At 37.5% G+C, this 72,089-nt stretch overlaps 3 protein-coding genes across 6 annotated transcripts; 2 read left to right on the top strand and 1 right to left on the bottom strand.

Moving 5' to 3' along the window:
• Positions 1–34,723: 34,723 nt before the first annotated feature.
• LOC135627294 (transcription factor NIGT1-like) lies at positions 34,724–37,851 on the top strand. Of its 2 annotated transcripts, XR_010492580.1 has the most exons (6): positions 34,724–35,467; positions 35,557–35,786; positions 35,874–36,141; positions 36,255–36,331; positions 36,943–37,415; positions 37,525–37,851. XR_010492580.1 is itself a non-coding variant. In XM_065133340.1 (5 exons), the coding sequence occupies exons 1-5, from the start codon at positions 35,347–35,349 to the stop codon at positions 37,330–37,332; spliced, it is 1,086 nt and encodes a 361-aa protein (XP_064989412.1). In that variant the 5' UTR covers positions 34,724–35,346; the 3' UTR covers positions 37,333–37,851. The 2 variants fall into 2 exon arrangements, 1 of the variants encoding a protein (XP_064989412.1); XM_065133340.1 differs by having other exon boundaries at positions 36,943–37,851.
• A 5,582-nt stretch (positions 37,852–43,433) lies between these two features.
• LOC135583344 (26S proteasome non-ATPase regulatory subunit 8 homolog A-like) lies at positions 43,434–66,255 on the top strand. Of its 3 annotated transcripts, XR_010492298.1 has the most exons (7): positions 43,436–43,607; positions 49,067–49,145; positions 50,478–50,580; positions 51,094–51,357; positions 51,444–51,555; positions 65,695–65,972; positions 66,090–66,255. XR_010492298.1 is itself a non-coding variant. In XM_065131430.1 (6 exons), the coding sequence occupies exons 1-6, from the start codon at positions 43,503–43,505 to the stop codon at positions 65,180–65,182; spliced, it is 726 nt and encodes a 241-aa protein (XP_064987502.1). In that variant the 5' UTR covers positions 43,434–43,502; the 3' UTR covers positions 65,183–65,527. The 3 variants fall into 3 exon arrangements, 2 of the variants coding, with proteins under 2 accessions (XP_064987502.1, XP_064987501.1); XM_065131430.1 differs by lacking the exons at positions 65,695–65,972; positions 66,090–66,255 and adding an exon at positions 65,120–65,527 and having other exon boundaries at positions 43,434–43,607; XM_065131429.1 differs by having other exon boundaries at positions 65,695–66,255.
• Positions 66,256–66,335: 80 nt separating this feature from the next.
• Positions 66,336–68,662, bottom strand: LOC135626250 (cytochrome P450 71A1-like). Its single transcript, XM_065131428.1, has 3 exons — positions 67,654–68,662; positions 67,299–67,572; positions 66,336–67,162 (listed from the first exon to the last, which is right to left on the bottom strand). The coding sequence occupies exons 1-3, from the start codon at positions 68,566–68,568 to the stop codon at positions 66,825–66,827; spliced, it is 1,527 nt and encodes a 508-aa protein (XP_064987500.1). The 5' UTR covers positions 68,569–68,662; the 3' UTR covers positions 66,336–66,824.
• Between the last annotated feature and the right edge of the window lie 3,427 nt (positions 68,663–72,089).

Raw genomic sequence — 72,089 nt, 5'->3', positions numbered from 1 at the left:
TGGTCCTACAGCAGTAGTTTCACTCGTGGGCGCCTACGATCACACTTCAAAATCCATCCGTCGACGACCTTAACGTCAAACCTACTGCAATTCTCAATAGGTAAGATCATTTGGATAACAACCTTACTATTTAGGAAGTTATTAGTGTTGAATCTCGAATTTTGATGATGAAGTCAATTGTCATTTGTTATCTAATCCATATGTTGAGGTAAGTGTGCAGGATTAACTACGATGGAAGAAAGACATGCAGCAGGAGTTACGTCGGAGTCAAAACTATGATCACGTTGGGGGTTCGAGAGTTCGACGAAAGTCCGAACGGTCGTCAGAGGTTCTGCAGGAACAAATCTAAGAAGTCCAAGAGTTTACCAAAGAAGTTCATCGAAACTCGCCAAGTGGATCGTCGCAAGTCCAAGAGTTGGCCAGAAGTCCGCCGGAGCATCACTGAAGGTTCATCGGATGTTCGCCGGAAGTTTGCCAGAAGAAGTGATTGACGCACCGGAGCAAGTTGCAGTAAATGTCTTAAGAAATATCGTAGTTAGCATATAGATTAAGCTAAGAATGGGAGGTGATCCCATTAACTTAATCTGGGGGCAATTGGGCCTTTGACAGACCTAAATTGGGCCGAATGGATCAGCCCATTCGGACCCAGATTTCCTGGCCGGCGGTGGCACTACTCGGGTCGGCGATGGCACCGCCCAGGAGCTCAGTCTCCCAGGAAATCTGGGTGGTGCAACCGCCCCAATCAGGCGGTGGCACCGCTTGGGCTCAGTCTCCGAGCAAGACTGGGCGGTGCAATCGCCCCAGTCAAGCGGTGGCACCGCCAGAGCTCGGTCTCCGAGCTCTGTCAGGCGGTTGTACCACCCCAGTCAGGAGGTAGTACCGCCAGGACCCCAAAAATCTGGGAAAAGATATTTCTGAGTTCCAAATTCAAACCAGTTTGGAGCCTATATATACCCCACCCTTTCCTGCATGAAAGGGCACCGAAAATCCAATCTTAGTCTGTGATTTTTAGAGCTCAAAAGTGTTGTAAAGGCAAGAAGTTCTCCTCCCTCTTTTCTTCCAAGTTTTGATCTTTTAAGAAAGGAGAGAAATTTCTGTAAGGGTTGTCTCCTAAGCCCGTCAAAAGGAGTGAAACTGTAAAAGGGTGATTGGCCTTCGCCTATTGAAGGAAGGCCTCTAGTGGACGTCGGTGACCACATCGGAGGAGGAAGCCAAAAGTGGATGTAGGTCAAGATTGACCGAACTACTCTAAATCTCGGTTTGCTTTTACTTTATGTTCTCTATCTTAACTACAAATTGCCTCCATAGCTTTACTTTAACTACACTTCGCCTAATCTAAGTTAAAGCAACTTCTGAATCGGCTTTCATACTGAAATCGCTTTTATCGTACGAACGTCGTATTTCAGTTTGCAATTACATTCTGTTCTCTATCTTAACTGCAAACTACCTCTATATCTTTACGTTAACTGCATCTCGCTTGATCACAAGTTAAAGTGATTTCCAAATCAGCTTTCTTACCGAAATCATTTTTATCATATGAACATAGTTTTAAATCATCGAAAGTTTTCCACTGCACTAATTCACCCCCCCCCCCCCCTCTTAGTGCTCTTGATCCTAACAATTGGTATCAGAGCGGGGTTAACTCTCAAACGGATTAAAACCCAAGAGAGATGGCATACGCCGAAAACCAAGAGGGCCACTCTATTATACGTCCACCCATGTTCAATGGGACGGACTACACCTATTGGAAGACCTGAATGAGGATCTTCCTTATTTTAATGGATTTTGAACTTTGGAATCTTATCGAAAATGGATTTTTGAAGTCTTATCTTCCAATGATCGATTGGAATGAATTGGAGAAGAAGACTTTCACTCTTAATGCAAAGGCTATGAATATCTTATTTTGTGCGCTTGATAAAAATGAGTTCAATCGTGTTTCGGTTTATGAAACTGCGTTTGATATTTGGCATATACTCGAAGTGACTCACGAAGGCACAAGTAGAGTGAAAGAGTCAAAAATCAATCTTTTGATATATTCTTTTGAACTTTTCCGAATGAAACCGAGCGAGACTATTGGCGACATGTACACCCGTTTCACGGATGTTGTCAATGGTCTAAATGGACTCGGTAAAAGTTTTTTATATTTTGAGCTCATAAATAAGATTCTAAGATCCCTTCCTAAGAGTTGGGACCCTAAAGTCACTGCTATTCAAGAGACTAAAGATTTAAACAACTTCCCTCTTGAAGAACTAATCGGGTTATTAATGACCTATAAAATGACTTGCAAGGCTCATGAAGAGCAAGAAGACATCCTTCCAAAGAATAGGAAGGATATGACACTTAGAACTTTAGATGACCACTTAAGAGAAAACTCAAGTGATAAGGACTGTGATGATGACTTGGCACTTCTAACAAGAAAATTTAAAAAATTTATTAAGAGAAACAAGTTTAAAAATGACACAAAAAATAAACTTGAATCCAAAAAGGACCAAGTTATTTGCTACGAGTGCAAAAAATTGGGACACTACAAAAGTGTGTCCCCAAGCCAAGAAGAGAACATCAAAGAAGAAGGCGCTCAAAGCAACGTGGGATGACTCAAGCGCGTCCGAAGAAGATGAGTCCAACACCGAGCAAGTTGCTCATTACGCCTTAATGGCCATCGGAGAAGAGGCAACAAATTTAATTGATGCAGATTTATCATTTGATGAATTATTAAATGCCTTCCATGACTTATTTGATAAATGTAAAACAATTAGTATAAAATATAAATTGCTGAAAAATAAGCATGATAGTCTTGTTAGCAATTTTGATAAATTAAAAACTGAATATCATGATAGTTTAGCTCAATGTGAAAAATGTCATAATCTAGAAACTCTTTAAAAGGAGAACTTGCTACTTAAGGACGTCTTGAAGAAACTTGAGGTTGGTAGCAAGTCTTTGAACATGATCCTTACAAATAAGGGCCACGTTCCCAAAAGAAGTGAAATCAAATTTGTGAGAAGTCCTCACCAAAATCCTACCATCTTGCCCTATCTTACATGTTCAGCACCAAAGCAAATGCAACTTTTATTGCAAACATGGACATAAAATATGTCATTGCCCATTCATGAAAATTAGCCCGAACGAACTGATTTGGGTTCCTAAAGGAACCATGATAAACTCTATGCAACATAATAAAGAATATAAATCAGTTTTTGAGGCACCCAAAAGTAAATGGGTACCTAAAAATTATCCTTTCTTGTAGAGACATACACCATCACAAGCTAGGATGGTATCTTGATAGTGGATGCTCAAGGCATATGACTGGAGATCTATCTCAATTCTCTAAGCTCACTAGCATAGACGAAGGCTATGTCACCTTCGGAGACAATAACAAGGGTAAAATCATTGGCAAAGGAACCATAGGTAATAAATCCAACTTCTTTATTGAAGATGTTTTGTTAGTTGATGGTTTAAAACATAATCTCTTGAGCATTAGTCAATTATGTGATAAAGGATATATCGTCAAATTCGAATCTAATGCTTGCATCATTGAAAAACCACACAAAAATATATCTATGATTGCATTAAAACAGAATAACGTATACGCCATTGACATCAATGATCTTTGTGTTGAATCTCGGATTTTGATGATGAAACTAATTGATTGTGTTTAAATGTTTGACTACATTTTGAGTGATACAGGTCTACTCGATCAGGATTAGACAATTAACGCAGGAGGAATTGACGTTGCGTCGGAGGAGATCACGTCAGGATATTGGATGGTAGAAGGCTTCGGGCGTCGGGCATCGGGCCAAGGAGAGCGAAATTGCGCCAAGGATATCGGGGTTGCGGAGGTCAACCGCCGATTGGGCAACAAGCTGCAAGAGAGGACGATGCACCGAAGAATCGGATGAAGCGCCAACCAATGACGTGCCGGGCAACAGAATGTCAATTTGCGTTATAATAATTGTCTAGATCGGAGTAGAGTGTTTGCTTGTGTGTGCAGGATTAACTACGATAACCAAAAAACACAAAGCGAGAATACCGGAGTCAAGTTCGATGGACGTTTAAGAGTCCGAAGAATCGTCGGAGATGCTGCCAGAACCAACCGAGAAGAAATCGGGAACCTGTCGGAATTTTCGGAAGTTCACCGAAGAGATCGTTGGAGGTTCACGGAGATCACCGAGAAGGCTCGGCTACTCATTAAAGTCATCACAAGTTCGGGAGCTTGCTAGAAGCCCGTCAGCAGAAAGTTCGTCGGAAAGCTCGCCAGAACAAGACTCGACGTTCGCGGTTGAAAATTTGCTTAGGATGTGTTTTGGTTATGTAGTCCACTTGTAATTAGGATTAGGATTAAGAGATAATCCTATATCCTGGTTAGGGGCCAACTGGGCCCAAAGTCAGAGTTGGTTTAGGCTAAAAATTAAGCTAAACCAGCGAACTAGAGAGCCAAGATTGAAGCCCAACTAGTGGCTGAAAACACTGTAGTTGGGCTGAAAACACTGTAGGCGGTGGGACCGCCTAGCTGGGCGGTGGCACCGCCCACCACCCGAGAGCTGGGCGGTGACACCTCCTGGCTGGGCGGTGGCACCGCCCAGCACCCGAGCCCTGGGCGGTGGCACCGCTTGGCTGGGCGGTGGCACCTCCAACAGCGGGAACCCAAAGAGAATTCAAATTTTGAAGCCCAAATTTGAATCCTCTTGAGGCCTATAAATACCCCTCAAATCTCAGCTGAGTGAACAACTTTTTGAGCAGCAAGTGTTTGAGAGAAAAGCCTTAGAAAAGTGTTAGCTTGTCTTGTTTTCAATTTGCTAGTGTTCACCTCCTTCTTTCTTGTTGAAAATCTGTAAGAGAGTGAACCGCTTGTAAAAGTTGTAAGAGGGGTATTCACCCTTCACTTTCAAGAGACTTGCTAGTGGAAGGTGGGAGCCTCATCGAAGAGGGGCCTCGCAAGTGGAGTAGGTCATTTGACCGAACCACTCTAAAAATCGGCGTAATCTCTGGTTTGCTTTTTATTATTGTCATTTACATTACTGCAAATCTTCTTACTGCTTTAGTTCCTTATTACTCTTGCTGCGCAACTTTAAGAACACGCCTTCAAGTTAAATTTCTCAAGTTTTGTTCTTAACATACGAAAGATTTTTTTATTAAAACCGAAGTTTTAATCCACTGCACTAATTCACCCCCCCTCTTAGTGCCGCTCCGATCCTAACAATTGGTATCAGAGCCACGGTTTTCTACTTTGGTTTAACACCCAAATAGAAATGGCTCTTTATGGCTTTCAAGAGGGTCACTCTCTCATTCGTCCTCCCTTTTTCAATGGGACGGACTACACTTGTTGGAAAACTCGAATGAGAGTTTTCTTACTTTCTTTGGATTTGAATTTATGGGACATAGTCGAAAATGGATTTGAAATGTCTTCTCTCCCAATGAACCATTGGAATGATTTGGAGAAGAAGATGTTTTCTTTAAATGCAAAGGCTATGAATGCCTTATATTGTGCACTTGACAAAAGTGAATTTAATCGCGTTTCGATGTGTGACTCGGCTTTTGATATTTGGAGAACTCTAGAGGTCACTCATGAAGGCACTAGCCGAGTGAAAGAGTCCAAAATCAATATTCTTGTGCATTCTTATGAACTTTTCCGGATGAAACCAAGTGAGTCCATCAGAGACATGTACACCCGGTTCACGGATGTCATCAATGGACTCAAAGCTCTTGGTAAAAGTTTTTCTAATTTTGAACTAGTCACTAAAATCTTAAGATCCCTTCCAAAAAGTTGGGATCCAAAAGTTACGGCCATTCAAGAGGCCAAGGACCTTAAAACATTCCCTCTCGAAGAACTTATTGGGTCTCTAATGACCTACGAAATGAACAATGTGGCAAAAAAGAAACTCGAGAACAACCTTCCAAATGATAGGAAGGATTTGGGACATAGAACACATGAATACCACTCGAGTATAAGCTCAAGTGATGGTGAACTTAAACTACAAATGAAACAAAAATTAAAAAGCAAAAAGAATGGAACTACTTGCTTTGAACGCAAGAAGAACAAAAGTTGGGATGAATTGAGCTCTTCCGAAGACGAGGAGAAAATCAAGAAAGGCGAGGTGGCAAACTATGCCTCACCCTCTTTCAACAATGAGGTAATCAAAATCCCACTAATTCATTTCGAAATTACATAATACTTTCTTGAGTTATTTTTAATTTAGTTTAGGATTAATTTTCTTGAAAATTGCTTGTGTTATGTTAATGCAATAAAATGTTAGATATAAATATAATGCTTATACACCTAGTAAGATTAATCTTATATATGTGCTTGAGAAGCAAGAATTTGTACTTTGACGATTTCCATATTGATTTTCAATGTCGATGCATGACTTTTGAATGGAAGGTTTTATGATTTTTTTATGAACCTTATCTTTGGTTTTCAAACATGATGTATAGTTTTGACATAAGAACAAAAATTTGAAGCATGCTAATATAAAGTCAATCATATAAAGTAAAACTAAAGAAATTTTAAATATCTATAAGAATCATTCAAAATTATGTTCAATAAAACCTTACTTGATGTTGTAATGAAACTATTGAAAGTTTTGATGCCATGATTTGATGATTTTATGCATGAGATTGTAAAGTTATACATGATGATTTTTTGGTCTTGATGGTTTTTATGACAAAATTCATTTTTCGATCCTAAATGTTGATGCACATTTTTATCTAGCATAAATGACATGAATTTAAATAACTAAAAAGAGAAAAGCATTGTTCTTGAAAATTATTTTTCTCTATCTTGTTGATTTATATGAATCCCTTGAAAATGATTTTGGTTTGATGATTTGAATTACAAATGAGTTATATCAAAATCATGATATTGATTTGACTTGAAGTAATGAGTTGAAATCATTTTTTTTTGGAATTATGTGTTGCACTTTTTTATCTTGATGATCTTTGATTTTTTTTTGTTTTAAAACGATGATGCATGGATTTGAAAGAAAAGGAGATGCATGCATGGAATCAATCAATAAGTTGAAACAAAAGGAGGAAAGATTTTTTATTGAAAATTTTCTTTTTCTCTATCTTATTGATTTATACCTAAGAGACCAATAAAATTATTTATGTCATTTTGAATCTCTTGAAAGAAATGTTGAGATTTTGATGATTTAGACGATTTGAATTTGAATGAGTTTTATCTAAAATCATGATCTTGATTCCGTGATATTTACAAATTAAGATTTATTATGAATCAAGATTTTTCATTAATCGATCTCCTAAGATTTTCTTTTGATTATTAATGAGTAGGTTTTTCAAAAAGAAATCATGTCTTCTGGTATTCACATGTTCTAATCCTTCATGATAAAATTTTTATGTAATTCCTTATATTCATGAAATGTTTATCTCATCACCAATTATTTTCTTCTTGATATTCCTTATTTGGTGATATAAAATCATGCATGAAATACTCTTGAGATTATTTTGATGCATACAAATGAAAAGTTATGATCATGCATGGTAGGATGCAATTTGACAAATTAATACCATTATGATTTGAAATATTTATAATTTGGAATGATGCATGCAATACTTATGCCTTTTATTATGATAATATATGTGATGTATTGCATATGATGTGAATCATGAATGCTTTAAATGATAAATGTCTTGATATCATGATTGATGATTTTGTTCTATGCATAAGATTTTTAAAATTATGCATAATGAATCTTGTAATTTACAGATTATCGATTTTCTTTTTACCATAATGAAAGTGCCTTATTGATCCTTGTCATAATAAATCTAGCACTTTCGGTTTTAAACATGATACATGTTTTTATTTGACATAAAAAAAAAGGGAGGCATGCTTGAATGAAATAAATCACATGAATTGAAGTAACTAAAAGAGAAGAACATTTTTCTTCTTGAAAATTATTTTTTCTATATTATTGATTTTGATGAATCTATTTGTATTATTTTTATGAATCTCATGGATTATGAAAATGATTTGAATTTAATGGATTTTATTGAAATCATGATCTTGATTTCTCACAATTTTCTATTGAATGAATCAAGTTTGTTTTCTATTTAAAAGGATATTTATCAAAATTTTCATGGTCTTTTAGTATTCATGATATTGATAATTATATTTTGAAACTCTATGTAAATCAAGATTCTTCATCATGATTCTCTCGTTTTATAAAAGAGGAGATGTTCTATGTGAATCATAAGATTTTATATGCATGAATTGAGATTCTTTTTGCTATTAACTAGCAAGAAACTTGTTTTTGTAAACCATGACATGCTACTTGACATCTTGATAATTTATAACTTGAGTTTTCTTTTTGAATCAAGATTGTTTCCTATCATGTTTTCTATCTACAAAAGAAGAAATTTGTCAAAAATGATATATGTCTTTTGACATTCATTTTTCATCTTTATTATTTACCCTTATCATGATTTGAATATTATAGTAAAGAGAAATGAATTACATGATTGTATTGTTATTCCCTTCTATTTGACACTGACAAAGGGGGAGCAAAACTTGCTAGATAGCAAATTTGCTAGCTTGCACAATTTGAAAAGAGGCAAAATAGTCCATCTTGCACATCTCAAAAGATGTAAAATTTTGCTAACTTTTTTATGTGCAAAAGTTGATAGCTTGTATACTATAAATTTGCATACCAAAAATACAATCTTGTTTATCTCAAGATGCAAAACATACTAACTTGCACTTTGCAACGGAAGCAAAATTGCTATCTCAAACATTGCAAAGGAAGCAAAAATTTGCTAGCTTACAATTTGCATATTTCAAGAAGCAAGAGTTGCTTTCTTGAACATCTCAATATTGCTAGCTTGCATGATGTAGAACTTGCTATCTTGAACATTACCAAAAGTGCTATCTTATATGCTGTAAAACTTGTATATCTAAAACTTGATAGCTTGAATGTCCCAAGCATGATGCATTACTTGCTAAATTTTCTATCTTCAAAATTGCATGATGATAAAAATTTAATATTATGTTTTTCATGCAATGGTTTGAACCCATATAATAAACACATAAGAGTAGCTACTTCTCCTTTTTGTTGATGACATAGGGGGAGAAGTATATTGATGACTTCATGCATTGAATTAAATATTTTATATATTTGCATGATAGTTTAAATGTTTTTCATAACATGTGATGAATGTTACTTGGATTTGGGATAATCCAAGTGTTCTATCAATGGCATATTGATAGGGGGAGTTTAGGTAAACTCCGGGGAGTTAAGGTTAACTCCGTTAGTCATCAATTAGTTGTCATCATCAAAAAGGGGGAGATTGTTGAATCTCGGATTTTGATGATGAAACTAATTGATTGTGTTTAAATGTTTGACTACATTTTGAGTGATACAGGTCTACTCGATCAGGATTAGACAATTAACGCAGGAGGAATTGACGTTGCGTCGGAGGAGATCACGTCAGGATATTGGATGGCAGAAGGCTTCGGGCGTCGGGCATCGGGCCAAGGAGAGCGAAATTGCGCCAAGGATATCGGGGTTGCGGAGGTCAACCGCCGATTGGGCAACAAGCTGCAAGAGAGGACGATGCACCGAAGAATCGGATGAAGCGCCAACCAATGACGTGCCGGGCAACAGAATGTCAATTTGCGTTATAATAATTGTCTAGATCGGAGTAGAGTGTTTGCTTGTGTGTGCAGGATTAACTACGATAACCAAAAAACACAAAGCGAGAATACCGGCGTCAAGTTCGATGGACGTTTAAGAGTCCGAAGAATCGTCGGAGATGCTGCCAGAACCAACCGAGAAGAAATCGGGAACCTGTCGGAATTTTCGGAAGTTCGCCGAAGAGATCGTCGGAGGTTCACGGGGATCACCGAGAAGGCTCGGCTACTCATTAAAGTCATCACAAGTTCGGGAGCTTGCTAGAAGCCCGTCAGCAGAAAGTTCGTCGGAAAGCTCGCCAGAACAAGACTCGACGTTCGCGGTTGAAAATTTGCTTAGGATGTGTTTTGGTTATGTAGTCCACTTGTAATTAGGATTAGGATTAAGAGATAATCCTATATCCTGGTTAGGGGCCAACTGGGCCCAAAGTCAGAGTTGGTTTAGGCTAAAAATTAAGCTAAACCAGCGAACTAGAGAGCCAAGATTGAAGCCCAACTAGTGGCTGAAAACACTGTAGTTGGGCTGAAAACACTGTAGGCGGTGGCACCGCCTAGCTGGGCGGTGGCACCGCCCACCACCCGAGAGCTGGGCGGTGACACCTCCTGGCTGGGCGGTGGCACCGCCCAGCACCCGAGCCCTGGGCGGTGGCACCGCTTGGCTGGGCGGTGGCACCTCCAACAGCGGGAACCCAAAGAGAATTCAAATTTTGAAGCCCAAATTTGAATCCTCTTGAGGCCTATAAATACCCCTCAAATCTCAGCTGAGTGAACAACTTTTTGAGCAGCAAGTGTTTGAGAGAAAAGCCTTAGAAAAGTGTTAGCTTGTCTTGTTTTCAATTTGCTAGTGTTCACCTCCTTCTTTCTTGTTGAAAATCTGTAAGAGAGTGAACCGCTTGTAAAAGTTGTAAGAGGGGTATTCACCCTTCACTTTCAAGAGACTTGCTAGTGGAAGGTGGGAGCCTCATCGAAGAGGGGCCTCGCAAGTGGAGTAGGTCATTTGACCGAACCACTCTAAAAATCGGCGTAATCTCTGGTTTGCTTTTTATTATTGTCATTTACATTACTGCAAATCTTCTTACTGCTTTAGTTCCTTATTACTCTTGCTGCGCAACTTTAAGAACACGCCTTCAAGTTAAATTTCTCAAGTTTTGTTCTTAACATACGAAAGATTTTTTTATTAAAACCGAAGTTTTAATCCGCTGCACTAATTCACCCCCCCTCTTAGTGCCGCTCCGATCCTAACACTTTGCAATGAAATGTGTTTCTCGATTTTGAATGAGGATGCTTGGCTTTGGCATAGGAGATTAGGTCATGCTAGCATGAAACTAATCACTCAAATATCATCCAAAGAACTTGTAAGAGGAATTCCTCATATCAAGTTCATCAAAGATAATGTGTGTGATGCTTGTCAATTAGGAAAATAAATTAAGGGTAATTTCAAATCTAAGAATCAAATAAGCACCTCTAGGCCCTTACAATTAATCCATATGGACTTGTTTGAACCAATCTCTACATCAAGCCTAGGAGGTAGCAAATACGCCTTCGTCATTGTAGATAACTATAGTAGATACACATGAACTTATTTCTTGAAACACAAAATTGAATGCTTTAGATATTTCATCAAGTTTTGTAAACTTGTTCAAAATGAAAAGGGTTTTATGATTTCATCAATTCGAAGTGATCACGGTGGTGAATTTCAAAACCATGATTTCCAAGAATTTTGTGAATCTAATTAATACAACCACAACTTCTCTACTCCTAGAAATCCTCAACAAAATAGAGTAGTATAAAGAAAGAATAGAAATTTACAAGAAATGACAAGAACCATGTTGAATGAACATAGCCTACCCAAATATTTTTTAGCCGAAGCCGTAAACACTACATGCAATATTTTGAATAAGGTTCTAGTAAGACCCTTGCTCACCAAAACTCCCTATGAGTTGTGGAACAATAAAAAACCCAATATTTCATATTCTAAAGTTTTTGGGTGTAAGTGTTTTATCTTCAATGAAAAAATGTCTTAGGAAAATTTGATGCTAAATCCGACGAATGAATTTTTCTTGGTTATTCTTCGGTTTCTAAAGCTTTTCGTATCTTCAATAAAAGGACTTTAATTATAGAAGAATCCATTCATGTTGTTTTCAATGAGATTTCTGAAATCAAGAAAAATGACTTTGATGATGATGTTAATTTCGATTCTTTGAATTTAAATGAAACCCCTTCTCCAACTAGCAACTTGGATATATCCACTTCTGAAACATCCTTTTCGTATCTTTAATAAAAGGACTTTAATTATAGAAGAATCCATTCATGTTGTTTTCAATGAGATTTCTGAAATCAAGAAAAATGACTTTGATGATGATGTTAATTTCGATTCTTTGAATTTAAATGAAACCCCTTCTCCAACTAGCAACTTGGATATATCCACTTCTGAAACATCCTTACCCAAGGATTGGAAGTATATAGATGCTCATCCTAAGGAGCTAATTCTAGGAGACACATCTAAGGGGGTTCAAACACGTTCTTCTCTTAAAAATTTTTATGCCAATGCCGTTTTTCTCTCCCAAATTGAACCTAAATGTATTGACGAAGCCATGAAAGATGATTCATGGATTATCGCAATGCAAGATGAGTTAAATCAATTTGAGAGAAATGAGGTGTGGAAGCTTGTTCTTAGGCCAAATGACCATTTAATTATTGGTACTAAATGGGTCTTTAGAAACAAGCAAGATGAATATGGTATCGTGGTAAGAAACAAGACTAGATTAGTGGCCAAAGGTTTCAACCAAGAAGAAGGTATCAATTACGAAGAAACCTTCACTCCTGTGGCTAGATTAGAAGCCATAAGGATGCTCCTTGCCTATACAGTAATAATAATTTTAAGTTGTTTCAAATGGATGTTAAAAGCGCTTTACTTAATGGCTTTATTTCTGAAGAAGTTTATGTTGAACAACCTCCCGAATTTGAAAATAATAGCCTCCCTAATCATGTATTTAAATTAACTAAAGCTCTCTATAGTTTAAAATAAGCCCCAAGAGCTTGGTATGATAGACTTAGTACTTTTCTTATTAAAAATAATTTCACAAAAGGCAAGGTCGATACTACATTATTTATCAAGAATTTTAAAAATAATTTTCTTATTGTTCAGATTTATATTGATGATATTATCTTCGGTTCTACGAATGAATCTCTTTGTGAATCTTTTGCTAAAACCATGAGTCTCGAATTTGAAATGAGTTTGATAGGAGAATTAACCTTTTTCTTGGGCTTACAAATTAAGCAACTAAGCAATGACATCTTTATTAGTCAAACTAAATATGTTTTAGATCTGCTAAAAAGATTTAATATGGATAGCTCAAAAGCTATTAACACTCTTATGAGCACCTCCACTAAGTTAGAAGTTAATGAAAGTGGAGAAAGCTTTGATCAAAAAACTTATAGGGGTATGATAGAAAGTTTACTTTACCTCACTACAACTAAACCAGATATCATGTTCAGTGTAGGACTTTGTGCTAGGTTTCAATCGAACCCTAAGATATCTCATCTCAAAGCGGTTAAAAGAATACTTAGATATCTTAAAGGTATCATAAATATAGGATTATGGTATCCAAAATCCAAGAATTTTGAGTTAATTGCTTATGCTGATGCGGATTTTGCTGGGTGTAGACTAGATAGAAAAAGCATATCAAGAACATGTCAATTTTTGGGACATTCCCTTGTTTCCTGGTCATTTAAGAAACAAAACTCGGTTGCACTATCAACAACTGAAGCTGAATATATTACAGCTAGTGCATGCTATGCACAAGTTGTGTGGATGAAAAATACCTTAGAAGATTATAAAGTCCATCTTAAAAATATTCTCATTAAATGTGATAACACAAGTGCAATATGTTTAACAAAGAATCCAATTCAACACTCAAGAACAAAACATATTGATATTAGATATCACTTTATAAGAGATCATATCACTAATCATGATGTAATCATAGAGTTCATTGATACTAAGCATCAACTAGTTGATATTTTTATAAAATCTCTAAGTGAAGAACAATTTGATTTCATTAGAAGAGAATTAGGAATGTTAATATGTCCGAATGCATAAACTTGTTAAGATTATTTTTTGGACTTTTTTGATTTAATGATCAAATCACTTAATTGCCATGATGATTTTACATAATTACATGCCTTAATTACATGTTGGAAATTATGTGTTTTGGATACAAAAAATTTTCATGATAATAAGCATGTTTTATCTTCATGATTGAATTTGAAAATCTATAACAAAACCTCGTCCGAATGCATGAAAGTGTTAAATTTCATTTTCGGATCTTCTTGATCCTAACAATCGGATTTTCTCGATACATTATTCTCTTCCGGACTTAATAAACATATGTCATATCGAGTTTTGGATTCACATCATTGATTTTTTATATATGGAATCAACTAGCAAATGCATCTCTCATAGACTTATCATGTGAAAAATATCTTTCGAGAAATGGATTTGACGATTCCTTCTCATATCTTTTGAGAAATAATTTTATGTGTAAAGATTTGATTCACACACATATCTTGATTCTTGTAAAAATAAAACGTGCTTTAATATCTTATCAATTTTAACTTCATTTGAGTAAGCTCACAAATGACTTTCCTCATTCATACAAAAAGATAATAACAAATAAAGAGGAAGAAGCAATGAAAATAATCTCCATGTCATGTTTTCCTTGAGATGTTTGTATATTTGGTATCCTATCACTCATTATTGAAAAATGACAGACCTAGTTAAAATTTGCTAATATTGTTCTCCTTTCCGTTGATGACAAAGGGGGAGAAATATATGAATTGATACTATGAGTGCCATATTTGAATGAAAAATATATGAATTGATGCTATGAGTGTCATATTTGAATTTAATGTTATATAAATTGATATTATGAGTGCCATATTTAAATTTGAATTATGTTAAGATATCAAAATCTTGTATCGAAATATATGATAAATTGGTGATAGAATTGCTATGATTGTCATATTTGCATTATGCCATATTTGCACTATGTTAAGATATCTAGAGCATACATCGCAATTCTACAAATTGATATCTTGTCATGTGATGAAATGCTATGATTGCTAAACACTTGAAACGTTGGTATTATGTTAAGATATCAAGAACTTACATCGCAGTCTTACATGTTGATATCTTACCATGTGATGAATTGCTACGATTGCTATCTTTCATATTTGAAATGTAAAACATGAAAATGGATGTCAAGCCTTGGCATCATTTTCAGAGAAATACATCATGATAGGAATCATGATGGGAGCATTGATAAGGTTAAACAATCTTAACTTATCAATATGTCTCTTGAATTCAAATGCTTTGAATTCAAGAATAACTTATCTCAAGTATGGCATATAGATAGGGGGAGTTAAGGTCAACTCCGTTATCAATTGATTGTCATCATCAAAAAGGGGGAGATTATTGAATCTCAGATTTTGATGATGAAGTCAATTATCATTTGTTATCTAATCCATATGTTGAGATAAGTGTACAGGATTAACTACGATGGAAGAAAGACATGCAGTAGGAGTTACGCCGGAGTCAAGACCATGATCACGTTGGGGGTTCGAGAGTTCGACGAAAGTCCGGACGGTCGTCGGAGGTTCTGCGGGAACAAATCTGAGAAGTCCAGGAGCTTGCCAAAGAAGCTCATCGAAACTCACCAAGTGGATCGTCGCAAGTCCAAGAGTTGGCCGAAAGTCCGCCGGAGCATCGCCGAAGGTTCGTCGGATGTTCGCCGGAAGCTCGCCGGAAGAAGCGATTGACGCACCGGAGCAAGTTGCAGTAAATGTCTTAAGAAATATCGTAATTAGCATATAGATTAAGCTAGGAATGGGAGGTGATCCCATTAACTTAATCTAGGGGCAATTGGGCCCTTGATAGACCTAAATTGGGCCGAATAGATCAGCCCATTCGGACCCAGATTTCTTGGCCGACGGTGGCACTACTTGGGTCGGCGATGGCATCGCCCAGGAGCTCGGTCTCCCAGGAAATCTGGGTGGTGCAACCGCCCCAGTCAAGCGGTGGCACCGCTTGGGCTCAGTCTTCGAGCAAGACTGGGTGGTGCAATCGCCCCAATCAGGCGGTGGCACCGCCAGAGTTCGGTCTCCGAGCTCTGTCAAGCGGTTGTACCGCCCCAGTCAGGAGGTAGTACCGCCAGGACCCCAAAAATCTGGGAAAAGATATTTCTGAGCTCCAAATTTAAACCAGTTTGGGGCCTATATATACCCCACCCTTTCCTGCATGAAAGGGCACCGAAAATCCAATCTTAATCTGTGATTTTTAGAGCTCAAAAGTGTTGTAAAGGATAGAAGTTCTCCTCCCTCTTTTCTTGCAAGTTTTGATCTTTTAAGAAAGGAGAGAAATTTCTGTAAGGTTGTCTCCTAAGCCCGTCAAAAGGAGTGAAACTGTAAAAGAGTGATTGGCCTTCGCCTATTGAAGGAAGGCCTCTAGTGGACGTCGGTGACCTCATTGGAGGAGGAAGCCCAAAGTGGATGTAGGTCAAGATTGATCGAACCACTCTAAATCTCAGTTTGCATTTACTTTTTGTTCTCTATCTTAACTGCAAACTGCCTCCATAGCTTTACTTTAACTACACTTCGCCTAATCTAAGTTAAAGCAACTTCCGAATCGGCTTTCATACCGAAATCGCTTTTATCATACGAACGTCGTATTTCAGTTTACAATTACATTCTGTTCTCTATCTTAACTGCAAACTACCTCTATATCTTTACTTTAACTGCATCTCACTTAATCACAAGTTAAAGTGATTTCTGAATCAGCTTTCTTACCCAAACCGTTTTTATCGTACAAACGCAGTTTTAAATCGTCGAAAGTTTTCCGCTGCACTAATTTACAACCCCCCCGCCCACCCCCCCCCCCCCTCCCTCCTTAGTGCTCTTGATCCTAACAATTAGTGCTTCCCGTGTCGATAAGAACGATCAGTTGTTGTTTGAGAAGGCCTTCAACTTTCATCGTTTGCGGGTTTGAGTAGCCGGCTAGTGCATGTACCGTAACTTCCGTCGGTTGTGGCTCTTCTTCTGCATCTTCTTCTTCATGTTCAAGGCTCTCTTTTGAATGTTGAATTACCTCTTCTTCTACTGGTTCAATCATAAGAAGTATCCCTTTACTATAGTGATGCTCACGGCTCCATGGCTCGTCGCAAAGCTCTTCTCTTGTCAACCTCTTTGGTGCAAGGACTCGGTCGACAGTAGGGGGGTTGAGGGCTTTAGTATTGCTAGTCGAGGAGCGACCCTAGTCCTCCGAGCTTCATGGTTCCATCGCTCCTCTTGATGTCGTGTGAAAGAGATGGCTGCCATAAGCGTGTACGGTTGTCACGCTTTAACTTCTCCCTGGATCTCCGGCTTCAAACCCTCAATGAAAGTCTCTAATAGCTAATTTTGAGACCAATCACGAGTTTGATTAGATAACCTTTCAAACCTAGTTTGGTGCTCCTGAATGATGGAGGTTTATCGGATCTTTGCTAGTTGTCCGTCAATGTTCTCGTAATCGGTTGGTCCGAAGCGGATCAATAGTCCTTCTTTAAATTGTCGCCATGAGAGGATTCCATGAGTGTGTTCAAACTAATCAAACTATTGTATGGCATCCCCTTTAAGATGTATAGCCACAATTTTCACCATAGATGCGTGGACAGTTTTATGGTACCGAAAATATCGCTCCCGCACGAGATCCAACCAATCGGGTCTCCTTCTTCCCATCTAGGGAAGTCCACCTGCATGCGTGGATAGTTGGGGTCAGTCATTGAGCCTCCCCTCCCTTGGAAGTCATCTCTTTAGGCTTAGTGCGATTGGGCAAAGCTCTCTCCTTGATGTGATTTCTTCGGGCTTAGTGGTCGGCGTAATCTGAGTTCGATAAAGAGCGTCTGAATCTTATCCTCTATTTGCGCCTCGAAGGCTTCGAATTTAGCATTGATTGCCTCCTTAGATGTCATAGTATATGCCTTCAAATATGTGATGTTAAGATCTCTCTTTTGTTATCAGGTTAAAGGCATGTATAGGTTGAGAGAAGTGATGGTCGAAAGGGTTGGTGGATCGATAGATGTAGGTTGCGGTTTAGGCTTGTTTTGTGGTTGTTTTGGGTGCATTTTAAGGGTATGGTTTGGTGGAGTTTTAGGGCTATGGATGAAAGTTTTGGATCTGTAGTAGATGACAGCAAAGGTTTGATAGAAATCAATGGAAGTTGTTCCAAATATGTGCTGTCTTGTATGAGCAGAATTATCATCGAAGAAACAACGATTTCTCGATGAAATTTCTACCAAAAACTTATGAGATTTGAGGAGGGAATTGACAGCAAAATCTCAGTTTATATGATAGCAAGGATGTATAATTTAATCAAAAAAATTTTGGCAGTATAACAGCAAGGAAATTGGTGCAAGTTGCGATAGCAGAATTCTTGTCAATAAATTTCAACGGTTTGGGACGAAAATTTGCAGCAACACAAAATCGTTTTTAGAGATAAATTCCTCAATAAATCAATATTAGATAGAAGCCAAGATAATCTATGAAGTGTATAAGAAATTTCATTCAAAAAGGATTGCAAATAGATTGGTTAAGGCAACAATATGTGGCTGAAAATTTCTGCAGATTTTCAAGTATAGCAGATTGGACGTAAAAGATCAGTAGTTTATATTAAAAAAATTTCAATGAAACGAAAGGGAAATCCACTATTAGGAAGTGTCAAAGCTATTATAAAAATTTTGTAGAGATTTAAATAGAAAAAACATAGTAGAAAGATCAAACAATCTGTGCTATGCGGTTGGAATTTTATAGTGCAGATTTTCAAGTATAGCAGTTTAGACATAAAAGATCAATGGTTTATATTAAGAAGCTTTTGACAAAACTAAAGGAAAATCTACTGTTAGAAAGTGTCAAAGCTATCATAAAAATTTCATAGAGATTTGGATAGAAAAAATACAATAGCAAGATCAAACATATTATGCTATGCGGTTGGAATTCTGCAATGTATCTTTCGTCGTAGAGATGAAAATTTTACAACGAAAAGTTTATGCAGCAATTTTGAAACAATTTTTTTTTTAGATTTTTGAATAAGGATAACTAAATTGTAGTAGCAGTAAGGTAGAAAACCAGACACTGTTGCAATTCATGAGAAGATAAAAGAATGATCTGCGGTGGCGGAGATGACGGTGGAATTTGGTGATGATTTTTTAAGCAATTGTGGGAATTGCTTTGAGTGGCTGTGGAGAGTTGATGGATGGCTGTGGAAGGGCAGTGAGATGCCAAGAATGTTGCTCTGATACTAGGTGTTAGAACCCTTGCAGATTCTAAACTTGGGGTTGATCTCTTTAGGGGATCGGTCTCTTTGGAACTCTATAGGGGTTCCTCCCTCCAAGTTGCTGCTCAAAGGCTGCAGAAAAGATTCATCTATTGCTTATCAAAAGAGGAGGAATACATAGCTATTTATAGGGCTTCTAAACCCTAACTCCTAATAGGACTCCTACTCAAGACTCCTACTTCTAACCAACTCCTAATAGGACTCCTACTCAAGACTCCTATTCCTTTACAACTCCTAATTCTTCTCTAAGAAACAACCTCCTAACCTTAGCCGGCCTCTTCACCTCTTTAATAGGGGTCAGTTTAGGTAGGTTTTACATGAATGTCCCTCTCAATTAAGACTCTCATAGCTAGAGTCCTAACACTCCTCTCTCAAACTATTTTAACACTCAGACTAGAAGAGGAGGATTCTCACAAGAGATTACAATAGCGTTTTTTCCTCTTTAAATTCTCTGTGCTTGTGTTCTTTAACCAGGGATGAGAGGGGTATTTATAGGCTTCAAGTTGATTCAAATTTGGAGCCTAAAAATATCTCATCCCGGGTTTCCTGGGTCCGGGCGGTACCACCGCTAGTGTCAATCTGATACTAACACTACATTGGGCGATACCACCACCCATTCTGGCAATACCACCGCCTAGCATTGGTCCATTGGGCAATACCACCACCTGGCACCCTACTAGGGGCAGTACTACCACCCAGACTAGTGGTACCACTGTCTAACATAGTCTCGAAGATTGTGCCACGATGATGCCACTTCTTGGATCACTATTTGGGCCTTTCATTGGGCCCAACACGGTCCTTACATGGACCCAACTGGCCCATAATTGGGTTGGCCCAAATCTAATCTCAATTATATGCTAACTACGAAATCTAAGACATACTTAAGCTAAACAATTTCGTAAGTCTTGGTTTCTTCCGGCGGGCTTCCGGAGATCTTCCGGCATACTTCCGACGATCTCTCGGCAATATTCTAGCGGACTCTCAGTAAGCTCCTGGAATTCACGATGATCTTCTTGGCGAGTTCTGACGAGCTTCTTTGGCAAGCTCCGAGACTTCTCGGCTGGTTCCTGCAGAACTTTCGACGAACGTCTGGACTTCCGACAAACTCTCGAACTCCCAACGAAATCGAGTTCTTGACTCCGGGACTTCATATTGCTTTATGCCTTACTATCATAGTTAATCCTGCACATGTAAAAAACACACTTCGATCTAGACAATTATTACTAAGCTTGAATCATGTTGTCCGGCATGTCATTGGTCCATTGACACTTCGTTCGATTCTTCGGTGCATCATCCTCTCTTGCGGCCTATTGCCTAATCAGCCAGTTGACTTCGCAACTCCGATATCCTTGGCGCAATATCCGCTCTTCTTGGCTTGATGCCCGAATCCATGGCCTGAAGCCTTCTGTCGATACGTCATCCGATCCTTCGGTTAGATGTCTAATCTTCTTATATGTTCCACTAGCCCAACATGATTCTTCCTGTTTTAATTGTCTCATCCTGATCGAAGCATCCTGCGTCACTTAAAACGTAGATCAATTTATAAACACTTATCAATTGGTTTCATCATCAAAATATGAGATTTAACAGGTACCACCGCCCAGATAACTTGGGGCACTGCTTTCCAAGCAGTCCCACCATCGACCAAGAATTCAAGGGTTGAATGGGCTGCTTAATTCGGCCCAATTCAGCCCTGTTAAGGGCCTAGTTGACCCCTAATTAAGTTAGTGGGATAACCTCCTAATCCTAACTTAATTTATGATCTAACTACGATAATTAAGATATAATCATAGCACTTCTTATTCTGGTACGTCAATTGCTCTTCCAGCGAGCTTCCGGCGAACATTCAACGAACTCTCGGTAATGCTCCGGTGGACTTCTTGGTTGATTCCAACAGAACTTCCGACGAACTCTTGAACTCCCAACGAGATCTCGATCTGGATTCCAGCATAACACTTACTTTATATCTTACTGCTATCGTAATTAATCCTGCAAACTTTTCTCAACATATAGATTAGATCAAACAATTTACAATTGACTTAATTATCAAAATCCGAGATTCAACAATCTCTCCCTTTTTTATGATGGCAATCAATTGATGATTGAGTTAACCTTAACTCCCCCTATCTATATGTCATACTTGAGAAAAGACATTCTTGAATTCAAGGTCTTTGAATTTAAGAAACAAACTGATAAGATAAGTTCATTAAACTTATCAACATGCACATCATGATTCCTATCATGATCTAACATACGATTCCAAGTTTTTATCAAAATGATGTCAAGGCATGACATCCATTTTCAAGCATGATATCTCAAATATGAAAGATGACAAAGATAGCAATTCATCATTTTGTGACAAGATATTAATTGTACAATAGTAAGTTAAACTCTAGATATCTTATCATAATGAAAGAAATTTATCAAGCAAACATGTCAAGCATATATGATGAAATATATTTCATACATTTGTCATCAATTTACCACATTTTGGTATTATCTCTTGTCATCAACAAAAAGGAGAACAATTCAATAATATAAGTATGGTAAAAGAAAAATTCAAGCAAGTTTCACACTCAAAAGTTCTCATCATTAAATGTTATCAACATTAAAGTGATAGATTCCATCAACTTCTCTCCTTTTGTCATCACAATTTTGCATGAAGAAGAGGAAAGAAGGTAAGGAGGGAATCCATTAGGAACTAAATTTGTGAAATGATTTGAATCAAGTCAAAAACGATAAATAAGTTTTCGTTAAAACATGCTTTCATTTTGACAAAGAGAAGGAATTCATGAAAAGGATCGAGATATCCATATGAAATCAAATCCCCAATCTTGCAAATAATTATCACACACGAAAATTTATTTTTCAAGGATTAAGATATCCATTGGAATTCATAAAATTAATCTTTTATGAGAAGAATAAGGAAGAATTCATGGGAGAGGAGTATCACATGAAGGAGAAATTCACGAATAAAACTTCACAGTGAGAAGAGCATTACATCAAATCCATTTCTCATTAAAAATTCACAAGAGTGAAATCCGTGAGAGATGCATTTGTCAATGACTTCCATGTATCAAACATCAAGATATTTAAATGCACAATCAATTTATGCATGATAAAATGTTTTGGCATAGCCTTTCATCACTCTTTGCTTGAAATATCATTATTATTGCATTGTAGCATTCAAAAGTTCACAATATTAAGAATCTGATAATGCATCATTTGTATGATAAAGAGATCACAACATCATAAAATTTTCGGTACAGATTTTTGACATCAAAGTAAGAGTTATAACATCTAAGTAAGCATCTTATTCGCATCATAAGAGGAGAAGATTCGTACTCAAACATCATATAAAACTTGTATGGGAAAATGCATATCGCTCATTGCATATACTATAAGATCATGATTTAAGTGAGTGATCCAAAGAATTAAGAAAGTCCGAAAATAAAATTTAACAAATCCATGCATTCGAACAAATTAACATTCCTAATTCTATTCTAATAAAATCAAATTGTTCTTCACTTAAAGGCTTTATAAAAATATTGGCTAATTGATGTTTTGTATCAATAAACTCTAAGATTACATCATGATTATTAGCATGGATCTCATATAAAGTGATGCCTAATATCAATATGTTTAGTTCTAGAGTGTTGAATGAGATTTTTTGTTAAACATATTGCACTTGTGTTATCACATTTTATGGGAATATGTTTAAGATGAATCTTATAATCCTCTAAAGGTTTTTCACCCACACAACTTGTGCACAACATGCACTAGCTGCAATATACTCAGCTTCGGTTGTAGATAGTGCAACCGAGTTTTGTTTCTTAGAAGACCAAGAAACAAGTATGTCTCCTAAAAATTGACATGTTCCGGATGTGCTTTTTCTATCTAATCTACAACCAATAAAATCCGCATCAGCATAAGTAATTAGTTCAAAGTTCTCATATTTTAGATACCATAATCCTAGATTAGTGGTACCTTTAAGATATCTAAGAATTCTCTTAAATGCTTTAAGATGAGATATCTTAGAATTAGATTAAAACCTAGCATAAAGTCCTACACTAAACATGATATCCGGTCTAGTTACGGTGAGGTATAGTAAACTTCCTATCATACCCCTATAAGTTTTTTAATCAAAGTTTTCTCCACTTTCATCAATGTCTAACTTAGTGGAGGTACTCATAGGAGTATTGATGGCCTTTGAGCTATCCATATTAAACATTTTTAGCAAATCTAAAGCATATTTTGTTTGACTAAGAAAAATATCATTAGTTAGTTGTTTGATTTATAAGCCTAAAAAGAAAGTTAATTCCCCTATCAAACTCATTTCAAATTCAAGACTCATACTTTTAGCAAATGATTTACATAGAGATTCATTCGTGGAATCGAAAATAATATCATCAACATAAATTTGAACAATAAGAAAATTATTTTCAAAATTTTTGATAAACAATGTGTTGAATCTCATATTTTGATGATGAAACAAATTGATAGTATTTATGATTTGATCTGTGTTTCGAGTGATGCAGGATGCTTCAATTAGGATGAGACAATTAAAGTGGGAAGAATCGTGTTGGGCCGATGGAACATGTCAGAAGATTGGACGTCTAGCCGGAAGATCAGATGACGTATCGACAGAATGCTTCGAGCCATGGATTCGGGCATTGGGCCAAGAAGAGCAGATATTGCGCTAAGGATATCGGAGTTGTGGAGGTCAATTGGCCGATTAGGCAATAGGCCGCAAGAGAGGATGATGCACCGAAGAATCGGACGAAATGTCGATGGACCAATAACATGCTGGAAATATGATTCATGCTTAGTAATAATTATCTAGATTGAAGTATATTTTTATATGTGCAGGATTAATTACGATAGTAAGGCATAAAGCAAAATGAAGTCCCAGAGTCAAGAACGTGATTTCGTTGGGAGTTCGAGAGTTCAACGGAAGTCCGGACGTTCGTCTGAAGTTCTGCAGGAACCAGCCGAGAAGTCTCAAAGCTTGCTAGAGAAGCTCGACTGAACTCGCCAAGAAGATCGTCATGAAGTTCAGGAGATTGTCGGAAGTCCGTTGGAACATTGTCGAGAGATCGTCGGAAGTTCGCCGAAAGATCGCCAGAAGCTCGTCGGAAGAAACTAGACTTACGGACTTATTTAACTTAGGAAATATCTTAGAATTTGTAGTTAATACATAATTGGGATTGGAATTGAGCCAACCCAATTAGGAGCCAGTTGGGCCCATGTAAGGACTATATTGGGCCCAATGAAAGGTCCAAACATTAACCCAAGAGATGGCACCGTCATGACACAGTCTCCAAGACTATGTTAGGCGATGGTACTGCTAGTTTGGGCAGTGGTACCACCCCTTGCAGGGTGTCAAGAAGTGGTATCGCCAGTATAAGCAGTGGTACCACCCTTGGCAGGGTGCCAAGCGGTGGTACCGCTAGTCTAGGCAGTGGTACCGCCTAGCGGCCCAGTGATAGGTGGTGGTACCGTTAGACTGGGCGGTGGTACCACCTAGTGCAATGTCAGTATCAGACTGACACTGGTGGTAGTATCGCCCAACACAAGCGGTGGTACCGCCCGAACCCAGGAAACCCGGGATGAGATGTTTCTAGGCTCCAAGTTTGAATCAACTTAAGGCCTATAAATACCCCTCTCATCCCTGGTTAAGATACACAAGCACAGAGAGTTTAAAAGTGAAGAAACACTGTTGCAATCACTTGAGAAATCCCTTCCTCTAATCTAAGTTTATAATTCTATTTACGAGGAGTGTGTGTGCTTGTAAAGGTTATCTCCTAAACCCGTGAAAAGGAAAAGAAGGGTATAAAAGATGGTTGGTCTTCACCTATTGAAGGAAGACCGATAGTAGATGTTAGTGGCCTCGACAGAAGAGGAATCGACGAAGTGAATGTAGGTCACGATGACCGAACCGCTCTAAAATCTTGTTTGCATTTCGTCTTAAGTAATTTACTTTACTACAAACCATTTTACTTACTTACTACCTTCAATACATTTACAAACATGCTTTCAAGTTAAGCATTTCCTAGTTTGGCTTTTATCATACGAAAAGTTTTCGGAACCGACGTATTTTACCGCTGCACTAATTCACCCCCCCCCCCCCCCCTCTCTTAGTACCGATTTTGTTCCTAACAATTGGTGTCAGAGCCTCATTTTTCTCTTTTGGTTTAACACCCAATAAGAAATTGCTCTTTTTGGCTTTTAAGAGGGACTTTCTCTCATTCGTCCTCCCTTGTTCAATGGGATGAACTACACATATTGGAAAACTCGAATGAGAGTTTTCTTACTTTCTTTGGATTTAAATTTATGAAATATTATTGAAAACAGATTTGAAATGTCTTCTCTTCCAATGAACCATTGGAATGATTTGGAGAAGAAGATTTTTTCCTTAAATGCTAGAGCTATGAACGCTCTATTTTGCACTTTGGATAAATCTGAGTTTAATCGTATTTCTATGTGTGAAACGACTTTCGATATTTGGCACACTCTTGAAATCATACACGAAGGCACTGCTAGAGTTAAAGAATCTAAAGTCAATCTTTTAATACACGATTTTGAACTTTTTCGAATGAAGCCGAGCGAAACCATTGTTGACATGTACACCCGTTTTACAGATGTCGTCAATGGTTTAAAAGCTCTTGGCAAATGCTTTTCTAATTTGAACTCATTAACAAGATTTTACGATCACTTTCAAAAAATTAGGATTCGAAAATAACGACTATTCAAGAATCAAAAATTTTGAATACTTTTTTTATTGAAGAAATTATCAGGTCTCTAATGACCTTTGAAATGATGTGTAATACACGTGAAGAACTTGAAAACCACCTTCTAAAGAACAAGAAGGATTTCAGACTAAAAACAATTGAAGACCACTCGAGCATAAGCTCAAGTGATGGTGAACTTGAACTCATCACTATGAAATTTAAAAAGTTCATGAAACAAAAATGAAAGAACAAAAAGAACGCAACTATGTGCTATGAACGCAAGAAGAGGGAAAAACTTTAGGATGAATCGAGCTCCTCTGAAGACGAGGAGAAAATCAATAAAGGCGAGGTGACAAACTACGCCTTAATGACTTTTGACGACGAGGTAAATGAAACTCCCTTAATTTATTTCGAAATTACATGATGATTTTAATGAGTTATTTTTAATTGAGTTTAATTATTTTTTTAATTACATATTTAATAATATAATGAAATTACTAAAAAATTAGGATCATGCTTATCATTCTAGTAATTTTAAAAATAATCATGAAAATTATATATTTTATGATAAATGAACAAAATGTTAGAATTAAATCTAGTGATTAATTTCTTGTATGGTATAAACAATTATGTGTATTGTGATGATTTTGTATTGCTTTTCAAGTTTTGTTGGATGGCTCTCATATGAAAAATTTGAACATACTTATATAAAATCAATCATATAAAAGGATAAATCAAATCTTTTGTCTAAAGAAATAATAATATATATCATATTGATTTCCATATTGATTTCCGACTTTGATTGAAAACGTTCAATCAAATCATGCTTGTTGTTTTTAATAAAAGTTTTGGTACAATGCTTGATGACTTTATTCTATACATGAGATTTTGAAGTTATACATGATAGCTTTTGTATGGAAGGCTTGATGATTTTTATGATAAATCTTGTCCTTGGTTTTCGATTTTAAACATGATGCATGGTATTGATATAAGAACAAATATTTGGCCATGCTAATATAAAGTCAATCATACAAACTGAAACTAAAGAAGATTAGATATCTTTAAGAATCATTCAACATTATGTTCAATAAAGCCATACTTAATGTCTCAATGAAAATGTTAAGAGATTTGATATCATGCTTAATGAGTTTATATTTCGAAATTATGCATGATATTTTTTATGATTTATGGCTTGTTGATCCTTGTCGTGATGAAAATTAATTTTTTGGTTTTAAAACGATGATGAATGTTTTTATTTAGCAAATGTATTCCCCTTGTATGAAATAAAAGGGGAATACATTTCTTGAAAATTTCTCAATTCCTATGATATGAATTTTTGAACCATGAAATTGATTTTGATTTTTTATTAATGAATCCATGTATATTATGCTTTTATGAATCTCATGGATTATGAAAATGATTTAAATTTAATGGATTTTATCGAAATCATGATATTGATTTCTCATGATTTATAACTTGAAAATTTTTTTTATAAATCAAGATTGTCTACTATGATTCTTTCTTTATGCCATTTGAGAAGAATCATAATATATCTCTTGATATTCACAATTTGTCTTCATGATTTGTATATCTCATCACCAAAAATCTCTTGATATTTTTTATGATGATATGAAATTATGCATGAAATACTCATGAATTTATGTTGATGCAAACAAATGAGAAGTTATCATCATGCATGATAGGATGTAATATAATTTGACATTTATATACCATCATGATTTGTTGCCAAAATGATGTATCATGAATGCTTGAATATCATGTTTGATATGCCCATGGTGATTGATTTATTTATATCATGCATGAAGTAAGGATATAAATGTAAGGTTTTGAAATTATACATATTTTAATTTGAAAATATAATGATACACAAATAAGATTGATACTTTATATTTGTCATGATTTAAAAATTATCGTAAAGGAAAAAGAATTATAAAATTATATTCTTCCCTTCTTTTTGACAAGGACAAAAATAAGGGAGATAGCTAGCTTGCTAGCTAGCTTGCACAAGTCAAGAAGATGCAAAGACATGCTAGCTTGCTCATCTCAAAAGAGAAGCAAAGATTGCTAATTTGTATATTTCAAGAAGCCAAAAGTTGTTTTCTTGAATATCTCAATGTTACTAGCTTATATATTTTTTTAATGATGTAAAAAATTTTACTAGCTTGCATGATGTAGAAATTGGTATCTTGAATATCACTAAGAATTGCTAGCTTGCAATCTCAAGAGAAGCAAAAGTGCTATCTTGCCTATCTCAAGAAGCAAAGCATGTTAACTTACAAAATTTGCAATCATGCACATCTTTAAAATTAATGATGATTTGGTGATTATGCATATTGTAAAGTGATATAAAATTGCTAGCTTACACTTTCTAAAATGATGAAAAATTTTGCTAGCTTGTATGTTGTAGAACATGCTATCTTACTACTTTGCATTTCTAAAACTTGATAGCTTGCATGTTCTAATATGATGTAGCACTTGCTTAATTTTTGCTAGCTTGCATGATGATAAAAATGGAGATTATGTTTATCATGCAATGAGTTGAACTTATATTTTCAAATATTTGAAAGTTACCCTTCTCCTTTTTGTTGATGACAAAAGGGGAGAAGTATGATCATGTTATGCATGATGACGTATTGCAAATATTCATGATAAAATTTGCAATGACTTGAATTCAGGTTAGAACATACTTTAGTCAATTTAAACACATGATTAAGGAGATTATCATTCTCAAATCCAAGAGGTTGTTCAACATAAACTTCTTCGGAAATAAAGCCATTAAGAAAAGCACTTTTAACATCCATTTGAAACAACTTAAAATTGTTACTACTAGTATAGGCAAGGAGCATCCTTATGGCTTCTATTTAGGTTCAATTTAGGAGAGAAAAATGGCATTTGCACAAAAATTCTTAAGAAAGGAACGAATTTGAACCCCTTTAGATGTCTCTCTAACAACAACTACGGGAGGAGGGAGGAAAAGAGAGAGATTCTCTCTCTTTCCTCCTCCTCCGTTTGTTGTTATCTCCGAGGGTAATATATCCTTCGTCTATGCTAGTGAGCTTAGAGAATTGAGATGAATATCCAGTCATATACCTTGAGCATCTATTATCAAGGGTACCATCTCTTACTCCTAGCTTGTGATGATACATTTTTCTATAAAAAATGATGATTTTTAGGTACCTATTTGACCTTGGGTATCTCAAAAATCGATCTACATAGCTTATCATGTTACATTGAGTCATTTGAGATTCTTTTAGGAACCCAAATCAATTTATGTGGACTACATTTCTTGAATGGACAATGATAAGCTACATGCCCAAATTTGTAACAAAAGTTATATTTGTTTCAGGATGAAACATGCAAAGTATGACCTTTAACAAATGTGGTTGGATTTTGGTGAGAGCTACTCACAAATTCGATTCAGTCTTTTCTGTGAACGTGACCCTTATTGGCAAGGATCATATTCAAGGACTTGCTACCAACCTCAAATTTTTCTAAGGTTTCTTTGAGTAGCAAGTTTTCCTTTCTAAGTGTTTCTGGTTCATCATATTTCGTACATGGAGCTAAACTATCATTGTGCTCAACTTTTAATCTATCGAAATCACTAACAAGAGTAGTATGCTCCTTTTTTAACAATTTATTTTTTTACTAATTAATTTGTATACATCAAATAAATCATAAAAAGCATTTAATAGTTCATCAAAGGATAAATTTACATCAAATGAACTACTCACCTCATCTCCAATGGCCATTAGTGCATAATGAGCAACTTGCTCAGTGATGGTAGGCTCCTCTTCTTTGGATGCACTTGAGTCGTCCCATGTTGCTTTAAGAGCCTTCTTATGTGGTTGTCTCTTCTTGGCTAGGGGATATTCGCTCTTGTAATGTCTCGGCTTCTTACATTCGTAGCATATTACTTAATCTTTCCTGGCTTCAAATTTATTTTTAGTGTTATTTTTAAATTTATTCTTTTTTATGAATTTTTTGAATTTCCTTGTTAAGAGTGTCAAGTCTTTATCAAGGTCCTCATCACTTGAGTTTTCTTTCAAGTGGTCTTCTTGGGTTTTTAGTGTCATATCCTTCCTATTCTTTGGAAGGGTGTCCTCATGAGCTTTACAAGTCATCTAATAGGTTATTAATGACCCAATTAGTTCTTCAAGAGAAAAATTATTTAGATCTTTGGCTTCTTGAATGACCGTGACTTTAGGGTCACAACTCTTTGGAAGAGATCTTAAAATTTTATTAACAAGTTCAAAATCTAAGAAACCTTTACCAAGTCCTTTTAGACTATTGACGACATCCGTAAATCAAGTGTACATATCTCCAATGGTCTCACTCGGTTTTATTCAAAACAACTTATAAGCATGCACTAAAAGATTAATTTTTGACTCCTTCACTCTACTAGTGCCTTCATGAGTCACTTCGAGTGTGTGCTAAATATCAAAAGCAGTTTCACAAATTGATACATGATTAAACTCATTTTTATCTAAGGCATAAAATAAGACATTCATAGCCTTTACATTTAAAGTGAAAGTCTTCTTCTCCAACTCATTCTAATCGTTCATTGGAAGAGAAGACTTTTGAAACCCATTTTCTACAATATTCCATAATTTGAAATTCATTGAAATTAGGAAGATCCTTATTCTAGTCTTCCAATATGTGTAATCCGTCCCATTGAACATGGGCGGATGTGTAATTGAATGATCCTTTAGGTTGCTAGTAAATGTCATCTCTCTTGGGTTTTAAACCAAACGAGAGTAAACCTTGCTCTGATACTAATTGTTAGGATCAAGAGTGTCACTAAGATGGGGGGGGGGTGAATTAGTGCAGCAAAAAACTTTTTAGATTTCAAAAGTCTTTATTTCGATTAAAACTGATTCCGACGAAAATGGTTTCGATTCAATCCGTTTCAGAGAGAATTTGAACTTGAAAGCTTTCGTAAAAGTGCAAAAGAAGATTAAGGAGATTTGCAGTAATGTAAATTACACAAATGAAAAAGCAAACCAGAATTTAGAGTGGTTCGGTCAATGTGATCTACATCCACTTTTGGATTTTACCTCCGACGAGTTCACTAGCATCCACTAAAGACCTTCCTTCAATAGGCGAAGGCTAACCACCTTTTACAGCTCTTTCTCCTTTTGTCGGGTTTAGGAGATAACCCTTACAAGTCTCACTCCTCTTTCTTGGATGGTTACAAGACTAAGAGATGAAGGAGGAGAACTCTTCTCACTTTTACAATACTTTATGACTCAAGAATTCAAGATTATGCTAATTCTTTCATGCCCTTCATGCAGAAAAAGGTGAGGTTTTTATAGGCCCCAATGACTTCAAAATTGGAGCCAAAAAGTGTCTTATCCCAGATTTTTGGGGTACTGACAGTACCACCGCCTGACAGAGCTCGGAGATCGAGCTCTAGCGGTGCCACCGCCTGACATAAGTGGTACTACCGTTGGCAGCATTAACTGCCAATGGTACCATCGCCCAATCTGGGCAGTACCATCGCCCAGATAACTTGGGGCATTGCTTTCCAAGCGGTGCCACCACCAACCAAGAAATTAGGGGCTGAATGGGCTGCTTAATTCGGCCTAATTCAGTCCTGTCAAGGGTCCAGTTGGCCCTTAATTAAGTTAGTGGGATTACCTCCCAATCCTAACTTAATTTATGATCTAACTATGATAATTAAGACATAATCATAGCACTTCTTGTTCTGGTGTATTAATTGCTCTTTCGGCGAGCTTCCGGTGAACATCCGACGAACTCTCGATAATGCTCCGATGGACTCATGGCAAGCTCCTAGACTTTACGATGATATTCTTAGTGAGTTCCGATGAGCTTCTTTGGCAAGCTCCTGGACTTCTTGGTTGTTCCGACAGAACTTCCGACGAACGTCCGGACTTCCGACGAACTCTCAAACTCCCAACGAGATCACAATCTTGATTCCGGTATAACACCTGCTTTATGTCTTACTGCTATCATAGTTAATCCTACACACTTTTCTTAATATATAGATTAGATCAAATAATTTACAATTGACTTTATCATCAAAATTCGAGATTCAACATGGTCTGCATCATCTCAGCTAATGCTTGCACCTGGTAGGTGAGGTTAAGGAATGCCTCAACGGAGACAACCAACTGGCCCATGCCAACCTCGGGAGGTAAGAGCCCAGGTTTTTTTAGCAAATGCCAATAGTGCCCCGGATTCTAAGCCGAAGCGCTTCCATCCATATATGGTAGAGTGGGGAGCTGCTCTTCGAGGTCGAAGGTGGAGATAGTGGCAGGTACCTTCTCTCTAGGGTGTTTGCTAAGGTTGTTTGGTGGTGATATCGGGCTCTCCTTCTAGCACCAAAATATTGGTGAACCTTTACTCCGTGGTTGAGAAGTCAACATGGCTCGGTTCGATCCTAGATGTGCAAGGTTGCCCACATAGAGACTCGGGTGGCAGAAGTGAGCATTGGGTCTAGTTAAGCTATGGGTCTCATTGCTTGCTTCTTCGTTGCCCGCCCTTGCACTCAAGTCAAGGTCGGGAGGGGGATTTCCCGACTCGACCCCTCCAAAGCTTAAGTTAGAGTTAAGTGGAATAAGAGTGAGTTGAATATGCGAACTCCCCCTCTACATTAGTCAGGGGTTGGCTTTTATACTTGCGAAGGGGTGGTCAGTCGTACATGGTATTTTAATGATTGTTAACTCCTTGGGAGGATAACTTATACCCTACGGATGAGCGCAGACTAACCCGTACGGGTCGGTGTCGTGCGGCGCCGTTCCAAGTTTTGTGGAACGGCTCCATGGTGTTCGATGCTGACTTGTACGACGCCGAGTAAGATGACTTGTATCCTATAGACGAGCGTCGATCGACCCATACGGGTCCCTGTCGTGCGGCATCATTCCGAGTTTTCCGAAATTGCTTCGTGGTATTCGACATTGACTTGTACGAAGTCGAACAACACGAAGGTCATGTGATCATCTCGTTCAGATCCGAGATGTCGCATCATGTCAGTCTAGAGGTCTTTTGTCGACTCTGTCATGGCCCTCGTTTGCTACCATGGTGCTGAAATATGTCATATCACATATTTTTTTAAAAAAGAGGGCTTAGTCAATGTTGGGTTTGACCGATGGTTGGGGTTAAACAATAACGGTTCACACCTAACCCAACAGTTAAAAGGAGGGGCAAAGGGCCTGTCCCCTTTAAACAGTCACATAACAATTATTTTTAGTGTCTGTTAATCATTTTATAATTTAAAAAAAAAAAAAATTATCTCTTCCTATAACTAAATAATAGTTAGTTTTGGGAGCATTTTTGGAAAGAGAGATCTTCCAAAACCCTATAAAACCCTCTCAAATTCCATATTCTTCCTCACACATTTGATTAAGAATCTATAGGCTCTTTAAGTATTCTCTTAAGATCTCTTTGCTCACTTAAGTTCTCTACCGAATTCTGATGATAAATGAAAACTATCACTTCATCAAAGAGCCTTTCAAAAGTCTAATCGTGGCAACCCAAGGAAACCAACACGTCAACGTCAAGCTAGAGCCGGATAAATTCGTTACATTCGGTGGAGTTAAAGAGTTTAAAGATGTTGTACTTTGAAAACCACTATTTTCTCACTTAAAAGAAAGTTTTGTAAGACAAATGATTCTAACAATTAGGGAATGAGAGAATATTATATCAAATTAGTGAGAAAAACCTAAAGAACACTTCAAACCATAGCTTCAACAACTATGGACTGATGACAACTCTCACTGTAAAGCTATGACGAACTCAATTATGAGGAAGACAAGTTTAATGACCTTCGCATTATGATTTAAGGCTTTAATAATCAGTGTACAATAAGGGCTAAACTCGAACTGGCGACATAGTTTTATTCATAATTTTGGACTACTCGCTCATGAGGATGAGGACTTCCAGTGATCGATCATGGTGATGAGCGAGATAACCCTCTTATGTTACTGGAGGATAAGAAGATAATAATATAAGATAATTTCAAAAAATATAAGAGATAACACAAGGTTTTGTTGAACCATACCATGTATTCTCCCTTATTTCCAACCAAATAGAAAAAGGTTGCTATCCACTAAATTTTTTTCAGATAAATTATTACTTTATTTTCTCTCAGTTTTTTTTTTTTTTAACCACATTGGTTTTTAAGTGGATGGCAATCTTTTTTTTTTTTTTAAACCATATTGGTTCCCGTAAAACCTTTGTGTTCATGTGTGATCGAATGATGTTTGAGAATCATTTGCCCCTATGCAAATAGCAATATGTGATTCTGAATAGAGTAAATACTATTCCGAAATTGTAAGATTTAAGCTGTTCAATGTAGGCGTGGAAATACAATTTAAGCTGCCTAACCCTTATGTTCGTACATCATTTGACTTTCTTCTTTGAAGATAAATAAGCTGTCTGTATGACTTTCTCCTCGCAGAAATGTCATTTGACCTTGGCATTTGAGATACCCCAAAGGCACTACATCCCAAGCACCTCAAGAAGAAAACACCTATTCCCCTTCTATAATTTCATCTGTCAGGAACCTTAGTCTGCCATCCGAAGGAGAAGGGTTCTCTTTTTTTCTTTTTTATGTTCTCTTCCTAATTGGAACAGACATAATATATCTGAAACTAATAAATCCATTGGCTGCATGACATCCTTGTCCGAGACCTAACCACCACCACTAAAACACTCCATTCCAAGAACAGCCCGAGGGATGACATATAATATCACAAGGCATATTCTTCGGAAGTTGGGGTCAGTCTCTTCGATTCAATCCCGTCACGTGTGCACAAAGAAATGGTTGCCTGTTGCCCCTTGGCAGTCCTCAAAGGCCAATCCATGTCCTGCCTCAGAAATCTGAATCCTTCGCTGCAAGAAGCCATCGAAAGCTCTGCCCAAGCCGAGGATGACCTGCAAGAAGATGACCTACTGAGCACAGCCCTCTCTCTCTCTCTCTCTCTCTCTCTCTCTCTCTCACGCGGCTGGCAGATGTGGCGTGTCGTCCTCTTGTATGCCGAAGATTCTGAGCTGATTCCTTCCCCCACCGAATGGATCACGGCCGTCTGCTTGCATCGTGTCGAAGATCCAGCCGTTTGTCGTTCGATCTTATCTCTTCACCTCGTCGTTGACGTCCGCGCCAGCGCGTCCATCGCAGCGGAATCGCTCGGGGAATATTCAACGCACAACCGCGTACTTTTCCTTCGCTTCATCTCAAAATGACGCCCGTTATAGTCCTCAATTCAGTATCCCGATACATATTTATGATAGTTAGCGTCTAGTTATCATCGATGACTCGATATGGAGGATGATAACGAAACGTTACACTGAATATAACGGTTCTGTAAGATCTTGGCAAAGATTCTGATATGCACGCGACGCCCCGTACTTGGCTTCCCCTCCTATACGCCTCTCCTCTTCTGATCTCCCCTCTTTGTTCCTTCCCATGCCATCCCCATGTTAGCTGATTCCGCCTCTCTTCCCCCATCACTGCCCCTCGATCATTTGAGCTCTAAACAAAGCAGAAACTTCTTTCCTTGACGGTCTCCCCCGCAGTCGTCTGCTTATACCTGTACCATCTCAAATCTTTGGCATCAGACCAAGCTATGGATTTCTCTGCGACGCTGCCGAGCTGTGGCGACTACGTTCGTGCGCTCGAGGAAGAGCGGAAGAAGATACAGGTGTTTCAGAGAGAGCTGCCTCTTTGCCTGCAGATCGTCACGCACGGTATATAGAATCGATTGTTCTCTCATGTTGTCGCTATGTCTTCTGGTTATTTGTCTTCGTTGATGAAACGTAGTGACGACTGGTTGCAGCCATCGACAGTGCAAGACGACAGATGAATGGCCATGCTACGATGAGCGAAGACGGGCCTATTCTGGAGGAGTTCATTCCGTTGAAGCCGAGCTCGCCTTCGTCGGAGGATAGAAGCGTCGATGGAGCTGCCAAGAAGAGCGGGTCGGCGGCGACCAGGGCCGATGAGAAGCCGGACTGGCTTAGATCCGTCCAGCTCTGGAATCAGGAAGCGGACGCATTTGGGAAAGTGGTGAGAACGATCTCTATTGCTTCCTTCTACCGAGGTTTCATGTTGTCTTATTCGTGAGCCGAATCTGATGGATGTTTGCTGTGTTAGGAACCTCCGACGAAACCGATAGCAGTGAATGCCAGGAGGATCGGGGGAGCATTCCACCCCTTCGAAAGAGAAAAGCATGTTGCAGCACCAATCCCAGCTTCCAGTTCAACAACTAGTGGAAAAGGAGGAGTTGGTGGTAGTGGTGTTGGTGGAGAAGAGAAGGAGAAGGAAGGGCAGTCTCAGCCTCATAGGAAGGCGAGACGGTGTTGGTCACCGGAGCTCCACCAACGATTCCTGCACGCCCTCAAACAGCTCGGTGGCTCCCATGGTAGGTCACCGAGTTCATGAAAGAAACACCTGCCGTTCTCATCATATACATACGATTTGTATGATTACCATCACGTATCTTGTTTCTGAGGAATTGGAGCTGATTGCTTGCAGTCGCGACGCCGAAGCAGATCAGAGAGCTGATGAAGGTGGATGGCCTCACCAACGATGAGGTCAAGAGCCATTTGCAGGTTCGGGAGTATCTTTACCCAAAGTCGATTCTTCTTCTCTCAGTTTCTTCTGTTCATCACTATTGAATCTTGCAAATGGAAACCAAAGTAGAGAATGCGCACCTCCCTGAGTTGGATGCATTGCATTTGATGATGTTAGGTTGTCTGCAAAGCATCAGATTCCTTGGATATTTTTGCCCCATAGGAACAGATTCCCTGGAACTTATCAGCACAAATTCTGATAGACATAAACGAGAACCCTCCCACCTCAGATTGTTGTTTGGTCATTTGGACAATGGCAATCACTAGTAAACATCTCAGTCGTGACATAATTGCTAGGTTTTTATTATAAGCTTATCTCCCTCTTTCCCTTATGTTCTATTCTGCACATGCTTGGCTGAGCAAACAACTGCATGGACCATATAATGTTACGCTGCATCTTTTCGTGGACCTAATAATTGTTCAGGCCACTCAACATGAAGATAACTACTTCCATTTCTTGTCATAGAGTTCAGCATTGTATTTAACATCTATTCATGGATCCTGTTCATCCTTTTCCACTGAAATGAGGTCAAACCAAAGCACTAGAGAACTTTGAAGATGTTTACATGTTTGTGATCTCGTTGTTGCAGAAATACCGGCTGCACAATCGGCGGCCGAGCACTGCAGTTCACAGCAGCAGCAGCAACACCACCAATCCTCCCATTCCCCAGTTTGTGGTGGTCAGCGGCATATGGGTTCCACCTCCAGATTACACAGTTGCAGCACCACCGGCCGATGCTCCTTGTACTCCTGCAGTTGGAGTTTTTGCCCCTGCGGCATCACTCCCGTCAGACTCGAGAGTGCGGCCGCAGCAGAGCAAGCAATCGGACAGGTCGCCCACAGGGCCACAGCTCGAGAAAGGTGGACGCAGCGAAGAAAGTAACAGCAGCGGGAATGCTGCTGCTTTCAACTCTCTTTCTCCTGCCGCCTCTTCTTCCTCACAGACCACCACAGCCTCGCATCGTTTACACAGATCTTGACTGCGCATGCATTTCCTCGTCTCCTCTTGACCAGAGCTTTCGCCACCTCCCTCCATCGTCCCCCATGAAATAAACAGATAAAGGTACACGAAGCACATGATCTGTTTGTACGTTAATCAACTTGAGTTAAGATCACATGCAAGAGTTTTATGGTAGGAAGACAGTAAAACCTGCTACCTTTCAAGCATTCAGGGAAGTGAATTGTTGTTTACCCGCATCACAAAGGAGTGGATAAGCATGGTGGTCAACGCGCTCTGGGCCAAACAGCGTCTCTATTGGTTGACAGCTTTGTTGATGATTCGTTGGCTCTCTTATCCTTTCATTAGATTACTTGTTTGGTTGATGTTGTCGGCGGTGCATGGCTGCTATCATTCAACAGAAGCTTCCAGCCGACGCAGCTTTCATAGAATCCTTAAATAATACTCAAAACAGCGAGAGGCCGGATGAAGTGTCAGAACAAGATAGCCACCATACAGATTTCATGGATAAGGATAAAAGAGAACTTTGGTTGAGACTTTACAGGCTTTCCTCTCTGCTCCTCACCCTTTATGCGCAGGACACCGAAACTTCACGAGTACTGTAGCAACTTTTCTGCACAAGAACATCACTTTAGCGAAGGAGACCAAGTGTTTGTAAAAATGATTCAAACGTGTTCTTGCAGAGCTAAGGGAAGCGAAGGATGCAGTTTTCATCTCTAAGGAACAAAGTGATAGCAGTTTCACATAAGCAAAAGTAAAACCAAAGGAATATAAATGAAAACGAAGAGTGAAGTTTACAAGGAAAGAAAGATGGTAATTAGCTTAGTTAGTAAAGATCTTGACGATTGAAGCACTCCGAAAACATTAAAAATCTACAAGGAATAAAAACCAAAATAGTCATAACAGCCATGAAGTTAAAAAAACAATCATTTAATAAAAGAAACGATTAGTTAACAAATTTGTAATGTGTGTGTCATGTTAAATTATGAGTAGTAAATTTGATATTTTCTCCTAATTTCTAGCATTTCTCTCATACTTTGAAAATGAATACACTAAACAAGGGATTATTACGCACATTGTGACTCTTGACAATCCATGAAGTTGTATACTACTTAACGTTGTTGAAATATTATATATAGCATGGAGTTGGTAAGTGCGTTATCCTAGTGTTCTATGGTGTGGAGAAACTGTGTTGTCAATGGCCTCTGAAGAGTTCTTTGGCTTGAGAAGACCTTCAAAGACCTAGTCATCCAAAAAGAAGGCTTAGGAATATTAGGTTGAAAGGCATGACACTCCCACAATTAGTTTGTTAAGTATCCAATCATAAACATTGATAAGGCTTTGACTTCTGATCTGTTTTTTTCCAAGCATTCATATGCACAAAATATTTGATAATATGATTTTATTTAATTGATTAACATATATTAAAGTTCTAATTGAATTATGATTAGGATTATCACCAATAGAAAGTAAGTCATTTATGACATGATTCGTTAGGAGATAATCTTAATAGAAGTGACTCTTCTAATTATTTATCATAAACACTTTACTCTTGAATCCTTTAGGAATTATTTTTTCTATTAATCCCTACTCCATCATTGATCGTGATTTTGTGAAAGATAGTAAGAGAAAAAAAAAAAAAGGTCTAGCATTTTTCTCATAAATTAGTATTGCTTCATACGGATTGTCCTACGATGCATACTCAAATCATAGAAAAATGTATTTGGACTTGACATCCAAAGATATGTAATCTTAATTTTAGATATATGATTATTTAATTTTGATTTTTTTATATTAAATTTATTTCATATAATAGTAGTATGATTATTTTTATGCTCATACGAAACGGTCTGAATTTTAGTTGGCTACAATAATAATTCAAATGAAGGTATATTTTATCTTTAAATGTAAAATAGTGAACATAAGATTTATTGATGCTCCTATTAATTTTTACGAAGAAATAACAAATAACATAAGATTTATTAATTCTTCATTGCATGTATAAAAATAACAAATATAATATTTAAACATCCCTCTTTAATTAAACTTTATTAGAGATTTGAGCTACTTCAAGAAGTTAGTCAAATCACAAATGCGTAATAATGAATACAAGATTATATAGTTCAACATTCTTTCTTATTTTCATGAAAAAAGAAAATACAACTTTTCACTACATAGGAATAATAAATGTAAAAATAATTTTTTTTCTCGAGTTAAACCAACCTGAGTTGGAGGCCTCTTGTACCCTTTCTTATATTAACCTCAGAAAAAATTTCTTTTACTCGCTTTAGATCTATCAAATGCTTTTTTTTTTTCTTTAATATCACCTTCATCAAATTTTCTCTTAGTTCTAACATGATGGACATTATTAATTATATTTATTTTGATTATATATTTTGGTTGCTAACTATCTGTTAACTAGCCAATTTGGGATACATAGAGTATTTACACAAAACAACAAACTCATTATATCCAAAAGTTTATTTTCATACTTGAATTTATATCTTTCAAGTAACTTGTTTCCCCGAATAGATTCTAATCAAGAAATACCAACTCCAACATCATATTTATGTAAAAAGGAAGATCTAAACAAGATCAATGTTATATTAGCAAAATAATATTACAATGCATGTCATGAACCACTTTGGATCCACAATATATTGTCTTTCCTCATCGAATATACCAACAACATGCTTTGTTCCAAGGGGGCCTACCGATGCTTTGTTCTCGGCAACCCAATGGTTTTGCCCATTCTATGTGGCTATAAAAACGATGATGGAGATGTGTAGTATTTTATGCCAATTATTGGGTATAGGAGCACGTCTAAAGATTTTGTTCACCAATATCTTTGCAATCGTCACTTAGATTCTTAGCAGTACAATTGACTTTGTTAGATAGAGTAGTACAAATGGCTCCCTTAATTAATTCAATGCCAATGCCTCTTCCTACTTATTCAAATCTTTATTTTAATTAAGCCTCCAAAGTTGAGTTGGATGAGCTTTTACTTGTGTTGGCCACCGATTCTTCAATGGCAAGTCTTCACTCTCATTTTTTTAGTTTCCAATTGAATCTTTTATTTCATTGTTCTTAGTCTCTTGTTAGTGATTGGGGATGATCAAGTAAATCTAAATCGATTTTAACCCAGTTGAAGCAAACTTAAGTTTGAATACGAGATTAAGGACTAGATTTAAGTCAGCTTTAATCTCACTCAAATTAAGCTCTAAGTCTAGTTCAAGTCAAATTCTAATTAGTATGATTCAATCTCAATATCTCAACTCGAGTTTAATCTTAAATCTCAAAGTTAGATATAGCTACTTTGACTAGCTCAAACTAACACCAAGATCCAATCTAAATTAGACTTGGATTTAAAAAAAAACTAGCGATCAATTAAAAATAACAACAAGGGGTGTCAATCTTGAGAGCCCTAAACTCTTTAGGACTCTCTCCCCACACCCCACCCTATATAACAAGGGATAACCTTTAATTCATCGAAAACTAGTCGATCCTAACCTCTAAGTCAATAGAAAGAGAAAGAGAAAAAAACAGTGAAAAAGAGAGAAGAAAAGAAGAGCTTGATCATTTTATTTTCCTTAAACAGTAACTCAGTTCTCGTATCCAAAAATAGAGATTCAATATTTCTTGATTTATTAGTTGATTTATATTAATTAGATTCTCTTTAACCCTGTAAATAGGGTTATGTAGAACTTATAATTATAATAAATGCTTTCTTCTTTTTTTTTTTTTTTCTTCAAAACATGGTATCAAAGCATTTGAATGAGAAAGAACTTGAAAAGCCCCCCCAAATATTACAGTAAATTAATTCAAATGGTTCAGTAGTAGAAATTAAATTTAGACTAAAGGAGATTTAGCTTGTTTAGCTTAAAGGATAAATATCACAAATTTATTAGAGCAAATCGAAATTTCATATATCGATTCTACAAAATGCCTCATAGGTTGTATGGATGGGTGGCCAAAACATCTATACCATAGATCATGTTGTGAAGATGTATTGTTTGTTTTTTGATGAGCGTTTTTGTTAGAGGTGATGAAATTATAAAAATTAGTAAAGACCATTATGTTGCTTCTCAGACTAATCATCTTCTTCGTTGTCAAATCCTATAAGAGACAAAAAAAAAAAAGAAAAAAAAAGATGATTGAATAATTCAACCATTTTTAGTCATCTTGCTGATTGATAATAGATTAACATAAAATAAAGACACACAAAGAACATCTGAAAGAATAATTTCATGATCAAGTTTGGTAAAACCAATAGAAGCTACTTGTGCCTTTTTTACAATGGACAGTCCAACATAGGAATGTGAAGAGATATTTATTTTATGTAATAGACTAGGGGATGAGGCAATATGATCTGTATGATCCATTTATTTGAAATTATAAAATCAATATGAGATGAAAGACAAAAAGGAATAGACTAACCTATAACATTTGCCTTTGCCTGAGTGTTACCATTGCTTAAGAGGGCCAAAAGTTATTGATATTGTTCATGCATGAAAGTTGGGAGTATCTGACTGACTGTACGTTGTTGACAAATGCCTCTGTTCTATCTTCTGATTTTGTTTTTATAGAATTTGTATCCAGAGGAAAACCATGCAAATGATAGCATCTATTCTCATAAAATCAATCAACTAGGCCTATCACGTTAGCACGAGCATGAGAAAAAATTCTTTAAAATATTTTTAATATACATATATTGAACTATTCTCTAGTGCTAATTTTACAAGTGTTAATACATATTCTAGTTATTCAACTCAAAGTCAACCAACGTCAAATCGTATGTATCTTGATTTTGTTAATTTTGCAAGTGTTAACATATATTCCGGAGAGTATCGAACTATTCTTTGGTGCTAATTTTTAATATGCATGATTGGATTTGAGAAAGTAACAAATCCCCTTTATTCTTTAAGATGTGGAACTCTATAAAATTATATCGAGGGTATGTTTATATAGCTCATTCGATTTTTAAGTTAGACTTATTTATGAGGTGTCACCCGTGTTGAGTCCTTCAAAGATTAAACGTAAGAAAACTCGAGTGTCTTATAGCTTAAAAAACACACTTGAGGTGGTCTTTTATGAGTATTTTCATGATTGTTATGCTCGAGGATGTGTATTAATATTAGGGATAATTATATACCTCTCTTAATTATAGTGAAATTATATCACACAAATTTGAAGAACGTGCAAAAGTTGTCAATACGATTTGTAATATATGAAGAGGGGTACCATGTCGAGATATTAACCAATATGACATCGAATTGTTAAACATCCTTGTGTTGGTGGTCACATGGCACTAATGCGTTGATTATGTAGTATCAAGGTGTCGACTATATGGCAAGGTGTCAACAATATCATCATTCTCCTATCATATATAATCGAGATCTTGATGCTACGTAATCGATACTTTGGTATGGTATCATGTGACAACACTTTGATGTCATGTATCCAATAGCCCCGATACTATATTGATTAACATCTTGATATCGATCTCACCCAAACGAAGAGAGGTGCATAATCATTCCAAATATTAATGCACATATTTGAACAAACGATCATGAAACAACATTATAAAATGTCCTCTCAAGTATGCTCTCTAAGTTAGGACTCTTAAGTTTTATTACGTTTAACTCTGGAAGGACTTGCACACCTTTTAAACTTCTTGAACATATTTGGTAAGAAAATGATAGAAACAATACAATGATTTGCTGAACTTATATGTGCATCACTTTATAGCCAGGTTTATGATCCTAGTTGGGCCCACGTAGGCCCAAGCAGAAGTTAATTTAGACCAAGATCCTGTTTAACTCGACTCACATTCCAGTCCAGGTCCAGCATGACGGGTGTACTTGATGTAGGTTCGAACTGGACCCGTTAATGAGACTCACAGGTGGATTGCATCGCCCACTCCGACCCATTTATGTGAATCCAATTGGGACTTAAAAGTGGTCACATCTCGGACCAATTAGGGCCAACTTCTAAAGGCTAAGTTGATGTGAGGCCCATGAAACCTCTGTAGGCCGGCTGCGTGAATCCTGCATGATGCATGACAGGGAATCCCAGCCCTACAACCTTTCCTTTCGATATGTAAATCGCCGTCCAATTATATTATGATGATTGGAGGAGAGAGAGAGGAGCGAAGGTTGGGGTTTGATCGGAAGAGAGGAGGCGACGAGAGAGATGGATCCGAAGCTGGTGGAAGTCACGCAGCTCTTCGAGCGCTTCAAAGCCGCGTTCGTGAGGAACGATTTCGGCGCCTGCACCGATCTCCTCTCCCACCTCAAGGTACGCTCCGCTCTCCCATCTCCCCTTCGTTCCAGAAATTAGAAGGGATTGGTGCCGAGAGATGTGCCTTCTTCTTTCAATTGCTTCGCCTGGAGGGTTTCCCTGGGTGATTGTTGCAGATTTAGCACGGTTTCTAACCTTGTTCTTTGTGGATCAATGGATCAAAAAACCCCCGAACGCTTGATTCGAGCTTTTTAGGGTTCTGCACAGAAATCTACGTGGAACCTACTCCTGCAAGGTGATGATGTGATGGAACTTAGGAAAATAATTGAAATTTAGACTTGTAGAAAAATAATCCGAAACCAAAATTTTGGAGTACATGAATTGCTTGCTATATTCATGTATATTTATTTATACACAGTCAAAGATAACTGTTTGAAAAGGTTACAACCTACATTAATTACTTTTCTTCTCGAGAATAAAATGATACTAGTTGCCCTATTGTCATGCCATTTGCAATGTGTTGTACCAAAATGTAATGTGTTTATTTGCAACATCATCTTTAACTCTCCAATTTAGCTAGAAACACCGCAATTTCCATAAGAAACCCTATGAAAATTATAAGGCGTAAACCTGAACAAGTGACATAATTCATGTACACATCCTGGAAGTCATATTCAATCATATAAACGACCAAAAGAACCTTGTATCCCATTCAACACAAGTTTAGATACATACTTACAAGATCTCCATATCGGATCTAGAAGCAGCATATTATTTTAATATTATACAAGTCCAAAACGTAAGAGGGTTCCGAATCACAAATTTTTTCCTTAAACATGTCTATGACATTCTACTTTTGGGATTTTGAAAAAAAAAAAAAGAATAAACATATGAGCAAGCAACAACTTAGTAAGCATCATAATTCACATACTAGACAAAAATGATCACAAATATGTACCAATAAATAATTTGTTTAAAACTTATAAGGTCTTGCATTCAATCTTACTTTCAAAACAAAAGGTACAAGAACCTTAAGTCCTTTATTTTTTTAGTATTTAGATAAAATCATACACAACCTTTATATGCATCTCAAACTATAAATTTGTTCATATGAAGTACTTAGAATATCTTTTCAAAGCACATTTCAGAAATAAAGTCACATATACGGTTAACTTACATATCAGAATAGATGTTGCATTCTTATAAGTGTCTACCGATAACTCTTCGCAAATTAAATAAATATATCGAAGAATGCAAATCTGAATTCATAAATAAACATTACTATAGCTGAAGGTATATGGTAGAATAGTAGCCATAGTAGTACTAATGGCTGTGACCACGTTATATTTTGTGACAAGATCTAGAAGTTTGTTTACCTCCTATGTTGTAGGTAACATATTTATCCATGGGTCACGTTTTAGTTTCTAAAACATATACCAATATATAACTTTTGTAGGGTTTAGGGTGCTGATCATAGTGATACCCACTAGACAACTGAATGTCATGCAATATAAGGTATCAAATGCATTTAGCAAACTAACGTTTGTACATATTCATTTTACACTTTACTTCAAATGTAACAGACTCATAAAACATTTAAATCTAAAAATATTTTTCAATATTTTTGAATAATTATATTATCAAAACAGATAGTTTTGAAAACCAATACCTATTTCGTTTAATAGGTGCAAATCATATATTTTCACAATTTGCAAACTTATACATTAAATGCAAACAAATGTAGTATTACTTTTCAAAACAAGCTAGAGATAGTTATTGGATAGTTACATTGGTCATGGATCCTTAAACTCACTCAATAATCAAGATGCCCTATCCTAATTATACAAAAATATAATTTACTAATCGCACATAAAACATAAACAACTACACCATATGTAGAATTTTCAAATTATATATATATATATATATATATATATATATATATATATATATATATATATATATATATATAGTCATATTTTCTTTTTATTCCAGAATTTTGTCAATTTCCTCTTTTTTGTCATCTTGACATTTTTTTTCTTTTCCTCTGTCATCTTTTGTCATGAGCATGATTACAGTTTCCTACAAATACTACCTCCTTGATTTTCTGAGCTCTCATATGATTTCCTTGGTGGCAAAATGAAGGCTTGGTAAATTTCTTCCTTCTTTGTCTCTCTCCCTCTTCCTCTTTCTATTTATTTTTCTCTCTTTCTTCCTCTGTTTCTCTCTTCTCTTCTACTTCGTTTTCTCTATTTTTCTTTTTTTAAAGGGTCAATTTGACCCTTCTTAAGTTATCATTTGCAATTAGGTCCTTTAAAAAATATATCTATTACACCAGCTGCCTCCAGACTAGTCATGTGAGGGAAAGCAAACTGAATTATCTTATCATTAGCAACCATTTGAGTATGCTCCATGAAAAATTATCCATCTAGTAGTAGGCTTACTATTTTTAAGTGTATAAGTGTTCTGTAGGATACAGGATCTCTCTACCTCTTGGGAATGAATTATAGTGATTCAGATACTACCTCCTTGACATTATGCTGGTTCAAGTCATTTTCTTGAGATGCTATTTGACATTCTTAATCAGTCAACCTAGAGTTTCATGCCCTTGTGAACCATTACCTTTATGTTAAATCTGCACAATTAATCTCAATGTAGTTATAATCTTTGAGGACATGCAAGGATCTTTCTGTTTGAACTCTTTTTATTTCATCTATAAGAAGCGCAGATTATCGAAGACATTACTTCTGCCTTGATTCAGAAAGATTTTTTTATCTTTCTATTTCTGTTCAGCTATATACCCATGTCCTTGAACCAATCAATCCTAAATTTAATCCTTCTGTAGAAGCTGAAATTAATCTAAAATTCACCTTCCCAACCCCCAAGGTTATCTCTATTAGTAACCCTACCTCGTTTGATGTTCTTTCACATAACTAGTCTCATTATTATAATTTTCCTATGCAATGATCTTTAGTAGTTCTTGCTGTAATATCTCTCATTTTTGAATTATTTATGATATGACAAAATTTTATTATTATTTTAATGTGAGAATTTATTTAATAATTTCTTGTATTAAGTAATTTTATATTGGAGGATTAATGCTAGGGACCTAATTGTGAATCCTAGAATTTGGATATGATTTGTGAAGTTTTCATATTAGGTTAGTGGAGAAGAAAAAATATGAAAAGAAAAGAGAGAATAGAGGAAGTGGAGTACGTGTCACTAGCTAAATAAAGTAGTTTGCCATCCATGCTTACTAAACTGTTGACACCTATGCCTCTATGTTGCATGCTTGCCACATTACAACCTTTTGTGTTATCTATACACTTGTAATTAGAGAACAAAAGTGAAAAAAGATTACCAAGTTAGAAGCTTGTTGCCCTTTACCTAGTGAAGGGAAGAATGGAAGAAAGTGGAGAAGAAGAAGCAAAGTCTTCTTGCTTTGGTTAAGGAATTCGGGCTAATTCAACATCTTTGGGATTAGTTTTTTAAGGCAAGTGTTCTATCGTATTCTACAGTGTTATCTTTGATTCCTTCTTTTTTATGAATAATTTATAAAGCTTTGCCTCTTTCCGATAGCATCAACCTCAATTGAGTTGTAAATTTGTAATGTTGGAATTTTATAAATTTTGACCTATCTGTCTTATTTTAACTATAATATTCTGTACAAAGCTTGAAATTGAGCAAACTCTCTTTTGTTAGAAACTTGATTATCTTTCTGTCAGTGCCTTGTTTGACTGATTTGAAGTACAATTGTCTATCAAAATATTTATTTTAATTGATCTCTCGAATTCTGTGAAATAGAGGCAAAATGATTCGAGTTGCCTTGTTTTAATTATCGTGTTCTGTGCAAAACTCTAAATCAAGTAAAATATCTTCGGATGAAAACTAGACTATAATATCTTTCATTCAATACCCTATTTGAATGATTTGAAGGACAAATGGCTGTCCGAATGATGAATTCTTTTGATCTCTTGAATTCTGCTAAACAAAGAGGATATGTTTTGGCCTGTCTGCATTAAATTGCTTGCACGTTTTTGTAGACATTTCTAATTTGTAAAACCTATTTTATTTGAAAGTAGACTCGTATATCTTTCGAACAATATCTTGTTTGAATAAATTGGAGCATAATTGCCTATCCGAACATCTCGTGCAATTTACCTTATAGATTCTGCCAGAAGAACGAAATGTCAAATATGACTCTCCTCTTGAGCTCATTGCCTTGCAATTTGATATTGATTTGCTAATATGTTGCTCCTTGCTTCTTTGTTATCAATGATTCAAATGAAATATCAAATATGACACTTGAGTTCATACTTTTGAATCTTGACTTGCTTATAAGTTATTCTTTGCTCCCTTGCTATCAATGAATTAATGAAATATCAGACATGACTCTTAAGCTCATACCTTACATTTTGATTCTGATTTGCTCATATGTTGTTGTATGCTCCTTTGATATCAATGAATTGAATGGAATGTTGAATATGACTCCGCACTTGAGCTCATTCCTTGCAATTGTTTTTGATAGGCTCATATGTTGTTCTTTGCTCCCTTGTCAAGTATGAATATAATGAAATGATATTTATTCTTTTGAATCCATGCTTTGCACCTTGATGCTTATGCCACATGATTTGTCATCTTTATGCATTGGATATGCTAGTCAATCATTGAGCTTTGTAGCCTACATTGTTGCTATATAAATTTTGCAGGTTAGTTTGTCACTCACACTCATGTTAGTTTTGGGTGGGTAGTGGGTAGTGGAATGTTAGAAGTTTGTGGCATGTTTTTAGTGGTTTAACAAGATGTTATTGTAAAGAACACCTTGCTTGTAATATTATCCAAAAGTATGAGTTAGTGTGTGTTATAAATGTTAAAAGACCTTTCATGTTTTGAAAGTTAGAATGTTAAATCTGAAGTTTTTATGTTGATGTGATTATAGTGTTTCATTGATCTTGTGAGTTTATAAGTGATTGTTAATGATTTTTTTGAGTTTATAAGTGATTATTAAGCGATGTGTTGAATGATTATAAATTGCATAGGTTTTATAGTGTGTGTGAATGAGAATTAAATGCATCTGGTGTCCTCAAATTTTTATGTTATGGATCCTAGGTTTGGATTATGGAGAGTTAAAAAATTATATTCTTTTTAAGATAAGTTCATGCCTCTAGGATGTCATCTTGGGGGTGTGATGCTTGCAAATTAGATCAATTACTAATGTGGTCAAATTGATAGGTCAAATATATGGTTACTAGCCTACAATGTCTTTGTGAAATTTATTTGGAATCTCAGGATTTACAATGGATTTTTTTTTATATATTTTACATAGTGAAGGCCATTATAATGATTTTTTAATATTTATGTTACATAATCAAGGCCATGATAAATCACTTTTAAGGATAGTAGTAATGCAATCATTTGTAATTAGTTTTGTTTTTATTTATGTTATTATTTTACTCAGTGAAACCTCTTATATTTCTAGGATTTCTTGTATGTAAAAGCTGTTGTTAACTTTTCAGGTTCTGCTGACAAAATTTCCTAGTTTGCCACCATCATATCAGGAAACACCAAATGCTGTCCAGGAACTGACAATTGCAAGTAAAATTTTATCTCATAAGGATTTATTCCTTTTCCTGTTTTTCAGTTATTAATGAAGCATGTATGGCAGTTTAGCACTTATGTGACAGCATGTTGCCTTCCAATATAGTATTGGTCATTTGATTTCACTGGTTAATGGGATCTTCATTCCTATATGCAATTCATATCTAAAAGTTTTCGATCAATGCTGCACATTTTGCTTGATGGAATCTAGTTTATAATTGTGGGCAATTATTATCTAAAAAACCAAGGATTGTTGTGGCAGTTGGCATGTGTCAGGACTATATGAAACTTTATGTCAAAATGTTATCAGCATGCAACATGTTGATTGATGCCAAAGACATCAATATATTGGCTACGATGAAACATGATTGTGCCAATTGTCCCAGGCCACAAAGATAGCAGCACTTCCTTGTGCCACAAATTACAATCATTAGTAAAAGCATTACAGAAACATAGGAAACACTAAAGAAGCACATGTGCTACTTTATGCATCATCATTTTTTTCACCTTGTCTTTCAAAGCTGATAAACAGGAAATTGAAGTTGGTTTCCATGTTGATGCTGACCTATAAATATGGACTGATTAATCCACTTAGGTAATCAGCTGGGCTCTTTCTTCTCCAGATTGGCACTTTGTTCATTTCATGTTTTACTATTGTTGCCAAAATATAGGCTAATTGTGTCTTAAGATTTTCAATACCTTAGGCCTTTTACATGACAATGTAACGATCAAAATTGTTTCTGTCAACACTCTTATTTGTCTAATGCACTTGTTATTTAATCTTTGTGGAACTGCTTGACTCAGTTTAGTCCCATAATCCTTTGCATGTCTCTGCCTTCAGAAAATTCTGGAGAAACAGGTCAGGGAGTTTGAAGTTAAATTCTCAATTGTCTATACTTGTATGATAATTTTTTAATTAATTCTCTAGATATCCAGATTAAGGATAATAAGGTCGTTAAAGATTTATGCAAAGCAAACCAGTGATCCTGAAAGTAAAATAAAGAACATTATATGGACTGTTTCATCTTTGTTATCCAAGGTTTTTAATTTCACATGTGCTGTCAAGCTGAATGACGGCTGGCAAATGCAGCCCTCAGTCATATCTATTTGATATCAACTTCCACACTCTCACTTGACATTGATGCTTGTTTTTTGTTTGTATCTCGTGTATATCATCTATAGAGATTTTTGAATGCTCATTTTTATCGGTTCAATTATGCTAAAACTTCTCTTTTCCTTTTTGGATTGCATTAATTATTGTAAACTTCTAAATTTAATAAAATTGTTTGCAAAATGAATTCATGATTGCTGTTGCTGGAGAATTTTCAGGAGATATATATGAGCATGCTGTTGTCTTGAGTGTGAAGACTGAAGATCAAGATTCTTTTGAAAGAGATTTCTTTCAACTCAAACCGTTCTATACTGATACTTGGTATGTTCTTTGAAATTCATTCTTTTGTTAAGTTTGCTGTTATATATATATATATATATATATATATATATATATATATATATATATAGAGAGAGAGAGAGAGAGAGAGAGAGAGAGAGAGAGAGAGAGAGAGAGAGAGAGATTATACTAGATTGAACTTTGACTATGACTGGCAGAACATATAGATTATACTAGAAAATGATTACACCAGCATATTGGTCATACATGGTAGATCATTTTGTATATCAACTAGATGTGACCTGCAATATGCTATGATAATTATGGTATGGTGCTCATGTATTGGTCAAATTCCTCCTACTGACTAGTTACAATGGGAAAATGATGACCTAACTAATTTACTTGTTTTGTATCTTTGGTGATGATACTGTTACAAAATTATATCCATTTTCATTATATGTTGGTTTGAGATAAAGATGTTATGTGAATTTGTATAAAGTGCATGGCTACTTGGCATCTTCCATATCTTACTTCTTTATGCCTTTTATTGAACAGTGGCATAATACCACCGTCACCCCAAGAGTACCCAATCTTGGGCCTTAACCTTCTGAGGCTGCTTGTACAAAACAGAATAGCGGAATTCCATACTGAACTTGAACTCCTTCCACAAAGTGCTTTGGAGAATCCTTGCATCAAGCATGCCGTGGAGTTGGAACAATCTTTCATGGAAGGTGCTTATAATCGTGTATTAAGTGCGAGACAGACTGTGCCACATGATACTTATGTTTATTTCTTGGATCTTCTTGCGAAGACAGTCAGGTAAAGTGCCCTGTCCATATTGTCAGTTATATAATTGTAATTTGCAAGTTATTTGAAAGCAAATTCATGGTTCCTTTTACTTGCAGAGATGAGATTGCTGGGTGCAGTGAAAAAGCCTATGATTATTTGTCAATTAATAATGCCAAGAAAATTTTAATGTTCTCTACGGACCAAGAGCTTTCGGAGTATATCACAGAGGTATAAAGTTTTTGTAGATATATACTTTTTTCTTCTGTTGATCTTTTACTTCTCAGTAGTATGACTTTTCCTTAGTTAAGATGATCATGACTACTATAGTGTTTTTAGCATGAACTAGAAAAAAGGTTCCATTATGTTTCTCCTTTTTATATTAACTATTTGCAACAGTGACTTTATTAGGATCAATACGACACTAAGAGAGAGAGGAGACGACACTAAGAGAGAGAGAGAGAGAGGGGTGAACTAGTGCAGCGATAAAAATTTCGTTGATTTGGAAAATTTCTTTCGATACAATCGTTTCGACAAAGCCCGTATCGGAAAGTAATGAAAATAATGACTTAAAGTAAATGCGAAGTGTAGAATGCAGCTAAGTAGTGAAAGAAAGCAGTAAGGAAATAACATACTAGATTTACAGTGATTCGGTCGTTGTGACCTACATCCACTTTTGATTCCTCCTCCGTTGAGATCACCAGCGTCCACTAATGGTCTTCCTTCAATAGGCGAAGGCCAATCACCTTCTTACAAAGCTTTTTTCTTTTCACGGGTTTAAGAGACAACCCTTACAACTCTCACGCCTCTTCTCTAATGATAACAAGGCTGAAGAAAGAGAGGACACTTAGCACTTTTACAATTCTTTCACACCCCAACACTTCAAGATTTTGTCCACAGTTTGATACCCTTTCATGCAGAAAGGAATGTGGTATTTATAGGCCCCAATAGCTTCAGAATTGGAGTCAAAAAGTGTCTCATCTTGGGTTTTCGGGGTATTGGCGGTGGTACCGCCAGTACTGGGCGGTACTACTACTTGACACTCTGACATTAGGCGGTACCATCACCTAGTCTGACGGTACTATCGCCTGACAGAGCCTCGGAGACGGGGCTCTGGCGATACCATTGCCTGACAGCATTAATTACTAGCGATACCATCGCCCAAACAACTTGGGAGATCGAGTCTCAAGCGGTGCCATCGTCGGCCTTGGCTTGGGTCACTGAATGAGCCTTTCTCTTGGCCCAATTCAGTCATAATTTGGGCCCAGTTGGCCCTTAACTGAGTTAGTGGGATTACCTCCTAATCCTAACTTAATCTAAGTTTTAACTACGACAATGAAGGCATTAACTAAGCAATCTTTGTCTGGTATGTCAATCATTCTTTCGGCGAAGTCTCGATGAACTTCCGGTGAACTCTCGGCACGCTTTTGGGGAACTCCCGACGAACTCTCGGTAAGCTCCCGACGAACTCTCGGCGTACTCCCGACGAACTCTCGGTGAGCTTCCGACACATCGTCTAAATCTGTCATATCGTTCGATCTTTAACTCTGGCCCAATATCTACTTTATGCCTTATCCATTATCGTAGTTAATCCTACAACACTTATCTCAACACATGGATTAGATCATTAATTTATTAATTGATTTCATCATCAAAATTCGAGATTCAACAGACTTTTGATCTTGTATTATGTTCTCCAGTGTTTGTTAATTTCTTGAAACAAGATAAACTGAATAAGGTCATAAACTGATGCATTTCACCCAACAGGTGACACAGGCTAAAGTTTGCAATTTCAGCTTGAGAGGGCAAATTACATGATTGTATCATCTGTTAAAGATCCTTTGACTTCTGTGGATATTTTTGCTAATCATGAAACTAATTCATGTTATAGTTATATTATCTTTTATCTTTTAACCTGCAAGTTTCATAAGTTTATGGTTATACTCTCTTCATTCTCTAGGTAGAGCAATCTTGCCCATCATGAACCACCTGATATATATATGACAAGGTGATTGAGATTATTATAACTTTCATCTAAAATTTGCAATTTGGGTTTGTGAATTTAGTCAGGAACTTGATGATTTCCTTATTTTTAGGTAGTTAAAATTGTAGTTAGCCTCTCGGTCTTTAATGTGGTGGCCTATCCCTATGTAGCTGATTTCTTAGAAGTAGCTGATTCTTTTCGAGTCCTATCCCTACGTATGATGTATTGCTTATTCCAACAGTTGCTAAGATACTTCTGGTTACAGATATAAGATAATTTACAATTTCTTTGGCATATTAGAAATTATTTTGCCTATATGTCAGGATCATCAATAAAGTTTTTCTCAACACTTCATGTCTTCTTTTCACATGATAAGACCTTAGGGTTTTATCATGGAAGAAAGGGGATGATCACTTCGAGGGGATCGACCTTCGAGGGTTTGTCAAAAGACTGAATAATATTTCATTGCTTGTTGAAAAGAAACAGTTACATCCCTATTTATAGAGTTTCACCTAAAGTCTACCAGGACTTGGACTCTTAATAATAAATCAATATTAAATAAACCTCTATCCGACTCTTATCGGACCTAATAAACTCAACAAAACATTATTCAAGAACTCAAAAAATAAAGGGATCCTAACAATTCCCTCCCTCTTCAAATCAGTCTTGTCCTCAAAGTTAAGCAGCATCAAACTTGAGGAGTTTCTATTTCAGCACTTCAGTCACAGGGTATCTGCGGCGCATCACAACCCGTTGATCAAGTAAGTACGGTCTCCACTTCTTGATAATGTAAGCAATAGGTTGGCCTTTTGGTGTTACAGTCTTCTGAAAAACCCTCTCCATCCGATGGCTAGTGGTAGTTGTGACCTTACTTCCATGTCTTCCCTTTAGGATCACCTGCTTTCCATTAATAAAAAACTTCATGATTAGTTTAGAAAAATTCCACGAAACATCACCATAGCCATTGAATTCCAAGCACCTCTTCCAAGTCTTCCAAGGGTAGCAAAAAGAATTCCACAAGCAACTCTTGGCCCTGTATAATCAACTTTATCTTCGAACATTTGCTATCACAAGTTAAAATTCGTCCATCAGCGACCTTTACTTCGAATTTGTTACAGTCTTTAATGTGGTAGGCCAATCATCGATCAACAACCATACTGTCCATAAAATTGTTAGTGCTACCAGTATCAATCAAAACTGTAACATGCTAATGTTCCAAAGTTCCTCCAACTTTCATAGTTTGCAGGTTATAGTAGTCGGCTAATGCATGCACTGTATGTATGATAGGTCCAACATCATCATCAGAATCCATACCTTTATGATCGGAGTCCACATTGTTAGCTTCTAGGTCCTCTCCAATTGGTTCAATCATCAGAAGTTGCCATTATTTACATCGGTGCTCCCTACTCCACTTTTTATTATAGTGCTAGTACAAACCCTTCGCTGATCTTTCCTTGAGTTCTTCTCGGGTTAGCCTTCGGGTGTTAGGGTTTCGGTTGGGAATAGATGAGGGCGGGTGGCTTGTTGTTCATCTGTTTGTTGTCACTTCTGTTTCGACGATTTTCTCTACTGATTTTTTCCTTATGTAAACGTGCAAATGATATTGCAGCGATCATAGTGCGGGGTTGACAAGCCTTAACTTCACACCTAATATATGGATTAAGTCCTTCGATGAATGTACCCACCAATTGTCGTTCAGACCAATCTCTGGCTTGATTGGACAATCGTTCAAACCTGCTCTGATATTCCAATACTGTAGAAATCTGACGAATTTTGACGAGCTGTCCATCAACATTTTCATATTCAGATGGTCCAAAGCGAACAAGAAGCCCTCTCTTGAATTGCTCCCACGAGGGGACTCCATGATAAGTTTCGTACCAATCATACTATTGGATTGCATCCTCATCTAGTTGGATTGAGGTTATTTCCACCTTGGATTCTTCTGGGGTTCTGTGAAAACGAAAATTTTTTTTGCCCTAGGGATCCAATTGGTCGGATCCCTATCTTCCCATCTTGGAAATTCCACTTTAACACATGGGTAGCTTTTGTCATATTCTTGGGGCCATTTTCCTATATCTCTAGATCTATTTAATGCAGAACTTGAACTTCCAACTTGTTGAAACTTGTTTAAGTTCTCCAATAGGCTCTTTTTGAAATCGTTAAGGGTTTCTTGTAGCTAGTTCTCAATTCTGGTTTCCAATGCTTCAATTTGTGCTTTCACTGAGTTATCAGTAGCCATTGCATAAGATTGCAAATATGTAATCCCTAGTTCTTGTTTCTGATGTCTGGTCAAGGGCATCAGCACTGTCGACGCGAAGCTGCCGAGGAAGCGAACGCCGATGGCAGTGCTACGGTCGCTGCGAGGAGGAAGAGTTGCTGCCTTGTTTTTGTCGCTGCGTGGGGTGAGAGCGTCGGGGGATGGAAGGTGACGATGTTGGTGTGGCTGTAGCTACTGCGACCCATGGGAGTGATTGCTGAGCAACCGGGGTTGAGGCTGGGGTGATGGCAATCGGTGGTTGCGGTAGAGGATGCAGAGCAAGGGGGAGGCGACGTTGAAGTGGTCGGGGTTGAGGCTGCGGTGGTGGCAACTGGCGATTGCAGCAAAGGATGCAGAGCAAAGGGGGAGGTGACGGTGTTGTGAATGCCGGTGGAGAAGAGGAATCAGTGGTGGTGCGGCTGGGAACAAGGGCAATCGGTGAGTTGCCCTGTTTCTACAACAGAGGATGTAGAGCAAGGGGGAGGCGTCGTTGAAGCGGTCGGGGTTGAGGCTGCGATGGTGGCAACCGGCGGCTGTGGCAAAGGTTGCAGAGCAAGGGGGGAGGCGGCGGTGTTGTGAATGTCAATGGAGAAGAGGAATTGGTGGTGGCGCGGTTGGGAATAAGGGCAATCGGTGAGTTGCCCTATTTCGGTCGCTGCGAGGAAGTTGCTGCCCAAGGTCGAGAGGCAGTGGTGGTGGCACGGCTGGAAGTAGTGTCACCAAGGGTCGACGAGGGGGGAGGTTTGTTGACCGGAAAACTGTTGAATCTCGGATTTTGATGATGAAGTCAATTGTCATTTGTTATCTAATCTATATGTTGAGATAAGTGTGCAGGATTAACTACGATGAAAGTAAGATATGCAGCAGGAGTTGCGCCGGAATCAAGACAATGATCACGTTGGGAGTTCGAGAGTTCGACGGAAGTTCGGACAGTCGTCGGAGGTTCTGCGGGAACAAATCCGAGAAGTCCATGAGCTTGCCAAAGAAGCTCGTCGGAACTCGCCAAGTGGATCGTCGCAAGTCCAGGAGTTTGCCGGAAGTCCGCAGGAGCATCACCGAGGGTTTATCGGATGATCGACGGAAGTTCGTCGGAAGCTCGTCGGAAGAAGCGATTGACGCACCGGAGCAAGTTGTAGTAAATGTCTTAGGAAATATCGTAGTTAGCACAATGATTAAGTTGGAAATGGGAGGTGATCCCATTAACTTAATCTTGGGGCAATTGGGCCCTTGAAAAACCCAAATTGGGCCGAATGATCAACCCATTCGGACCCTGATTTCTGCTAGGCGGTTGAATCGCCCCAGCCAGGCGGTGGCACCGCCTGGGCTCAATCTTCGAGCGAGACTGGGCGGTGCAACCGCCCCTGATAGGAGGTGGCACCGCCTGAGCTCGGTCTTCGAGCTCTGGCAGGAGGTGCAACCGCCCCTGACAGGAGGTGGCACCTCCCAAAGGCTCAGTCTTCGAGCTCTGCCAGGCGGTGCAACCGCCTCAGTCAGGAGGTGCAACCACCAGATCCCGGAATTCCGGGAATTGACAGTTTTGAGCTCGAAATTCAAACTGGATTGGGGCCTATAAATACCCCACCCTTTCAACACTGAAAGAGCACCAAAAACACACCGAAATCCTGATCGTATTCTGTGATTTTTAGAGCTCAAAATTGTTTTAAAGGCCAAAAGTTTTTCTCCCTCTTTTCTTCCAAGTTCTGATCTTTAAAGAGAGGAGAGAAAATTCTGTAAGGGTTGTCTCTTAAGCCCGTCAAAAGGAGTGAAACTGTAAAAGGGTAGTTGGCCTTCGCCTATTGAAGGAAGGCCTCTAGTAGACGTCGGTGACCTCGTCGGTGGAGGAAGCCAAAATTGGATGTAGGTCAAGATTGACCGAACCACTCTAAATCTCGGTTTGCATTTACTTTGAGCATCTTATCCGTACTGCAAACCTCCTCAATAGCTTACTGCCTTCTGCACATTTACGATCGTGTTTTAAAGTTCAGTATTTTCCGAATCGGCGTTTAGACGTAAATCGCTTTTATCGTACGAACACCTTTTTAATCGTCGAAAGTTTTCCGCTGCACTAATTCACCCCCCCCTCTTAGTGCTCTTGATCCTAACAATTGGTATCAGAGCGGGGTTAACTCTCAAACGGATTAAAACCCAAGAGAGATGGCATACGCCGGAAACCAAGAGGGCCATTCTATTACACGTCCACCCATGTTCAATGGGACGGACTACACCTATTGGAAGACCCGAATGAGGATCTTTCTTATTTCTATGGATTTTGAACTTTGGAATCTTGTCGAAAATGGATTTTCATAGTCTTCTCTTCCAATGATCGATTGGAATGAATTGGAGAAGAAGACTTTCGCTCTTAATGCAAAGGCTATGAATGCCTTATTTTGTGCGCTTGATAAAAACGAGTTCAACCGTGTTTCGGTTTGTGAAACCGCATTTGATATTTGACACACACTCGAAGTGACTCACGAAGGCACAAGTAGAGTGAAAGAGTCAAAAATCAATCTTTTGATACATTCTTTCGAACTTTTCCGGATGAAACTGAGTGAGACTATTGGCGACATGTTTACCCGTTTCACGGATATCATCAACGGTCTAAAAGGACTCGGAAAAAGTTTTTCGGATTTTGAGCTCGTAAATAAGATTCTAAGATCCCTTCCTAAGAGTTGGGATCCTAAAGTCACTGCTATTCAAGAGGCGAAAGATCTAAACAACTTCCCTCTTGAAGAACTAATCGGGTCATTAATGACCTACGAGATGACTTGCAAAGCTCATGAAGAGCAAGAAGACATCCTTCCAAAGAACAGGAAGGATATGACACTTAGAACTTCAGAAGACCACTTGAGAGAAAACTCAAGTGATGAGGACTGTGACGATGACTTGGCACTTCTAACAAGAAAATTTAAAAAATTCATTAAAAGAAACAAGTTTAAGAATGAAACAAAAAATAAATTTGAACCCAAGAAGGACCAAGTTATTTGCTATGAGTGCAAAATGCCGGGACACTACAAGAGTGATTGTCCTCAAGTCAAAAATAGAACATCAAAGAAGAAGGCGCTCAAAGCAACGTGGGATGACTCGATCACTCGAGCGCGTCCGAAAAAGAGGAGTCCAACACCGAGCAAGTTGCTCATTACGCCTTAATGGCCATCGGGGAGGAGGTAACGAATTTAATAGATGCAAATTTATCATTTGACGAATTATTAAATGTCTTCCATGACTTATTTGATGAATGCAAGATTATTAGTAGAAAATACAAATTGCTAAAAAAGGAGCATGATAGTCTTACTTGTAATTTTGACAAGTTAAAAACTGAATATCATGATAGTTTAGGTTCATGCATAAAATGCCATGATCTAGAAACTCTCCAAAAGGAAAACTTGCTACTTAAAGACACCTTGAAGAAATTCGAGGTTAGTAGCAAGTCTTTGAACATGATCCTTGCAAACAAGGGTCACGTTCCCAAAAGAAGTGGAATCAGATTTGTGAGAAGTCCTCACCAAAATCCAACCACCTTCATAAAAGGCCCCATCTTACATGTTCGACACCAAAGCAAATGCAACTTTTGTTGCAAACTTGGACACAAAATGTATTATTGTCCATTCAAGAAAATTAGTCCGAACAAATTAATTTGGGTTCCTAAAGGAACCATGATAAATTCTATGCAACATGATAAACAATGTAGATCTATTTTTGAGGCACCCAAAAGCAAATGGGTACCTAAAGATCATCCTTTCTTGTAGAAACCTATACCATCGCAAGCTAGGAGCAAGAGATGGTACCTTGATAGTGGATGCTTAAGGCATATGACCGGAGATCCATCTCAATTCTCTAAGCTCACTAGCATAGACGAAGGCTATGTCACCTTCGGAGACAACAAGGGTAAAATCATTGGCAAAAGAACCATAGGTAACAAATCCAACTTCTTTATTGAAGATGTTTTGTTAGTTGATGGTTTAAAACATAACCTATTGAGCATTAGTCAATTATGTGATAAAGGATATATTGTCAGATTCGAATCTAATGCTTGTATCATTGAAAAACCACACAAAAACACGTCTATGATTGCATTAAAACAAAATAACGTATACACTATTGACATCAATGATTTGTGTAATGAAATGTGTTTTTTGGTTTTGAATGAGGATGCTTGGCTATGGCATAGAAGATTAGGTCATGCTAGCATGAAACTAATCACTCAAATATCATCTAAAGAACTTGTAAGAGGAATTCCTCATATCAAGTTCATCAAAGATAATGTATGTGATGCTTGCCAATTAGGTAAACAAATTAAGGGTAGTTTCAAATCTAAGAATCAAATAAGCACCTCTAGGCCCTTACAATTGATCCATATGGACTTGTTCGGACCAATCTCTACATCAAGCCTAGGAGGTAGCAAATACGCCTTCGTCATTGTGGATGACTATAGCAGATACATATGGACTTACTTCTTAAAACAGAAAAATGAATGCTTTAGATATTTTACCAAGTTTTGTAAACTTGTTCAAAATGAGAAGGGTTCTATGATTTCGTCAATTAGAAGTGATCACGGTGGTGAATTTCAAAACCATGATTTCCAAGAATTTTGTGAACTCAATGGATACAACCATAATTTCTCTACTCCTAGAAATCCTCAACAAAATGGAGTAGTAGAAAGAAAAAATCGAAATTTACAAGAAATGACAAGAACCATGTTGAATGAACATAGCCTACCCAAATATTTTTGGGCCGAAGCCGTAAACACTGCATGCTATATTTTGAATATAGTTCTAGTAAGACCCTTACTCACCAAAACTCCCTATGAGTTATGGAACAACAAAAAATCCAATGTTTCATATTTTAAAGTCTTTGGGTGTAAGTGTTTTATCATTAATGAAAAAGATAACTTAGGAAAATTTGATGCTAAATCCGATGAAGGAATCTTTCTTGGTTATTCTTCGGTTTCTAAAGCTTTTTGTATCTTCAATAAAAGAACTTTAATTATTGAAGAATCCATTCATGTTGTTTTCAATGAGATTTCCGAAATCAGGAAAAACGATTTTGATGATGATGTTAATTTTGATTCCTTGAATTTAAATGAAACCCCGTCTCCAACTAGCAACTTGGATGCATCTACTTCCGAAACATCCTTACCCAAGGATTGGAAGTATGTAGATGCTCATCCTAAGGAGCTAATCTTAGGAGACACATCAAAGGGGGTTCAAACACGTTCTTCTCTTAAAAATTTTGGTGCCAACGTCGCTTTTCTCTCCCAAATTGAACCCAAATGTGTTGACGAAGCCATGAAAGATGATTCATGGATTATCGCAATGCAAGATGAATTAAATCAATTTGAGAGAAATGAGGTGTGAAAGCTTGTTCCTAGGCCAACTGACCATTTAGTTATTGGTACTAAATGGGTTTTTAGAAACAAGCAAGATGAATATAGTATCGTGGTTAGAAACAAGGCTAGATTAGTGGCCAAAGGCTTCAACCAAGAAGAAGGTATCGATTACGAAGAAACCTTCGCTCCTATGGCTCGATTAGAAGCCATAAGGATGCTCCTTGCCTACGCTAATAGTAATAATTTTAAGTTGTTTCAAATGGATGTTAAAAGCGCTTTTCTTAATGGCTTTATTTCCGAAGAAGTCTATGTTGAACAACCTTCTGGATTTGAAAATAATAGCCTCCCTAATCATGTGTTTAGATTAACTAAAGCTCTCTATGGTTTAAAACAAGCTTCGAGGGCTTGGTATGAGAGACTTAGTTCTTTTCTTATTGAAAATAATTTCACAAAAGGCAAAGTTGATACTACATTGTTCATCAAGAATTTTGAAAATAATTTTCTCATTGTTCAGATTTATGTTGATGATATTATCTTTGGTTCTACGAATGAATCTCTTTGTGAATATTTTGCTAAAACTATGAGTCTTGAATTCGAAATGAGTTTAATGGGAGAATTAACATTCTTCTTAGGCTTACAAATCAAACAACTAAGCAATGACATCTTTATTAGTCAAACTAAATATGCTATGAATTTGCTAGAAAGGTTTAATATGAATAGCTCAAAAGCTATTAACACTCTTATGAGCACCTCCACTAAGTTAGAAATTGATGAAAGTGGAGAAAGCTTCGATCAAAAAACTTATAGGGGCATCATAGGAAGTTTACTTTACCTCACTGCAACTAGACCAGATATCATGTTCAGTGTAGGACTTTGTGCTAGATTTCAATCAAACCCTAAGATATCTCATCTCAAAGCAGTTAAAAGAATACTTAGATATCTTAATGGTACCACAAATCTAGGATTATGGTACCCAAAATCAGAGAATCTTGAGTTAATTGCTTATGCTGATGCGGACTTTGCCGGCTGTAGACTAGATAGAAAAAGCACGTCAGGAACATGTCAATTTTTAGGACATGCCCTTGTTTCCTGGTCATCTAAGAAACAAAACTCGGTTGCACTATCAACAACCGAAGCTGAATATATTGCAGCAAGTGCATGCTGTGCACAAGTTGTATGGATGAAAAACATCTTAGAAGATTATAAAGTTCATCTTAAAAATATTCCCATTAAATGTGATAACACAAGTGCAACATGCTTAACAAAGAATCCTATACAACACTCAAGAACAAAACATATTGATATTAGACATCACTTTATACGAGATCATGTTACTAATCATGATGTGATTATAGAGTTCATTGATACTAAACATCAACTAGCTGATATTTTTACAAAACCTCTAAGTGAAGAACAATTTGATTTCATAAGAAGAGAATTAGGAATGTTGATGTGTCCGAATACATAAACTAGTTAAAATTATTTTTCGGACTTTATTGAATGATCAAATCACTTAATTACCATTACATGCCTAAATAACATGTTGGAAATTATGTGTTGAATACAAAAATTTCCATAACAATAAGCATGTTTTGTCTTCATGATTGTATTTGAAAATCTATAGCATAGTCTTGTCCGACTGCATGAAAGTGTTAATTTCATTTTCGGATTCGCTTAACAATTGGTATCCTAACAATCGGATTTTCTCATACACTTATTATATGAAAAATATTTTTCTGAAATGGATTTGATGAAATGATTCCTACTTATAAATTCCATATTGAAATATGGATGATAGTGTTTTTACTTGCAAAGATTTGTTTCACATACATATCTTGATCCTTGTAAAAATGAAGCATAATTTAATCTCTCATCGATTTTAACTTCACTCAAAGTAAACTCACAAATAGCCTACCTCCTTCATGCAAAAAGATTATAACAAATAAAAAGGAAGAAGTATTCAAAGCGATCTACATATCATGCTTTCCTTTATATGCTTGTATAATTGATTTCCTATCACTCATTATTGGAAAATAACATGAACCTAGTAAAGGCATGAACAATTATCACACTTATGCTCAAAATTTTCTTATATTATTCTCCTGGTATCACAATTACCACACTTTTTGTTGATGACAAAGGGGGAGAAATATATGAGTATTAATGCTATGCTATGCCTTGTTTGTATCGTGTCAAGATATCAAACAAAAAACTTGCATCGTAATTTTACGTATTGATATCTTACCATGTGATGAAATGCAATAATTGCTAAAACATTTGAAATGTGTGCATCATGTAATGATATCAAAATCTTACTTCGTAGTTTTACATGTTGACATCTTACAATATGATGAATTGCTACTATTACTATCATTCAAACTTGTAATGTAAAATTTGAAAATGAATGTCAAGCCTTGACATCATCTTCAGAGAGAAACATCATGATGGGAATCATGATGGGAGTATTGATAAGTTTAAATGATTTTAACTTATCAATATGTCTCTTGAATTCAAAGGTTTTGAATTCAAGAATGACTTATCTCAAGTATGACATATAGACAGGGGGAACTCCATTATCAATTGATTGTCATCATAAAAAAGGGGGAGATTGTTGAATCTCGGATTTTGATGATGAAGTCAATTGTCATTTGTTATCTAATCTATATGTTGAGATAAGTGTGCAGGATTAACTACGATGAAAGTAAGATATGCAGCAGGAGTTGCGTCGGAATCAAGACAATGATCACGTTGGGAGTTCGAGAGTTCGACGGAAGTTCGGACAATCGTCGGAGGTTCTGCGGGAACAAATTCGAGAAGTCCATGAGCTTGCCAAAGAAGCTCGTCGGAACTCGCCAAGTGGATCGTCGCAAGTCCAGGAGTTTGTTGGAAGTCCGCAGGAGCATCACCGAGGGTTCATCGGATGATCGACGGAAGTTCACCGGAAGCTCGCCGGAAGAAGCGATTGACGCACCGGAGCAAGTTGTAGTAAATGTCTTAGGAAATATTATAGTTAGCACAATGATTAAGATGGAAATGGGAGGTGATCCCATTAACTTAATCTTGGGGCAATTGGGCCCCTGAAAAACCCAAATTGGGCCGAATGATCAACCCATTCGGACCCTGATTTCTGCCAAGCGGTTGAACCGCCCCAGCCAGGCGATGGCACCGCTTGGGCTCAGTCTCCGAGCGAGACTGGGCGGTTGCCAACCGCCCCTGACAGGAGGTGGCACCGCCTGAGCTTGGTCTTCGAGCTCTGGCAGGAGGTGCAACCGCCTCAGTCAGGCGGTGGCACCGCCTCAGTCAGGCGGTGGCACCGCCTGAGCTCGTTCTTCGAGCTTTGGCAGGAGGTGCAACCGCCCCTGACAGGAGGTGGCACCGCCCAGAGGCTCAGTCTTCGAGCTCTACCAGGCGGTGCAACCGCCTCAGTCAGGAGGTGCAACCGCCAGATCCCGGAATTCCGGGAATTGACAGTTTTGATCTCGAAATTCAAACTGGGTTGGGGCCTATAAATACCCCACCCTTTCAGCACTGAAAGAGCACCAAAAACACACCGAAATCTTGATCTTATTTTGTGATTTTTAGAGCTCAAAATTGTTGTAAAAGCCAAAAGTTCTTCTCCCTCTTTTCTTCCAAGTTTTGATCTTTAAAGAGAGGAGAGAAAATTCTGTAAGGGTTGTCTCCTAAGCCCGTCAAAAGGAGTGAAACTGTAAAAGGGTGGTTGGCCTTCGCCTATTGAAGGAAGGCCTCTAGTAGACGTCGGTGACCTCGTCGGTGGAGGAAGCCAAAAGTGGATGTAGGTCAAGATTGACCGAACCACTCTAAATCTCGGTTTGCATTTACTTTGAGCATCTTATCCTTACTGTAAACCTCCTCAATAGCTTACTGCCTTCTGCACATTTACGATCGTGTTTTAAAGTTCAGTATTTTCCGAATCGGCGTTTAGACGTAAATCAGTTTTATCGTACGAACATTATATTTCAGTTTGCGCTTACATTTTAACTTTCATCATAACTGCAAACTGCCTTCATAGATTTCCTTTAACTACATCTCGCTTGATTACAAGTTAAAGAGATTTACGAATCGGCTTTTCTACCGAAATCGCTTTTATCGTACGAACATTTTTTTAATCATCGAAAGTTTTCCACTACACTAATTCACCCCCCCCCCCCCTCTTAGTGCTCTTGATCCTAACAAAAACAGCTACGATGACCCTTTCTTGCTCGAGCAGGATGAGGTGGTCTGTTGGCCGGGAAACAGTGGCGGCGTTGGCGTGGGGTTCGCCGAGGGCTAGGATCAACGAGGGGGTGGTCCGTTGGGCGGGAAGCAGTGGCGGCTGTGGTCGCTGGCCAGCGAGCAGTCGACTCTGTTTCGCTAGCCGAGCTTCTTTCTTGCTCGAGAAGGATGTAGCTGCAGAATTTTTTCTTTTTGATGATGATATCTGCAGCGAGAACACCGAGGATCACTGCTCTGATACCAAATGATAAGACCCTAGGGTTTTATCATGGAAGAAAGGGGAGAAAAGGGGATGATCACTTCGAGGGGATCAACTTCCTTGATCACTTCGAGGGGATCGGTCTCCTAGGGTTTGTCAAAAGACTGAATAATATTTCATTGTTTGCTGAAAAGAAATAGTTACATCTCTATTTATAGAGTTCCACCCAGAGTCCATCAGGACATGGGCTCTTAATAATAAATAAATATTAAATAAATTTCTATTCGACTCTTATCGAACTAAATGAACTCAACAAAATATTATTCAAAAACTTAAAAAAAAAGAGATTCTAACATCATACTTCTATGCAGGAACACCCGGAATGGGAAATCAAGAATGGTTGTGTGTTCTTTCAAAAGGCAAAAGAATCTCAACCTTGCAAAGAAATACCCGCGCTGCAACTGATCAACCAGACATTGAGTTATGCCAGAGAGTTGGAGCGCATCGTTTAAATGAAGTCCGTGGTGGCAATTTATAGCGTCCTAAAACACTCCAGCTTTAGTCGCATGGCTTCTTCAACCACAGACATTTTTGCTACGTTGTTTCTTCCATTTGAGCCAACGTTGCTTCGCATCATCTCTGGCAATTGGTAAGAAGATTGATCGGATTTCGACTCCAAAACCACTTTTTATTGTGTTTCTTTTGAACAATGTGATGCAGATCTCTGAATAGCTTTTCATTATTTTATTGTGTCCATCGGAACTAGAAAAAGGAGATCAGCATTTGTGCGTTATCCGGGAGTGTATGCAGGAAGTTTCACATGCAAGCCTTGGACTATAGTTTATGTTTATGTGCAATTTGTTGATTGGCACATGTTGTCCATGCGAAGTTCTCCACTCGGATTTCCTACAAATCAAAATCCACTCTTTTCAGTCTTGTTCGCAGCTTGATATTGCACTACTTAATACCTGTACACTGAATCACTGTTTCAATTTTGTTGAACTTTATGCGACAGCCCGCTGTCTGCCAGCATACCGTATCGTAAGGACTACAATTTCGTGTCGTAAGTGATATTGTACTGATTGCTGCCCAATGTCAATGCATTAATATGTACTGAGTTCTAAAAAATCTTTAAAATATGAAAAATAAAGAGAAACGTCTGGTATAGGTCCTGTACCGAGTGTATTGGATGATGTATAGGATGTGCATATCATACCGGACAAACCTTGCCATCTCACGCTGTGTTTGTCTTGTCAACATTTTTTACTGTATATAAAGTAGTATAAGACATAGTAGGTTCTTCGGAGTATTTTGCCGAAGATGGAGACCGACACCCAGGAGATGGGAACACCATCGCACAGAAGACCACAGACAGCTTCCTGTGAGCCCGTCGGCTTCATCGTCTCTGTCGTGGAGATAGTTTACGACTAATGGAACAACAACATTACCGTAACCCGTGCACAATGATGGACACCTGAACAGGAACGATGTTGATAACGACTTACTGGCTTACCGTCTTCCCCACGATAATTAAGCTGGATTTCTTCCGCACTGTGATTCCGGATGACTCGCTCATGTCCATCTCCTCCACTCTCATTCCTTCCGGCAACTCCCAGTCGAAGTGGTACAGCAGACTCGCAAGAGCGAGTTCCATGGTGGCGACTGCAAAATCTATTCCAGGACAGCCTCTGCGGCCTGCTCCAAACGGTATAAGCTGGAAGTCCTGCCCTTTGAAATCGACGACGTCGTCGATGAACCTTTCCGGTCGGAACTCCTCGGGCTTCTCCCATGTCCCAACATCCCTTCCGAGTGCCCATGCATTGATGAACAAGGTGGTACCTATTGAAATTCTCAATTAAACTCTGTAATTCGATTTAATATTCTTAGTTGAAATAGAAATCATAATTTAAATAATTTTCTGATCTTTTTCTTGTATTTATTTCTTTAAAGTCGAGAAAATTTCCATAGTAAGTACCTTGTGGGACGTGATAACCCAGCAGCTGGGTGTCTTCCACCGTCTGCCTCGGAAACAGTATAGGAAACGGAGGGTGCAACCTGAGAGTCTCCTTGATCACTGCCTTTAGGTACTGCATCTCTTTCGCTGCCTCCTCTCCCAGGTTTCCTCTCGGACCGACAACCCTTCTGACCTCCTCTTGCGCTCTCTTCATCTCTGCCGGGTGCTTCATGAGCTCCGCCATCGCCCACTCCATCGCCACGTACGTTGTCTCCGTCCCCGCGGCAAACATATCCTGCATTCACCAAACACTATCAAAACTAGCCCGCGTTGCATCCTTTTCAGGATAACAAAGCTGACGAGAAGAAAGAGCTACCAAAATAATGGCCTTGATACTGTCCCTGCCGAGTGACATGACATCAAGGTCCTCTTTATCGTCCAGGGAGATCAATATATCAACCAAATCGTCCATGCTGCTGTCCTCTTTATCGTTATTATTACCGCCTCTCTGACTCGTATGCTGCTCTAAGACTTTCTCGATGAAAGAATCAATTGTCATGGCAATCTTTTTCACCCTTCCATCCATTCCATTCAACCAATCGATCCACCCCAACCATGGGATGTGATCCCGCAGTGGGAACATCCCCATCACTGCAGATAGCTCCGACATCAAGGAGTGGATTTGGCTTCCACCCTCCTCGGTGTACTTGCTCCCGAACGCCACCTTGCAAAGTATGTCGCACGTGAGGGCGATGATCATGGCGCTCATGTTCACCGCCGCACCGGAAGCGGCGCGGATGCAGTCAACCAGACGGGCCACCTCCTCTTCCCTTACCGAGCGAAAGGAGCGCACCTGTTTGGGGCTGAGCAAGTGGAGGACGCAAACGCGCCTCATCTGCCGCCACTTACCGCCGTACTGGGCAAAGGCAACGTCCTGGGAGCCGTAGAAGAGCCTGTCGCTCAGGCTCGAGAGTGGGCGGCCGGAGAAGGCCAGATCTCGGGTCTTCAGGGCCTCCTGCGCACCCGCCACCGAGGAGACGACGACCGTAGGGACGCGGCCGAAGTGGAGGAGCATCACAGGGCCATACTTCTCGGACAGCCTTGCCAGTGAGTGGTGAGCGAGGGAGCCGAGCAGGTGCAGGTTGCCGATGATCGGAAGCCTTGGCGGGGTCGGAAGTTGGCCGGGTTTCTTGGCCGCAGTCCAGCGCAAGAATAAGAACAAGGAGAGGGTGGCGGCGAGAAGGGAGGCACCCACCCACGAAAGAGAGACTGTTTGGAGCATGGAAGACATGACTGATGGCGTAGCAGTGACGATGGTGGATCTTCTTCTTCTTTTCCAGGAGGCTGTCTCTAAGATCGCATGTTGATCGTACCTAACAGTGGGGGGGGGGGGGGGGGGGGGGGGGAGCAAAGCCTTTTCAGGGACCTCGATCTACTTCTCTCTCTCTCTCTCTCTGTTTTTTTTGTTTCTTTCTTTCTTTAGCTTTTGCATGACACCTGTTTTAGAATATTTTACGAAGACTTTCTTCACCCCTCTGAATATGGACATTGTATCATATAAATACACGAGTAACACATGCGAGGATAAACAATAGATTTTTCTGGTTTTATTTAACAACGAAAGCACCTAATTGGACAATAAAAAATTCATTCGTATCATTTGAGAATCTTCATCAACGATTACCACTTGATTTTAATCGAAATGTTCCTTAAGACTATGTCAGACCTATTTATTTATTTTTATAGTGATTGCTCGAGACAGTACTAAAAACTCGTAAAGCCTCTCTCCGATGCCACGCGAGCCAATCCAGTGCATGACCACCATCCATGCGCTAATTTAGGTGTTAAAAGGAAATCTCTTGACCATCTCCTGGCATTAGTTTTGCAGGAGCTCTCTGGAACGGATGAGTTTTTCGACCTTGAAGAGGACCAAACTCATTCTCTCTGACCAGCAATTCTTCACCGAGACTAAAATTTGTGTCACATCTGACGCACAATAAAGCAAGTCGATTTAGCTCTTCCGTGTTGAATTGATAACCGTATAACTAACATCCAGAAAGAAAATATAGGAATGAGTTGATTTAACTCTCCCATCCTAAATTGATAAGCAAATAATTGACATCAAAGATAAGAAGGAACAAAGGAAGAATTTCACCTCTCAAAAAACAAAAAAATTATTATTAAACCATCAATCATTATTTTTACTAGAATTTGATCGTGGATAATAAAATAATTTATATATTGATTTTTGGATGACAACCCCAATTGGATTAGTAACAAAATTTAGATTCTCGAATGATTTTGAGTTGGAGCAAGATTGTTAGAATTTTAATTTAACATAAGACTTGGTCATCCCTCCAAATTTAAAACATAAAAGATAGAACAGATAATGATGAAAAAAAAAAAGCGGGCATAATTCATGAGACAAAATAAGTCATGAGTATCATGATTTTCTGACAAAATTATTGATTATGTTAATTTTAAAATATTTCTATGATTCTTTTTTTTTTTTTCTTTCTGTTGTCTCTTCCCTAAAGGAGTTTTCGATATTGGCTTTCCTAAAAAAAAAAAAATCATATAATTGATTAAAGTTGTTATAATTAAACGATACGATGCCATTATCCCCATAAGTTTTCCTGCAAGAAGCAACGCCTAGACCTATACAAATAACTTATCATCCCAAACTTATGCAAGTGAACGATACTATATCAATTATCTCACAAATATATAAATAAATTTAATTACATCACTAGGGTTCATAATATTCAAATCCAACTAATAATATTATTAGAACCAAATTCATACTCAAAAAAATTTCTAAATGATTAAATTATTCTTCTAAATATATGTAGCTCCTTAATATATGAAAAAAAAGGGTGTGTGTGTGATATATATTTTTATTTAAAATCATATTAAATCATTGTAAAATTTGAAAAGTATTTTACAATTGATAATAAATTTTATAAAATAAGTTAATAAGTTTAATAAATATAATAATACTATATTAAGTCCAACTACTAATAAAAGTCATAATAATTTTATATCATTAATATTATACCCCGTTTTTATAGCACGATACTATTAATCTTTCCTAATACAATCCACAATAATTCTAGTAATTTATTTTATCAAAATAATATTGTTATCATATTCAATCATAATATATACATATATAAATGTGAACATAATAATAAAAATAAATAATTTTAATTAAAAAAATAATAATAATTATGATGTCCATTCAAATATGTATCACTATATCTTTTGTGGATTCCTCACAAGCCCATTTATAAAAATATATTTTTAAATACCTTAGGCTATAAAGCCTTAGTAAATAGATCAACAATCAATATAGTATATAACTTATGTTCTCAATTGATAATAGTTATTTTTGAATTTTTTTTTTAACTAGCAAGTACTTTATACCATAACACATATAACTGTTACATTATTTGTCATTTTTAGAGATTAAAATTGATGTAATATATCATAAAATATCCTTAGTGACTTGATAATTGACTCTAACCACATACCATAGATAAAATTTCATAGTCATAAAATTGATGTAATAAATACATCAAAACATATCATGAAAGCAACGTCTCATTATACTATTATTAAAAATTATACCTCTAACTAATATAAATATAAATCAAACTTCCTAGTATTGAGATAATTTACAAAATCAATATATAAAAATCTTATTATTTTAATCTAATTTGATCTCTTATAGGGGTGGTGGTGGGAATTAGTGCTTTCGATAAACCCAACGTTAATTCAAAGATTCATTCGATAAAATTTGTATCCGAAAAAAGTGTTTAAACTTGAAAATGTTCGTAAGTGATTGAGAGTAGTGGGCAAGTGAATCAATGAGTGATAACAATGAAAAACATTAAAGAAATGGCACAGAAACAAAGCACACTAAATTTATATTGGTTTGGTCGTCGTGACATACATCCACTTCCGATTCCTCCTCTATTGAGTCCACTGGAGTCTACTAACGATCTTCCTTCAATGGGCGAAGACCAACCATCCTCTTACAACACTTTCTCCTTTTCATGGGTTTAGGAGACAACCCTTACAAGCCTCACACATCTCTTAAATGATCACAAAACTAGAAAGGGAGGCGGAGGACACTTAGCAATTTTACAACCCAAAATCTTAAGATTTTTATTCATACTTTCATTGCTCTTTCATATAAGAAAGAGTGTGATATTTATAGGCACCAATGGCTACAAAAATGGAGTCAAAAAGTGTCTCTTCCTGGATTTTTAGGGTACTAGTGGTACCACCGCTTTATCACGGATAAACTTCTAAACAAGATGTTTGATGTAATGCTCATGTATGTCCGTGTCTCTTGGCATGTTCATGCCTTGTACAGAATGTAGAGGGGCGGCCGAAGGCTTAATAGTCCCATTTTAGTTGGGTTGGTGGCCTCTTTAGGCTTGTAAATAAAGGTTGTGTCATGTGGACACGTGCGAGAGATTTTCGATCTATAATGGACCATTTTACCCTTTGTTGTGCCACTGTTCAGAGCTTGTAAAGTCTGTTTGTAATTTGCATTGTCTATGAAGTATTTTTCGGAGATGTTTGCTTGTGGATCCCGATTAAGGCGTTCTCTCTAACCCATTCTCTCTTTTGGTGGTCCTAAGGGACAATGGGAGACTTCGGAGAGGCTGACCTTTGCGGACGGACACGCAAGGGTGCCGCACGACTTAGGCAAAACCAGCTAAGTCCGTGACAGATGGTATCAGAGCGGGACAAGCACTCATAGAAACACTTAGCATGCAAACGTGGGGGACCTAGCGGGGC

This window comes from Musa acuminata, chromosome BXJ2-11, assembly GCF_036884655.1.
Source record: "Musa acuminata AAA Group cultivar baxijiao chromosome BXJ2-11, Cavendish_Baxijiao_AAA, whole genome shotgun sequence".
Classification (NCBI taxonomy): Eukaryota; Viridiplantae; Streptophyta; class Magnoliopsida; order Zingiberales; family Musaceae; genus Musa; species Musa acuminata.
This window is presented reverse-complemented; position numbering and strand designations above follow the sequence as displayed.

Coding starts and splice junctions, on each gene's coding strand:
- LOC135583344 (XM_065131429.1), top strand. CDS start 43,503: ATGGATCCGAAGCTGGTGGAAGTCACGCAGCTCTTCGAGCGCTTCAAA. Junction 50,581..51,093: donor CCGTTCTATACTGATACTTG/GTATGTTCTTTG, acceptor TTTATTGAACAG/TGGCATAATACCACCGTCAC. Junction 51,556..65,694: donor TTTCGGAGTATATCACAGAG/GTATAAAGTTTT, acceptor ACTTCTATGCAG/GAACACCCGGAATGGGAAAT.
- LOC135626250 (XM_065131428.1), bottom strand. CDS start 68,568: ATGTCTTCCATGCTCCAAACAGTCTCTCTTTCGTGGGTGGGTGCCTCC. Junction 67,573..67,653: donor GTATCAAGGCCATTATTTTG/GTAGCTCTTTCT, acceptor TGGTGAATGCAG/GATATGTTTGCCGCGGGGAC. Junction 67,163..67,298: donor GGGTTATCACGTCCCACAAG/GTACTTACTATG, acceptor GAATTTCAATAG/GTACCACCTTGTTCATCAAT.
- LOC135627294 (XM_065133340.1), top strand. CDS start 35,347: ATGGATTTCTCTGCGACGCTGCCGAGCTGTGGCGACTACGTTCGTGCG. Junction 35,468..35,556: donor CCTGCAGATCGTCACGCACG/GTATATAGAATC, acceptor GACTGGTTGCAG/CCATCGACAGTGCAAGACGA. Junction 35,787..35,873: donor CGGACGCATTTGGGAAAGTG/GTGAGAACGATC, acceptor TTGCTGTGTTAG/GAACCTCCGACGAAACCGAT.